Raw genomic sequence first — 72,089 nt, 5'->3', positions numbered from 1 at the left:
AACAGTGGCCACTCAAGAGGGAGTAAACTCAGAATTCATGGAATATTATAAACACCTTTATGAGGATAAGGGAGGGAGCGACAACGAGGAGATGATAGACACGCTGGAGGATATAGGCATGCCACAAATAAGCACGGAGGAGTGGGGAGACCTAGAGGCCCCAATCACATTAGAAGAGTTGGAAGCGGTGGTAGTGCAACTGCCCACCAGTAAGACCCCGGGGGCTGATGGACTCCCCAGTGAGTTTTATAAAATGTATATAAATTAGGTGCTCCTCCCACTGCTATCAATGTTAAACGAGGCATTCGAAATAGGGAGACTACCAGAATCCCTTAGAGAAGCAATTATCATCCCGCTCCCCAAACCCAATAAGCCTGGCGAGGATTGCGGATGCTACAGATCGCTATCGATGCTGAACCAAGACACCAAAATACTCACGGCTGTGCTGGCGAACAGAATGAAACGGGTCATAAGCAAACTGATACACCCGGACCAGACCGGATATGTCCCGCGCAGGAATATCTCAGAGAACCTTAAAAGACTACACCGAGTTATAGAGCACACAAAGGGAGATTCGAGCGAGATTGCAATTGTATCACTTGATGCCATAAAAGCCTTTGACTCAGTCAAATGGACTTGGCTAAGTGCAGCCTTGAATAGCTACGGGATAGGACCGGGGTACCGCAAATGGGTCATATTCTTGTATAGTGCGCCGCTAGCCAGAGTCAAGACAGGAGCATTCATTTTGGAGAGATGGCAAATAATCAGGGGAACCAGACAGGGATGCCCATGGTCACCAATGCTATACATATTAGCACTTGAACCGCTAGCAATATACCTGAGACAGCAATATGAGAAACTAGGGATCAGCGTGAAAGGGGAACCGCATCTAATTTCGCTGTACGCAGATGATATGCTGCTATACTTAAGATACCCGGAGGAAAACCTCCAATATATACTAGAAGTGATGGAACGCTTTGCAGTGCTATCCAGCATTGCAGTGAACCCCAAACAATCATGTATATTCCCCTTGGGTAGGTATGTAGGAGTCCCCAGTGAACGACTGTCAGTCCTGCCAATACCATGGGAGACAGACTCGTTCAGATATCTCGGATAGACATTTATCACACGGTGGAGGCAGAGCATCAACACAATACGGAGAAGGCGGTGGTAAACATTAGCAATAGCATGAGGTTCTGGGCCAAGCTCCCCTTGGCAATGATGGGGACGGAGGCACTGTTGAAGATGGTGGTACTGCCGAGGCTATTACATTTCTTTGGGAACATACCATACCTGATACCAAAGAGGTTTTTTACTGAACTACAGAGTATATGCAGGGAATTCCTATGGTATGGAACTAGGAACAGAATTGCCCTTTGGAAGCTACAAAATACGTATGATAAAGGGGGCATTACGTTACCTAATTATGAGGTCTATTATCTGGCCAGCCAACTGCAATATGTAGCGAGGTGGCTATCAGAGGACCTGACCTCAGAATCAAGATTGCTGAGAAGAGAGAGCGCCCATTCTTCCTGAAGGAAATAATATGGCTCCCTAAACCACAATTGAAAGAGCGCTCAGAGATGATGATATTGGGATGGAAAATATGGCGGAAAGCTTGTCAGGTCATGAAGAACCCAACCCTGTGTTCCCCGCAGGAGCCGTTAGTGTCGCTGACGGGAGGAGATGGGCAATTAATCCAAATGATCCGAAAGTACTGGAAACCAGTGGAGATAACAACAATAGGAGACATATGGCAAGAAGGGGAAATAAAGGAATTTGGGACGCTGGTGGAGGAAACAGGGCTAAAGGCAGGACAATATATCACATATAACTGAATGACACGACGGATCAAAGAGACATGGTCTGAAATAAGACTTGAAGAGGAACCTGATATAGCCATTGAAACAATATATGACATAGCAGAAGGAGGGCATGACATTTCCAGATTATATGAGCTATTGATGTAAGTGTTGGAGAAGGAAGTGGTCCATTTAAGACACGATTGGGAAGAAGACGTAGGGGAACCCATGAGCGATGGGATGTGGGAACGAGCGCAGGGCTATCAAAAGAAAGTGTCCAGAAATGCAAGGGTACAGCAAATACAACTATATGTAACCCACAGGGCATATATGACGCCCCAGAGAATAGCCAAGTTTAAGAACACAGAACAACAAACATGCCCCAAATGTGGAGAGGAAAACGCTGGGATGACACATATGTTTTGGGCATGCCCAGAAATTGGGAAGTTCTGGTCAGAAATAGCACAACGGCTAGACGAGAAAGGCGTCAAATTAAATGTGGAATCAGTGTGGGCATGCGTGATAGGAGGGTTCCCAGGACCTCGCCAAATGAAGCACATAAGCAAATTGAAGGATTTGGCATACATACTTGCCAAGCGCAGAATAGCTATGGGATGGAAGGCATGTAACAGACCAAAGGTAGAAGTCTGGTGGGGAGAGCATCAGAAATTGACTGAAGTGGAAACAGCAGTGTGGCAGGAGGCAGGAGACAAAGGAGGGGAAGAAGAAGCAGAATCCCTGATGGCCTGGAAACGTCTGGTAGCCACCCTGCATGAGCACGCCCAGGATTGGTCTACAGACCAGGACTCGGCGGAAGATACCGGGGAAGAGAACCAAATTGAAAATTACAGAGGAGGACGGAACGGAGTAGGCTCAAGTTGGAGAGTGGGTAATGGGGTAGGCAGTAATCATGGATTGGCATAAGTAAAATGTTGAAATATTGTGACATGTACTGCAAGTTTTGTTTGCATGTTAGTTGTGGAAATTAATACAAATATTTTTTTTTTAAACAATGAAACCTGGAAAAGTGTTCACAACTCTTGATTTATCATCAGCGTACCATCAGATTGTATTGGAAGAAGGATCAAGACATCTCACTTCCTTTGTGACACCACTGGGGCATTCAGGTTTAGACACATGTCGTTCAGGTTGGTATACGCAACTGCTGTTTTTCAAAGGCTGATGCAACAGTTATATGGAGGTTTAGACAGCGTGCACTATTTCCATGATGACATACTAATTGCAGCAATTGCTACTTATCATATATGTTGTAATATACGTCCCAATGCAATATCTGTAACAACAGTATGATATCTTGTAGTATTCATAATGTGTTAACAATCGCTTTCATGCCTGTACCATGTAACTAAGTTATTGCAAGTAACAGCGCCTCAATGCCCCTGGGCTTCTTGCGCGCTATATAAATATAAATAAATAAATAAATGTCCGTAGAAGAACATGATGAAAAACTGTTAGGTGTCTTGCAAGCAATTTGTAAAAGGGGATTCACCTAAAAGCTTGAAAAGTGTGAAATCAAGGTGATTGAAGTAACGTATCCGGGCCATGTTATCACTCAGAGCGGGATCAAACCGAAAGCAGAGCTAGTAGAGACGATATCTAAAGTGTCTCCACCTGCGAATAAAGAACAATTGCGCTCATTTTTAGGAATGGTGAAATATTACTCGCAGTTTGTTCCAAATTTTGCGGGTAAAACAGGAAATCTGAGAGCATTAATGAAGAAACAGTTGCCATTCCTATGGAGAGAACAGTACCAAATGGAATTTACAGAAATCAAGGAGGGAGTGATGGAAGCACCCTCTCTCAAAAAATGTTCTGCCACCCAGTCAGTATTCTCACTGTGGATGCAAGCAACATGGGTTTAGGATGTATACTCAAACAGGCTCAAGATGGGAATGAGTGACCATCGCATTTGCATCCCGGGTATTCAACAAGGCATAGTGCAATTATTTTATGATTGAGAGAGAAGTGTTAGGTATATTGGGCACTTCGACACTTCAATACTCTGATCTGGGGCTTACTGATAACAATCAAGACTTACCACAAGCCTCTTGTTCATATCATTTGTTCTTCCAAATCACTTTCAACTTCACCATGGACTAACAGATAGTTAGTAGAAATAATGCAGTACTACTGAGGCACCTGGAGCAGAATGAAGGGCGCAGCGGAAGTGGATTGATTGAGATGGAATATGTGACTAAAGGAGTAGGGGGTAAAAAGGAAACCGCTCCTCGCAGCAGAAAAAAAACTGGTGAACGCTGGGGTGTGGCAGAATATATGAGAAGGCCTTTTGGTAAGTCCAGACAGAGTGTGAAAGGGCAGTTGGACTGGGTTGTGTGATATTCTTGAGAATTGGTCAACATAAGGACAAAGGACTGAGATTTCTGTAGGTGATCTGACCACAGTGGGTATAAGGAAGTCACCCTCACACATTCTTAAAAATTTCAAGAAACAGACCCAAAAAATCCAGGGAAGGGGCCCCTACTCCTAAAGGGGCAAATAAGCAACAAGATGGGTCATTGTCAAAGCTCTGGAGGAAGGAGGGAGAGGCAGAAGAAAAATCCCTCAGGCACAAGATATCTCAAGAGGGTCACCAATATGGTCAACAGGTCAAGGGATAACTAAAGAAGTGTTCCAGCAATGTTTTAAAGCTTTTAGTGATCAGATGACAGAGACCTTACAATTGCAGCTGAGTATGATTAGAGCAGAGTTGGCTCAATACTTACAGGAGGTACAAAGAGATATCGCTGCAGTGGGGGTGCGACTTGATACTACCGAAAACATCATTCAGGAGCTGGCAGATGATACACACAAAATAGATGCTTTAACAGACCACCTTGCAACGTCCACACAAAACTTAGAGAACCAGATGGAAGACCTTGAAAATCATTCAAGGAGAATCAACATTAGGGTTAAAAGACTCTCAGAGGGAGTAGAGCATCGAGATTTGAAAGATACGATGCAAAGAATTTTTGCAGACTGACTGGAACTGGAGAGGAAGTACCCCTGACCACATTCATTGTGTGGGTCCTAGAAGAGTAGTACCCGGTGCCAGACCATGGAATGTAGTACCCACATTCCAGCGATACAAAAAAAAGGAGGAGATTTTACAAGCGGAAAGAAAGGCAAGTCCCATCAACATGAATGGGGTTGAAATACAGTTATATCAGGATTTAGCAGAGTCGACTTTGGTGAAGTAGAGATTGATGAAGCCAGTGGTTAAAGCTTTGACGCAGGCTCAAATATGCTAAATGGGAATGTCCATTTGGATTATTGTTTTCCTGGGAGGGACGTCAACATTGCATCACCTCTTGTGAAGAAGGATTTAGGATTATGAAAACTGAGGAAGATTGGGGTGAACAACAGGATAAAAGGCTGTCAAGAGAGACAACAAAGACTAAACAATGGGAATGGAGGAAAGTAAGCAAGGTACCATTAAAGAAGAAGGTTCCATCTGGACTGGGTAAATAATGGTCAGCACAACCCTTTTGGGAGGATGCATAGTTACAAAATACTTGGGGCATTGAGGGGAGGGGGCATATTGTAGAGTGTTTGGGGGAAAAGGAAAATACTTACCCGGGGGGTAGAATGGAGGAGCGGTGGTGCCATGGTAGGTGTGAGGTGATCCCGGTAATTGGAATTCGAGAGGGTATGGGTCCTAGTAGACCTGCACATTTTGTCTCCGGGTGTGTAATGAGACTCAGCCTGCATGATTTGTTGCATGGGGGGAGAGAAGGGTTGAGTCCGACCAGAGCGTATTGGGGGTGGGGGAAGGGTTGGGATTTTGGGGTTAAAAGGGGGAGGTTGGTAGCCACTAAGGAAAGTATTAATGTGTCAAAAGGTTTATGGGGGATAACTGAAGCTTCCAACTACATTCACTAAATGTAAGGGACCTAAACTCCCCGATTAAGATATGCTAGGTAGAAAAATTCTTAGGGAGGGGAAAACCAGATATTGTGGCACTACAAGAGACCCATATATCCAAACAAGACAGTCATACAATGAGGATTAAGGGGTACCCCCATATACTACTGAAGAGGAAGTGCCAGGCATCATCCGCACTCCAGCCACCCCCTTCGTAGCACCAAGCACCTTCATGCCAAAATATGTGCTGTATGAAGAACAGATAAACTAGCAGAGAGCTGCAGTTGGGCTCTGCCCAGTGCCTATCAGAATAACAGCACCTATTGAAGTACTGACACATAAGCAAACCTGGACAGTAAGGTACCCACTGAGAAATCCATATCTACAGACAGGACAAAAGGACGGTTGTCAGAATAGAATACCTGAAAAAGCCAAGAAGATACTAAAAGTAGACTGGTGACGTCATGAGAGATCTGACGGACTCACATATTGAGTATATAATGACCTAAGAATGCTGATAAAGATACGAAATACCATGGACAAGTGACATCTTGAGCCTATGGTGAAACAGTTGATTTCAAGATGAAGAAACTTATGCCATATGCATGATGAAGACATTAAGCCAGTGTAAACGTGTACATACGCAAGAAACTGCAAGAGCAAAGAAAACATGAAGCTTGCTTATGCTTGGTAGTAAAACAGATTGCGGCAAGCGCCAACTATACGTATATATCTACCTCAAAAGCACTTTATAGATGAGTGAAAATCCACTACGCACATGAGCAGAATTGAATAGAGGTTACAAAAAGTCTCAAGAGGAGAGGGCCACAGCAAACAAATCAAGAATGAAAGACGGAGAGAAACCCACCTGAAGGTAACCATGCAAAGAAGCCAATGTCGTATCAGGCTGGAATAGGCTAGCAATGCCTACAATTAAAGAGAAAAAATAACAGAATCTAGCGGTTCAGCAAGGTCGAGATAAGCCGCAGATGGTAGAAGACTGGCAGAAGTAACTCAAATACATGAAAATGCATGAAGAAGAGGCAGTTTTCACAGTGTCCTAGTCACATGGCAAGGCAGGCAGAAAGGGATGAAACTTTCAATACCTACGCATGGAGCATTGCCGTACCCATACTCCTTAACTTTCTCAGACCAAGAAGCAGACTCAGGGCCAAACTACAAAGCAGTAATTGACACACGACCACCGAGGTGATGAATGGTTGTAACATAAATTGGAGGGAAGCTGGGGTGCAGACTTACTCCCTGCACCTGGCTAATTATTCTGCATGCTGCCAAGCGCAAGTGGAAAAGTATGCATGGGCGCTGTGCCAACCCAATCATAGTGGACCATGTAATCTAGGATTCTATAGAGAGTAGAGGCAATGGGACGTCATACTTTTAGTGACGTTTACAGTTTCCAGTTTGAAGGAAGGGCTTAGTTGCCACACCTGACATTAGTATCCAATCCCCTCTCCCCGTTACCATATACAGATATAGTACCTATGTTAAAGTTACCTTCCTATAACCAATCAAGTTGCATGTTAGGTTTTTAAGATTATACATCAATGATGATGAGTTTTTGGTAGAAATGTTGTGTTTTTTCTGAAATTAATTGGAGTTTAAGTGAGAAGGAAGATCGAGCGGTTGCTGATGTTCATTGAACTCCCCATTTTCTGTACTTGTCATTAAACGGACTCCCTTTGCCAAACTATTGAGTTGTCATTATTATTTGATGCAAGAGTACAAATCTGCATCCCCATCTATCTCGAAGGTGCTGCTGCTCATCTTAAAGCGCTGTTTGGAGACCCCCAGTCTTATGGGCCGGCTGGGGTCCATCCAGTTCACTACATTCTAACAACAAGGGGAAAACCGGAGGGGTCCTTATAGCATTCAAGGGACTATCGGGACTGCAAATAACTGCGATAGAAGTGGATAAGGATGGTAGATCTTTGTTCGCATTCAGACAGGGGGTTCGTGGTATATGATAGCCACTCTTTATGTGCTTAATGCGAGCCAAGATTTTTTTTTGCAGAAGGTGTTGAACAAACTTGAGAACTTCGCTTTGGGACAAATTATAATAACAGGTGATTTTAATGTGGCATGGAAGCCGTTGTTGGAAAGAAGCACAACAGAAAATGTCATTCACAGGGGCCCTCAAAAACAAGTCAAGCATGTATGACCCAGCTAGCAGTAGTTTCCTGGAAGGAAACACAAAAGAGAACTAGAGGTTATGCATTTTATTTGCTTGTTCATCAAACGTTCTCCCGGATCGATTATATATGGGCACCAGCTATGTTATTGGGGCAAGTAAGTAAAATGGACCTAGGGCCCATTAGTTTGTCCGATCATGCTCCCTTATTAATAGACATACAACAAGGGCAGTGTCGGCCAGGGATCTGGAATTGGAAATTCCCAAACCACTTATTAGCGGACCCGGTTATAAAAAGTGAGATATGGGGTAAAATTGGGGAGTTTTTTTAAACAAATAGGACCCCGGGAATGCAGGAACGAACTGTATGGGACGCTTTTAAAGTGACTATGCTGGGTGAGATAATTGCGAGAAAGGTTCTTCAAGTAAAGCAACTTACTGCAATACAAAGTCAGTTAGAATCACAATTGAAGGGGGTAGTGAGTAAAATGGAAACGGAGCAGGGAGTGACCTTGAGGAGAGACTATAGGTACATTAAGAGGTGACTATCGCTATTACAAACTAGGCAAGCATAGAAGTCCATACTATTTTTTTAAAAACAGTATTATATTAGGGCAAATAAAGCGGACCAAATGTTAGCGTGGCAAGTGAGGACAACGAAGGAAGCAAAGCCATCCTTTGCATTAAAATGGGACCGGGTACCTTTAGTTCAAAGTCGGAAGACATAGTGCAGGTATACACAGAGTATTACTCTGCATTATATACTACTGATTCTCCAGATGCAGAGGCACAGGTAGAATACCTGAAGCAGTGTCACTTGAATAATCCTGACCCTGGGGAAAGAGAGGGGTTGGAAGGCAATATCACTCGAGAGGAGGTACGTGCAGCAATAATATCACTATCTTTGAATAAGGCTCCAGGACCGGATTGTTTTCCAGCACTGTTTTACAAGACATATTTAGACATATTAATTCCGGTAATGTCCTCATTGTACAATTCTTTAATCACCTCAGAAGTATCACCCAGAATTTGGAAGGGGCCAAAGTAGTGCTATTCCCTAAGCCTAACAAAGATAGAACAGAAAGTGGGGTATGCCAACATATAGCTCTCATTAACTTAGATGCAAAAATACTTGCTAAAATTCTAGGAGTCAGGATGGAAAAACTTAAACCCAAACAAATCCACCCGGATCAATCAGGTTTTCGTAAAGGGAGGCAAACCTTTGATAATATAAGGAGGGTGAGTCACTTGATTGAGAAGAACAAATCAGGACTGGCCGCAGGGATAGTAACAATAGACACAGAAAAAGCATTTGACCGGGTAGAGTGGTCCTTTCTGTTCCGTACAATGGAAATGATGGGGTTTGGCCTGAGATTTTTGAGCATGATAAAGGCAAATTATCGGACACCGGTCCTGTGGCTGGCCATCAATGGTCATGTTTCGCAAGGGATTAGGGAATCTCGGGGTACAAAACAGGGATGTCCATTATCCCTGGTGTTATATGCTATACATCTGGAGCCGTTCTTAGCTAAGGTCCGGGAGAAGAAGAATGTCAGAGGCATTCAATTTGGAGGAGTAGAATATAAAGTGATGGCGTTTGCTGATGACTTGATTAGTTGGCTAATTCTCTCCCGAGGTTATAAACAGAACTGGAGAAATTTGGTGAAGTAGCAGGATTAAAGATTAATACTCATACATCAGAGATTCTACAACAGAGCTTGTTCTTACAAGGGGGTAATATTTCAATAGAGCGGTCCATAGATTTGGGTCAGTATTTGAGGACAGCGAAAGGGATAAAATACCTGGGAGTTAAGATATCCAACTGATTGGAATCATTGTATCAGGCTACTTATCCCCCATTGTTAGAATCGATTCAAAGTGGCTGGAAAAGTGTAATCCTCTGCTAATATCATGGATGGGTAGGATCAATGTTGTTAAAATGATAGTGCTCCCAAGGGTAATATATTATTTCCAAGCTCTGCCAACAGTGGTAGGATGCCAGGTATTTTTAAATGGAAAGGGAGAAAACCAAGAGTGGCTTGGAAGATGTTGATGGTGCCCATAATGTGTGGAGGGATGGGGTCCCAAATTTCAAAATGTACTATCACACGTCCCAGTTGTGGATAATACAGAAATGGTTTGGGGGGAATCAAGAGACAATATGGTTACAGATGAATACAATAGTTGGTAGGCCCCTAGAGGAAGTATTATGGTGTCAGATGGTCGATAGACCCGCTAACATGTATAGGAGTAAAGCCACGGCTTTGATTGGTGACGTATGGGATGGGGTGGTGCAATGGGTGGGTATAACTACATTTCCGTCCCCATTCATGCCCCCAGTTTGTACTAGGGACAGAGCAAAGAGCTTTTAGGCAATGGGAGGAGGCAGGTTGTCAGAAAATGGGAGATATGATCAAGCGTGAGGAGATTAAAACATTCCATCAGTGCAAACAAGTGTTTGATATATCCGAAAAGAAACAATTTAGATATTCCCAGCTGACACATTGGTTGCAGGCGCTAGGAAACAAATGGGTGGCAACAAGGGACCTTACCCCCATTTGAAAAGTATTAGATTACTAATTCAGGCGTTCGCCATATGGTCGGAACATTATATAAAAAGTTTATAGAATCCCCAACTCATGTGCATTGGGGGTATATGCATCAATGGGAAAAAGTCTTGAACACCCCAATGTTGGAGAAGCGATGGCAGAAGGTGTGGCAGGGGATTCCAAAACATATGAGATTGCTTCAGATCTGAGAAATGTGAATTAAGGTAATGGTGCAATGGCACCTAGCACACAAACAATACGAAGATTTTACCCCATTATGTCTGGAGAGTGTTGGCAGGGTTGCACTTTTGTTGGTACTTGTGGGCACATATGGTGGGATTGCCCTGGCGAAGATCTAGCATTATGTTTCTTTGGAGTGGGTAACTTATGTGGTACAAGGACACCAGCAAACATTTAAGGAGGACTGGGACTTGGTATTGAACTTCCTCCACAAAAACTACCGAGTCAATTGGTGTCCGCAAAGAATCTGTTTATTGGACTTGTTTGGATGAATGAACTAAGCGCATGGTGGAATGGTGATTGGTTGAAATTAAAAGATGTGCAGCTGTGCAGGATTCGGAGGCAGGGACCAGGGATGGGAGGGTTGGGGTGGCAAGGGGTTGTTTATGTTTTGAAAAGATAAATGCCTACAAAAACACATTTTAAAAACATGAAATAATGCAATACGATGTCAAAGTAGTCTACATTCCTGGTCATGAAAATGTTGTGGCAGACTGTCTGTCAAGATTTCCGTGTGATAATGCATGTAACGAAGAACAAGAGTAAGAGACGTTGAGAAATGTGTTATAGCAAAAATTCAGTCAGCTATTTCGAAAGACGAATGTAGGGATGCTGTGAAGAGGGATGAGAAGGTGGCATGGCTGAAACACATGATCCAAGAGGGATGGAAAGATGGGAAAACAAATTCCAAGGTTAGGCACAAGTGTCTGACGAGATAAGTGAAAGCTGTGGAGACCTACTCAGAGGAGAGTGCTTAATCCCTCCTGTGTGTCTTCGAGATGGACTTCTACAACTTGCTCATGAATGCCACTTAGGGAGAAATATCACTAAGCAATGCTTAAGAGAGAAATATTGATGGGCAAGTACGATGAAGGAAGCAAAAGATTTAGTGAGGTCATGTCAGGCTTGTGCCAACAGCGATAAATGTAGGAAACATACATACAGGAAACAAACAGCTCCACTTATGCCAATAAAGGTACCTGAGAATGTTTGGTGCAAACGTGGCTCATTTGTGACACTAGGGAACTATACAATATTCAACATAGGTCTTGTTGATTATACATTCATATGGGTGGAATGCGGAGTTGTGAAAGATGCCATAACGACTGGGAAAGTTATTCAATTCTTGAGGTAGGTATTCAATAGAGAGGGGGACCCAGAGGAAACCATGACAGACATTGAGGTACAATTTGTGTAAGAAGAGATGCAACTTTTTCTAAGAGAAAGGTGCATTGGTCACATACGGACTTCACTTTATCATCCCATGGAACATGGGCTTGTCGAACGAACGAATGAATGGTATAATTAAGAATAATATACAGCTGGCATTAGCAAATATTGCAGAGAAACGTTGAAAGAGATGTTCTATGCTTATAGAATGACCCCCCATTCTGTAACTGGTGTTGAACCATTTGTAATAAAGGGAGGAAGAGCGTTGTATAGGCTGAACCCATTTTGCGTCGAGAAGAATCATACAAAGAAAATAGACATGGGGGAAATTCTGAAGAGGGCCCAGGAAAGTCAACGCAAATACAAAGAAGATTATGATAAAACCAAAGCAACATATGAGCCATCATTCCAGAAAGGGGATTGGGTTAAAATCAGGAATCCCCAAAGAGTGTTAAAAGGTTTATCGAAATACCAGGAATGGCAACAATTAGAAGATGTTGGATGGAAAAGTGTTAGACTGAAGGATGGCATGATGTGGTCAACTGATGATGTAGTTCATGCTCCAAAGGATGCATCTGTTGCACAGACCCTGAATGACGTCACTACACCTGGCTCCGCTGAACATAATATTTTATCCAAAATCAGTTCAGGCAGCGGTTTTCCTGGCACATCAAACAGTGGTGCATCTTTATCCAGTAGATCAAGGAGGGTAATTCCCTGTCATAGAGAAGACTATACATAGTACTTAGTGTGCCTATGAACTAGTCACGTTTTCCACTGTAATTAATACAATGTTTTGTATGGTGTAGTAATTTCTGATTATTGTTTCCACTATTCTTTTCTTTCACCTTGTTTTATCCTCCTCCCTACCCCATAACTTTCCTGCATCCGCACTGTTTTTGTTTTCCTCCTTTTCTTAACTCCTCTTTCCATCACTATATGGAGGGGGAGATGGGTGTAGTAGACACTCTGGAACATAATGTCTGAGGAGTTCCAGGGAGGACGGTTTGGGGAAACCAAGGGAGAGGAAGGAGCCGTTGTCGCGCCTTTGCGACCCCTAATAAACCCACTTATCAATTTACCTTGTGTCCTCCTCATATGCCCATGACAGTTCTGCTTCTTTAAAATTCTCTATGCTTTTAAGTAATGAAAAAATATATTTTGCTCTTGTTCAAAATTGCTGCACTTGGTGGACAGACAACTGTTATGTGCAAGCAATGGGGTGGCCAAGAGGGTTGCATCCCTGGTCAAGTTTCTTCAAATGAAAGCTACCTTGTCCTGATAGAAAGAAAGTCTCCTGATCGGAAAGGAAATTGCAACTCCCATTGGGTTATAGAGAGGTGGTATTCCTTGGGATTTCCACATAATTTGTCTGGTAGAGGATTTCCAAGTACCCAGATATCTGTTGCAGCTGCACTTGTTAAAAGAGATGCAGTTTTTCAGAAAGTCTTTTTTCATTATGTTTTCCAGCTTGATGTCCTGTCTGTTCTCCATGTCTTCTCCAAATGTTTTCTAGTAGAGGTTGTGACTTTGCAATCTATTAGGAAATCAGGTCTGGCAAAGGTTCTAGAACACAAAGTAAATCTAATTCTTTATTCTAAAGTCTTTATTATGTAACCAGGTGAGCAATGAAGCTGTCTAGAATGATGAGAATGGCAGGAGAGTAGTGTGCCGACTCCCCAATCAAAAGGCAAGTAACATTTACAAAACTTTGATTCACTATTTTACAGAGTTTATATATTATGACATGGGAGAGGATCACAGACATATGTTAAATCTCTCTTGTGAAGTAATTGCTGACATGTGGGCAATTAGAGTTAGCAATCCCTATCGTGAGGTTCATTGCTGACATGTCGGCAATGAGAAGTGGTCCCCAGTATAGTATCCCACCTCTTCCCACCTCTTCTAATTCCGGAAATGCAGGTCCTGACAGCAGACTGAGGAAATCAATAGTGTGGGTCTATGATGGTGTATTACTGGTGGGGCAATGTAGAGCAGTCTTAATGGTGGCGGTGGCAAAGCACATTGTTGGATTTTCTTTGTAAAGAAGGAAGATAGTTATTCAAAGAAAGCAGTGCTGGGGAAAGCGGAGGCTGGCATAAAAGTAGTTGACGTGAGTTCAGAAAGGACCTTAAAGAGTTCATTGGATTATTTAGGGGCATTGCAGATACTGGAGGAGAACAAAATATTCATTGGCAGTCTGAATTTGATGATTGATTTCTCTCAAGTGGTTAAGGTAGGCTAGGCTAGATTTGCCGGGAGACTGTATGAATGGTGCCAAATACTTGCTACAGTTTACAGTGGCTGCTTTGATTGGAAAATCTAGGGGGTGAAACATTTACCTAGATGCTTTTTCTCTGGGTGCTCTTTTTTGAGTTGTCAATCAGATTAAAGACAGTAAAGCCTATGTTAAGTAGAAGGAATTCAGGGATGTGTCACAGTTACAGACATGAATGTTCTGTGGAGTTTAGAATGTAAGTATTTTCCTCCAAACTCTGGAAAATATAAATGATAAATAAGAGGAGAGAGGAGAGGTGCCTCAGGGAAGCAGATCAGGAAAGCCATGTAAAAGTGGTCTGACAAGGAAATCAGTGTAGCAGTAGAGCATTCAATGAGGTTATTATCAAGGGAGAGAGGAAGGTCGAGAGAATTCCCTTTAGAACTGGCAGGACAGAAGATGTGTTGTTTGAGGCCTAATTCTTGCATATTTTGGATGAGGATGTTAGCCACAGGAAGGGTGGAGTGGTTGGCCTAGGCTGCTGGTGATTTTTTTTAAAGGAGAGTATGACGAACCTGAGGATATCGTCCTTTCTTTCCTAGGGGTAGACCTTTCCCATGGGGCTAAAGCAGTGCATCCACAGTACAATACTCCCCCTGGGGGTGGTGCACTGAAGGAGGATCACATGAGGAGGGAATCACCCAATGGGATTGAGGATGACCATCACCAGAGAACGAGGTATCCACCTCCTCTATTATCTCCAGCCCCTCCTTCCCCCTTCTTGGATAGGGCGGATGTATTTAGTTGTCCAGTCATTCCATCTAATCTAGATGACAACACTGAAAACTCGACTAATACAAACTATCATGAATATAGCTCTGAAACTAACACTGTGATGAAGACGATGTCCGCGAGTACCAAGATCACTTGCAAGAAGCAGAACGAGCAGTCTAGTTTCCAAAGGCCATGGATTGGAAGCAGTACATCAGGCTGATGCAGGAACGGGAGTGGAGTTCAAGCTGAAGCTCGATCCGAACAGCAGGAGAGATGCGAGGAGGAGAGATCTGTCCCCCGAAGAGGAATAGCGGGAGCCATGCACAAAAGCAGCTGACGCGAGGCGCAGGACCCAGTGAAGCACAGAGGAGTCAGAGCACACCACTGGAGGAAAGCCTCAGTCTGCAGAGCCGTGGCAGTCCCTGCTGGATGCCCAAACGATGCCAGAACCTCCAGAAGGGATACAGCTGCCCGGGAACCAGCTGTGCCATCGAGAAGGAAGCAAACAGGTATGCAGGTTGCCTGGGAGCTGTAAGAGGTCCGGGGAAGCAACAAGGTGAGCTCAGGAAACAGAGAGTGAGGGTATGGGACTCTAAAGTGAAGGAGGTACAGTTGTATAATTGGCAAGAGAGTGAACCAGATACAACAGAATGGTGCGAGTCTGGGATCCACATCCAAAAGAGAGGGTATGGGACCCTAAAGTGAATGAGAGACAGTTGTATACTTCGCAGGAGAGTAAACCGAGCGGAATCAATGCAACATGCAAGTCTGGGATCTGCCCGCAAAAGAGAAGGTTTGGAACTCTAAAGTAAATGAGAGACAGTTTTATTACTTGCCAGGAGAGTGAACCAAGCAGGTACAACACAACAGTGCGAGTCTGAGACCTGCACCCATATGGGAAGCCAGAGTCTAAAGCAAAGGGGTTCTGGGACCCTATATGAAGAAAAGAGATAGACCAAGTTAGAATACTTTCTTGGCAGGAGAGTGAAACAAGCCAGATAAAGTATTTTGAGTCTGGGACCTGCCCCCACATTAGAGACTGAGAATAAGACGGTCAAGAACCCGGTCGCCAATGAAAGAAGTCCTACGCTTGTTAGTTGATTAAGCCAAACTGATAGGATATAAGAACTGTGAGGTTGAGAAACATTTCCTTGTGTGTTATCCAAGACCTTGGGATAAGAAGAAGTCTAGAGGAAAGGAGCAAAACCCTAACTTGAAAACCTTATGTTTTGGGAAATTATGTTTGCATCACTTTAATACTGGCGAAACTGGGAACTTTTCGTTTGATAGAAAACATGATAGGGACAGAATTTTTCTTAGTTTCGGACTACCTGACCATGTAACTAGTTTTCCTTTGAGGCAGGGAAACCCCTCTGAGGTCTAGGGATGGAGAGGCCCGTTTCCAACCTTTTCTTATTTAATAGAAGTCTTTATCCAAAATATGCCACCATTGTGTCTGAGCCTTACTTCTACGCCCTTACAAGGGGCTTAAATGTAAGGGTGTAGACAGATAAAGAAACCGCCCACGAAAAAGATCATGAACAGATACCGCAAGAAGAGCATTTTCAACGAGACCAAATTGAGACAGTGATGTGTACAGAGCACAAGACGTACACAAAGCAGGGGCAAATATCAGGCGAAAAACAAGGTGAAAACCAAATGGAGCAGAGTCGTCTGAAACACACAAAAGAAAAACGAGAATGGAACCGAAGAACGAGAACAGACGGTCGTCAACACCGAAAAAACAAAAATTACAACAAACCTGGGAAGATAGGACAAGAAGGACGCCAAGGAGAGAGAGACTAACTAGACGATAAAAAGAATCGGAAGAAGTCAGAGTGTTCAAACTGGAACAATCGTCGTGTAAAAGTGAGTACATCATTCTGAACAGGAAAACAGAGCTAAAAATACTGAATAAAATCAACTCACTAAAACACCTGAACACAGACAACTTCCTACTGATAGAACCATACCACCGTGACCAGAAAGCAAAAACATATTTCCATATTAAAAGCAAGGCTTTAAAGAGTTTGACACATGAACCTCAAAAAGAATTAAAAAAGATAGGCTTCACATTGACCGAAATCATGCAACAAGAAAAACAATTGAGTAGAAGGGGAAGAAATAAGGAGAACGAAGAGGGTATATTTCAACAGATGATAAACCCTCAATCTCTGGGAAAGCAGAAAAGACACGAAGGAAGATTGGAAAAGAAAGGGGGCAACTTCAGAAACAGGAACTACAGCAACCAAGGAGGCAGACGGGAGCTAAGCGGTAAAAGAGAGCTCCACCCCGAGGGGCAAAGGCAGAAAGCATCGGCATGGAAAAATGAGAGACTCTATAACGACAGTCACGTTTCGGAAAGAAAGGAACAATATCAAAGACCAGCAAAAGAGGGCAGGAAAGAAAATAGAAGGCATGAAGAGACAAAAGAAAGAGGGGAGGACCTAAAGGGAAGACCTAAGAAAACGAAAAGGCCCGTGGAAATGGTTGAAAGCGGCACTAAACTCTAAATTGGATAAATAGCAACCACCAGGAGGTGAGTCGGGAAAACAACCTCCTCCAGTCGAACTTCGGCAAATGAAGATAAAGAACACCTTGACAATGGCCTCATGAAATACGAGAGGTCACCATCACCTAACGAACCCAGATAACCAAGATCTCGGGGCTTTTGATATACTCTGTCTCCAGGAAACATGGTTAATGGAGAAACCAGCACTGGACTGTTTCGAAATAGCATTCTCGGCGGCCACCAAAAGGAATCTTTGGCTGCCCGTCTGCAGGGCTACTTGTAGCAGTCAGAATGGGTTCAGGAATTGAAATTACCAAGATAATAGCAGAATCATATGGTATTCTGGCAGTTTTGACCACCTGGACAAAAGAACAAAAAGGAACCAGTCGCCTAGAAACAGAGAAGATAGCAATTGGGACAATATACTGGAACCCGCAGAGAATATCAAGCCCGGAGTTCTGCAAAAAAATAGAAGACATGCTGGATATTATCTCAGTGGAAGATCCACAAACACACATAATCATATGTGGAGATTTGAATGCCAATTGCAACCAAAATATGGAAAATAGTGAGAGGAGGAACGTGCAGATGCAAGCAGAAGAAAGAGGAGCCAGATGGAATGCCTTAATGAAATCAAGGAACCTACACAACGTCGCAACATCGAGAACATGGGGGGAGACGATACCAACCTGGGAGAGAGGGGAATCAAAAGCTACCCTGGACTATGTTTTCACGTCGGAAAGCATGCTACACTACATAGAAAACTATGCAGTAGTTAGAACCACAGAGAGTGGCCACAATTTGGTAACCATCGCATGGTCATCAACAAGCCCTCTCACCCAAACGTACCAACACTCGATAGAGGCGAACAGCCAGCTAACTCACCTGCGCCTAACAGCTTCAGACATTGCAAACATTATGGAGAAATATCAAAGAGAAGTCCTTACCACGGACCAGAAAACAGCACGACCAGACTATCTACCCTTCCTCTTGCAGCACAGACAGAAAGGGAAAGGGGGAAACCCCGCTAAAACGAACAACACACACGCATACGATAAAGAGCTAGTTGAAAGAAGAAGAGAATTAAGGAAAACAAAAAAACAAGCTATGAGGCTTAACACCACGACAGGGTGGAGAAACTTGCAACTGGCAACAAGGACATACAAAACCTGGATTACAGGACACCGTCACGTGCACTATCAAAAGGATGCAGAGGCGATGCTTAGGGCCCTAAGCTCCAAGAAATGTAGTGATTTTTGGACACTCATCAAAAAGCCCAATAAAGAAGCAGTCAACTGACTGACCAACGTGGTGAGTGAAGAAAAATGGGCCACTTTTTTTGAAGATTTATTCAAAGTTCCGTCATCATTTACAACGAGAATACAAAGAACGAAAGGTCCACGTTGGCTTGACGTGTCTGATAAACAAGAGATAAGTTCAGCAATAACAAGACTCAAGAAATCAAGGGCACCAGGCCCGGAACGGCATGATTAATATAGATATCAAACAAAATGCTGACACGTGGACAGATTTCATCAGTACGCTCTTTGAGCACTGCAGAGATGCACAAGCGATCCCGACATCATGGACAGAAGCAGTAATTGTACCGATTTTCAAACAAGGTGACAGAGAAGAACCGGGCAATTACCGCCCAATAGCACTCTTGGACATAATTGGGAAAATCTTCGCTACCATACTGTTAAGGCATTTTCAAACTTGGGCCAAGACATCACCGGCAAACGAGCCCTTTCAAATGGGTTTCCTCAAGAACGGAAGCACCATAGTAAACATTTTTATGCTGAACATTATAAAAGCAAAGGTAAAGCAAGGAGCGGCACCAGTACATATGGCTTTCATAGACCTGTCACAGGCATTCGACAGAGTGGACAGGGAAAGACTATGGAGCAAACTGGAAAGTTGGAAATGCCCAGGAGAGCTACTGGACCCAGTGAGGGCCCTTCACGAGAACACCAGAATAAGAGTTCGCCTCAACACCCAAGGTACGCTGACGCGTGAAATTACAGCCAACCGCGGAGTAAAGCAAGGCTGCCCATTAGCCCCGGCACTTTTTATCGCATACCTGGGTGACTTTAAAGAAACAGAACTCTCAGTAAGGTCCTTCCCGCCTAAACTAGGAAATACAACTATTTCACGGCTACTGTATGCAGACGACCTTATTCTACTGGACCAGACGGAGATAGGCTACAGCACCAATTAAACAACTTGGAGACATACATGGAACAAAACAACCTACAAATAAATAAGAAAAAAACAAAAATTCTGACATTAAGAAGGAGAGAAACAAAAAAAAACAGAAGTCACAAATGGTATCTGGATAAAGAAAAAATCGAGGTGGTTACTGCCTACAAGTACTTAGGAGTCCTGATAGATGCCTCAAACCAAGAGGACTCCACGCAAACAACTCTTTGGAAAAAAGCAAAAAACCTGGCAGCACAGATGAGAACCCTGGATAGAAAATACGGGAAATTTTCAATCACTCCGGTCATCCAATTCTACAAAGGGAAAGTAGTCCCGACCATCACCTATGGGATGGGTGCCATGTTGAATATACCGAACACCATATGGCGGAAATTGGAAGGGTACCTTTGGAAAACTCTGCTAGGTCTACCTAATTCAGTTTCAATGGACCTTATTAGACGAGAGTTAGGCCTGCTCTCTCTAGAACAATCAGTAACATTGAGTGCCATGCAAATCCTAAGAAATACTTTACTACCAGAGGCCCCACCAACATATAAGATTATCAGAACTGAAATATCAAGTCGTAAACTGACCGCCTTAAACAGCTGGATGGACAAGCTAAAAGAGAAACTGGAGGAGGTGGCATGTACAGAAGCAGACTTGCAAGCAAACCCAGAAAGAGTAAAAGACAAATTGAAGGCCCAAGACTGGATAAACACCTTGAAAAAATCACATGGAAATAAACTGGCAAAACATCTCCCACCGACCTTCAATAGCCTGAATAAACCGCTACCATACTTTACAAAGTTTCCGGACAAAAGAGTAAGAGCATTCTACATGAGAGCACGTTTAAATCTCCCGACACGAGAAATTCAGGCAATCCGGCTAAAAACTGCACCTAAAGATTGCAGACTATGTGGAGAAACCAACAAACCAGAAACAATAAGACATCTGTTAATGGAGTGCTTGGAGCTAAGAAAAATACGGACGGACTTCCTCAACAACCTGTGCACCAGCTGGGTAGGCGTACATGGAGAGGAACAAGCCACCTGGTGGAATAGACTAATGTCAGGTGAAAAGACTCCCTGGACCTTGGCCGCAGCAAAAATTCTGGAAGCAGCTTGTGGGGGGTTGTGGCTTGTGGGGGCGTGAGTGTAGCGGAGGCGTTCTTACCTCGTTTTACTAGAGGTGACTTCTTCTCCGGCAGATGCTTCGCATTACTTCTGAGGCATCTCGGCTCCAGCTCATCCGCACCCACGTCGACATCTCACACCCCCGTGGGTTCTGCTTCTGCCGTTGTGTTGTTACTTTTTTCTGGGTCCTCAGGCTCCTCTGGGTCCGTGCCACTGCCCCTCTGCACCAACTGCATGACTGCAGACTGCTTGACTCTGCTGACTCCGCTGATGCTCCGATGTCCGCTCCACGAACAGGATACAGTTTTTAAAGTTGGTCCGCCCACAGTAAAGGAAACAAAAGGCAGACTCCTGCAGACTGCTCGACTCTGCTGACTCCGCTGATGCTCCGCTGTCCGCTGCGCGGACAGGATACAGTTTTTAAAGTGGGTCGGCCCACAGTAAAGGAAACGAAATGCAGACTCCTGCAGACTGCTCGACTCTGCTGACTCCACTGATCAATTGGTTCAGTAGGGGGACATATGGAACACTCCAATTGATGTCAGGTTTTCGGGATCACACAGAAGCATTTTGAATTGCATGTTCATACTGCTGTATCCAAAGTACTGTCTCAACGATATATTCCAACATTGACATGTAAAACACATGTTCCTTCTTCCAGTGAACATCAATATATGTGAGTATTTCCCTTTAAAAAAAGCATTCCATTGCTCCCTATAAGGGCCCATTTTCATCCTGACTGTGCTCAATGTATGGCAATGTTGGCACTGTAAAATATGTGCATGCTTGGAATTCTTTTTCCCCTGCACTTATCAGACTTACCCTGTCTGCTGCCCTAAACCCAGCACTTACCAATTTCTGGCTGCACTACCACTGTTTGTTGCCTTTTATTATTTATTTATTTATTATTTATATGTGTTTCCTTTGCTCTGCACTTTCCACTTCTCCCCTCCTACCATGCACTTTCCCTTTCCCTCTCCCACGCACTTGCGCGTTCCTAATGCCACTGGGCCTAGTAAGATGGTTGTTTTGATCTCCCTTGTTTCCCTCCCTTGCCTTGTCGCACTCTGAAACACTTGTGTACGAGCGCAATACAAATAAAATATCCATATCAATCGATATCAACTGATCTCAATTGTGGCCTTTGCAATACATGATGAACTGTACATTAAGTTGCAGATAAAAAACATGATAAACTATACATTCCATAGCAGGAGAATAATTACTTTGGCAGAGGTGATTAGTACTGTAAATATATATTTAACTGTCACTGTGGGTAGGGTGGGGGGTACTTTGTATTCGAATATGTCAGTAAATTAGCAATTGCTTGTAAAAACGTGTTAGGCAGGGGCGTTGCTAGGGGGGGCTAAGGGGGCTATAGCCCCTGATCTTTTGGTTGTAGCCCCGGATAGAATCTCAGGAGCTACAACGAAAAGACTAGCTAGCCCCCAGTCCCAACAGTTCTGACATCAGCATAGCCCTGGGTCTTTTCCAGACCTAGCAACTCCCCTGTTGTTAGGTCATGTGAATTAGCCAGTTACTATGCTTCACTGTGCTTAAGCAGTCTGGTTGAGCTGAGCTTAGACTACCCTCAAACACCTGTTTGCACTTGTGGGCTCTGCGAATTGCACGATAAACTGGTCATTACATTGCAGACAAATATGATAAACTGTACATTACATTGCAGAGAAACAACTGCTTTGGCAGAGATGACTAGTACTGTAACAATATATTATGTGTTGGGTGGTGTATACTGCCGTTTTTCTTTTTTTTCCAACTTCTATTTATATATTTTTGTCCAAGCGTCCAATACATATGAATATCAATAACAATATACAAACTCCAAAGTCTTACAACATTGAAATGTACATTGTCCAATAACTTTGTTTGATACAATTTGTCCTTTTTGACTATGTCTATAAATGAGCGATTGCTGGCATGAGATCCGAATTAGGGAATGTATGTATGCTGTGATGAAGCAACCATCAGAACATATGAAACACAAGCACGGCGGAGTGTTTGCCGAGTGTTTGGCAGCAAAGAAGGAGAAGGCGAAGCTCTGTTGGAGTCTGTTCTTTGTTTCTACAACTGGAACCCTTAAGAACCACCCACAGACGCGGAGCGTAGCGGAGTGTTTGCCGAGTGTTTGGCAGCAAAGAAGGAGAAGGAGAAGCTCTGTTGGAGTCTGTTCTTTGTTTCTACAACTGGAACCCTTAAGAACCACCCACAGACGCGGAGCGTAGCGGAGTGTTTGCCGAGTGTTTAGCAGCAAAGAAGGAGAAGGAGAAGCTCTGTTGGAGTCTGTTCTTTGTTTCTACAACTGGAACCCTTAAGAACCACCCACAGACGCGGAGCGTAGCGGAGTGTTTGCCGAGTGTTCGCCGATGTGCGAGCAAATGGACCTTGAGACATCAGGAGACATGCACTCAAGAACACGGAGTAAGGTACGTGCATTAGATGTCTTGGCAGAAAAACAGTCTCTTAGCGCATCATTAGCCACTATTCTTATCCCATCTAGTACAAAGACTGGCATAAAAGGCATTGGGAAACAATGCAAAAAACTGCCATCTAATTCAAGCCTCAATAAAGTTTGCAATACCATCACAAATGGAAACACCTCCCCAATCCCGCTAAACAATTGCTCCCCACCTTCTCCGGATGCTTGTGCAGCGCCTGGAGGGTCGCCGGCATGTTTTGAAGAGGCGTGTGACTGTCTCTGCGATGAGGTGTTCGCCGAGGCTGTGGTCGGTGAGCGGCACGGCCAGCGAGAGAAGCGGGTCGGGGGGGTTGTAGTCAGGGGCGTAAAAGAGCCGCCTGCGATCGCCGAGTCAATGGCGAGCGTTGGCGCAGGCGTCGTCCATGTGGCTCCCCGCGGGAGAGAGGAGACGAGCTGTGAGCCGTGCACGGAGCCCTTGTGCTCTGCCGCGGCCTCCCGGCCAGCTAACGCAGATAGCCCTAAAGAGGCAAATGCTGAGCCCCGTAGTTGCGAGGGGCCGTGCGGCTCGTTACCAGGCGTGGGCGGAGTCATTCAGGAGCCCGAACTGGCTTCGTGTGCTGCGGACGCAGAGAGAGGAATTAACTCTCTCGTGTCCGGAGACGAGGAAAGCCAAAATGAAAGGCTCCCAGCTACAGAAAAGCACAGGCAAACAGGCCTAGCTGAAACAAATAACTTGACCTTTCAAATGCCTCCGGAGATAGCTCAAGCAGCCTCTCAACCCCCCCCTCCAACAAATGTCCTAAACGAAAATAAAGTGCCTGAATCTTCAAACGAAAACACACATCCTAAAGTTCCAAAAAAAAGTATCAGCATAAAAAAGTTGGTCACTGGTGCAGATGGTGGCAAAGATAAAGGACTGGAAGCTTACGGCATGCAAAACCTGAAGAAGCAGACAAAAAAAAGGTGCTATTATACATCAGAGATTGGCACTCTTAGATGGCACTTTAATGGAAAAATTGCACCCTTGGAAAAAAGCAAAATTGCAAATAGTGACAAAATCGAAATGACTAAAAAGAGCCACGAAGATGCCAGTGCAAGAACCGCGCCAAAAGAAAGCCATACACCTCTCATAGGAAACGTGACCACTGAAATAACAGACGATGACCTATTAAACAATATAGTAGAGATCATAGACACACAGACGATAAACCCAACCATAGAAAAATTGAATGCTATGAATACTAACGCACAGAAAAGTGCAGTGAAAATAAATCAGAAAGAATCTACTCCAAAACGAAGCACAGAGAATGAAGTAAATGATTCTTGGGCACCTAAGCGCCCTCGAATCTACTCAACAGAGAAAATCTCTCTGCACAATACACCGGAGGATCCTGCATATTCTGTTAATAAAGAACCTTCGACTAGTGACACTGCAACTAAAATAATGCTCGAACTAGAAAATCACAGACAAAGGACTTTTGAAGAGAGATAAACAAAAAACGTGATCTGGAAATAAAAGCATTACAAGATCAAATTAAAAACTTCTTACCACACACAAAAAAAGGCCCAATAGAAACCATGACATCAGAGGACAATTATTCATCCTCTTCAGAGTCCAGTCTAAATGAGAGCGATAGAAAGAAAAGAACAAATTTACAAAGACATACAAACAGTACTATCCATGGATCAACAAATGAAGTGAGGTGGTTAAAAGAGACACAGCAAGCAATCATAGCATCTGTATCAATAACATTGGCCCCTTTCCTAAAACTTTATGAAGCTTTAAATGAAAACCAACGAGACCAATCAACAATGATTGCTTTAATGAACAGCAAAATGATTTACGTGGAATCAGTCATGGAGCAAATTAAAGAAAAGCGAAGTCGAGAGAAAGAAATGGACGGAGTGGTCCTAAAAACCTTGATTGATTTACTAAAAGAAGCTAAAACCGACAACCATCATTTCTTAGAAGGAATTCGAGAAATTGTTACAACTTTAGCCCCTCAATCAAAAAAGACTGAACCAAGACTGAGCCCCATGCGGCCTCGCACATGCGAAGAACAGAGCGAGGCCCAATGTGCTCCAAACATGACGGGACTTGAATCAATACATCCAGGAGTCTCTGACATCGTGCCTCTGAATGCAAGAATAATCCTTACTCCAACACCAACTGAAAATGAAATTGGCCAAAATACCACATCTGAGACTGCTGAAAAATCGACTGAAAATGGAGAGAAAGCTTTCCCAATATTCGATCCAAATAAGAAGTCAGAAGTAGTAAACACAAATAACACACAAAAGAAAAGCCAAAAAAGTTTAAGTAAAACAAAAAACGTGACCAGCAAAGAAAAGAAGAAGCAATGTGGATCAAGGAGTTTTTTACGAAATGTAAAAGACATAGTGGAAAAAGAGCCGCTTAGCGCCGCCTCTTGCAGTAAACTCATAGAGTCACCTACCCAGCTGATCCCTGAAAAGATCCCAACAGTCTCTGTGTCATCAGAAGAAGATAGTTCACAAGACGGAAGTATACAAGAACTCCTAGACTGTTCGGTATACAATGATGAAAATGTCCAAACAGATGAAATACAGGAACGAGTGATCATAGATCTCAATGCATACGAAGCCAAAGAAGTAAGCATTGATCCCAAGGCACTTGATGAAGAAGATTTTCTAACCCTAAGCGATAAACTAAAAAAATGCACAGCTAAATACTTCGAATCAAAAGAACCGAAGGGATATTCTTCACAAAAAGAACTGCAATTCACCTTCCCGAAAAATGCACAACAAAATGATATAAGAAAGGAGCCATGGCCCCTGAATGGAAAACAAGGAAATTTCAGAAACACCGGCCTGAATTCCAAATGGATGAAGCAAAAACCAAAACCACCGAAAAACACAGTTGTAATAATTGAAAAAACGGTAAAAAATTCGGATGGACTGACATTAAACCGATCAGCAATTATGAGACTTCTTCAATACATCCCTCAATTAAAAACAATAAAATCAGAAGAACTATTGTCAGTAAGCTTTCCGGACGAAGCGCGTGTTGACTTGGTAGAAATTGTGACGAACTCAGCGATACTTGCTTCGATTATGCTAGAGGCCTACGAGAATTTCAGAGCACTGGGATTTACGATCTCTGAACTAACTGATGCTCAAACTACATATGAAGAGCCTGGAACCAGTGAAAAAAAAAAGAAAACCGTACACTTTGAGAGAACATTCTCTGGAGATGAAGGCTCGCACCTTATCAATTCGAGAATCGAAAATAGAAAGGCAAATCAAAGAGAGAATTATCAACATGACCAGAGTAACATGAGTGAAAATAAAAACAAATCAGGATTGACTATAGAATCACCATACAGTACAGTGATGGAAAATGGAAATAAAGAACAAATACAAATGCGCGAAAAAGAGCATTTAAATAAAATAAAAATAACAATAAGAGGAAATGGAAAAACAAGCGAACTAGTAAATATGCAACAAACGACAAAAGAAGATCCGAAATATTGGAATTGGTTAGCAGGCTCTCTCGTCACCAAACCAAAACTGTAGCCACTCAAACAAACTCACACTAACCAATGGAAAATAGGAAGCTGGAACACCAGAGGTTCCCGACATCTTTTTAATGATTTCAATCCTCTTCTAAACGAGCTAGATATTATATGCATACAGGAATCCTAGCTAAAAATAGCCCCTTTTAAGGAAGGATTCACTGTGTTATGCAATCCCGCTAAAGGAAGCTCGATTGGAAGACCATCTGCAGGTCTCTTAACCCTAATTAAAAATGGGTCAGGAATACAGGCGATTGAATCTTAAAATGTTAATTCGCATACACAAGCAACAGTCATACAATTTCAGCTAGAAGCTCCAAAAGCAAACCAAAAAATGTTAATACTAAATGTCTATTGGAACCCCTCAAAAAATGAAGATGAACACTTCATAGACCAAATAATGGAATACTTAGATGGAAAAATAGAAGCATACAAAGACCTAAATATTATCATCTGTGGCGATCTGAACGCGAATTGCTTCGAAGAAAACAAAGCTCCCCAAACTGACACAAACAAAAACGACTATAAACGTAAACGTGGGAAAATATGGAATGAAGAAATGGAAGCAAGAAGATTGCACAGACTTAATGGTAATATGAAGGGTGATATCCCACCTGCAAAGACTTGGTCAAATGGCAATGTGAGTAATATACTTGACTATATGTTTGTGTGCGAACGATTACTAGCAAAGGCACAAAGCTTTAGGATATCACCTTCGAACTACAGTGATCATGAACCAATCATTGCTGAATTTTTACACTGGGAAACTCGAACAAATCAAATATGGAATACGAAAATAGAGTTAGAACATGGCCTAAATTGCCTAAGGCTGAAAAAAAGCGATTTTGATGTTGTACTAAAGAACCTAGAAAAGTGGCAATCTAAAGAAAAAATGTCTGTAGAATATGAGACGTCATTAAAGATATTTAAACAAAGCCTTGGAAAAAATATAAAACCAAGAGTCAGAAAGTTACATGTATATGACCTAGAAGTAGTGATACAAAAGAAACTTCTAAGGAAAGACATATGTGCATTAAAAAATGAAAAGAACAAAGACCTGAAAGAACTGATCCAAAAAAGAAAACAAAAATACAAAAACTGGCAGAAAGCCCACAAATCACAACTGCTCCAACAAGATGCTGAAGCCATGCAGAAAGCAATATCTAATGCAAATAGTAGATCATTATGGGACCTGCTAAATGAGAAACAATCAATAGCAGCGCTCACGAATCCAATACCAGAAAATGTCTGGTCAGAACATTTCACAAAACTATTCAACGAGACAGAAACTCCGGATAAGGACAATATTAAAGAAGAACCACCATGCCCTTGGGAAATAGAATTCGATAAGGAAGAGATAAAGTCCTTGATTTTGAGAGCAAGCTCTTCAAGAGCCCCAGGTCCAGATGGCTTGTCAAATGCAGTGCTAAAAGAAGATCCAGAAAAATGGGCAACTTTCTGCGAAAGACTCTTTAAGAGAATTGTGAAGCAAGGCCAAATACCAAGATCGTGGAAGTTGGCTATCATCGTCCCTATTTTTAAAAAAGGTAATAAAATGGATCCTAAAAATTATCGACCAATCGCCCTGTTAGATTGTGTTGGGAACATTTTTGCCACTATTTTGCTAAAACAACTAAAGACCTGGATAAAGGCCTCGAATATCTATGACAAAAGACAATCAGGCTTTGTCGAAAATGTGGGGTGCAATTTAAATCTCCTGATCCTAAGTCTGATGAAAAGAAGGGCCTACACAAATAAACAAAAACTGTATATAGCCAGTATAGATCTTCGACAAGCCTTCGATAGTGTGAACAGAAGTCGGCTCTGGGAAAAACTGGCCTCTAAAGGGTGCCCCTCTGATCTCTTGAAAGCGATCAAAGAACTGTACGCCGAAACTTCAATAAGAATTAAATTAGATCAAGGTGGAAACTTATCTGAGGATATAAAAACAGCAAAAGGCCTTAAACAAGGATGCCCGCTAGCAGCCACTTTATTCTGCTTCTATATCGAAGATCTGCAACAATGCTTTGAAAACATCAGGACTTTTCCACCGAGATTAAACTGTAAACCAGTCAACCATCTGCTCTATGCTGACGACCTGATAATCTTAGACCATACACAAATTGGTCTGCAACGTGCATTAAATCAGGTTGAAAAATACATAGAAAATAATGACCTAGAAATAAATGCAGATAAAACCGAAATACTAAAAATCGGTGATAAAAGATGGAAAAAGACCAAAAATGAAGAATGGAAAGTGAACGAAATCTGGATAAAACCATGTGATGAAATGAGATACTTGGGTTTACAAATAAGCGGAATAAAAAATGAAGAACCCTGGAAAAAGAAGCTAAAGACAAAAATTAAACAGCTAACAGCCCAAGCAATCATCATCAACAAAAGATACGGAAAATTCTCCCTCTGTCCAGTGATAACATTCTATAAGCTCAAAGTAATTCCTACACTAATATATGGAGCAGAAACTGGTACAAATATCCCAGAGAAATTCTGGACCACTTTAGAAGGTCTTTTTTGGAAAACCGTCCTCCCGATACCAAAAGCGATCCCAATCTCGGTAATTCGCCATGAACTAGGCCTAACATCAATATACATACACATCCGGTACAATCAATTGATGCTGTATAGAAAAACAATGATTAATTTGACACCTCCCCAATTTGAAATACTGGGCAAATCCAACAACTATGAAGAAAAAGTAGTAGAAGATTGGAAATATGGAAACGAACAAACCCTGACAGAATTTGGCATTAAAACTCAAACACTAGCAGAGAAACCAACAGCTGTAAAAAGAGCGCTTTGGGCTGAGGACTGGTCGAATACTGAAATGAAACGAGCTTTGTCAAAAACACATACACTTCTGAAATCCAATTGTGGTGTGATGTCTATCTTACCAGACTATTTGAAAAAGTTCCCAAATTCGAAACAAAGGGATCTGTTATTACGTTTCAGACTGAATATTCTACAAAACAAGACAACAAAAGCAAGATATACGAAAGAGGAAATATGTACAAAATGCAGACTGTGCAAAAGAAGCGAAGAATCTCTAATTCATTTAGTGTTATTTTGCACAGAATTTAGAGACCTGCGAAACTTGTTTCTAGCAAGCAACATCTCTGACTTATGCGATCTAGATGCGGAGAAATGGTGGAGTCTAATCTACAGTTGCCAATCCCCAAAAATAAACTTTGTAACGTCAAATTCTTAGAAAATACTCTAAAAAGGCTAGACCACATTGATGAGGGAAACACATCGTAAACAATGAATTTGAACGACTGAAAGGATGTGTTGAGTTAATGTTAGATATTCACTTGTTACTCCAAATCACTGATCTAATAATTTTATCTTAATTAATATTGTTGCCAATCGAAATCTATTTTAAGTACTCCACTCGAATCCGAATGGGGGGTTTAAATTAATTCAGCTTCTCTGGTTTTTCTAGTTATTCTTGAGATAATTTTTAGTTATTTTTTTGCTACCTCTTACCTTTTACTTATTCCTTGGACCGTTGCTTTGTTGAGTTTGATATGATCTCATTACGACAGATCTCTTCATGAAACGCAATGTTTTACTGATGTGAAAGGTTTGAAATAAACCAAATACACTTAAAAAAAAAAAAAAAAGAAACACAAGTACAGTTCAACAACTCTATTACTAAATACAACAAGATGGGTTTGAAAAAAGCCTATAGGCTCTAGAGGTTTGTCTAAATTCAAAAGGGACAACTGTTCTAAATGTGTCAGGATGGATAGCTCACCGTGGTTTTAATCACGTATCAAATAGACAGGGACCTCTTCTCTGTGCTTCTATCTTCAGGACAGTTTGTCTAAGGAACACGCTTTTGCTAAAACATTTAGAATGAATGACAGAAGAAAAGAGTGTAATGATATCTTTACAGACCACTAGTTCTTTCAGGAATCCGTAGTCTGATTTCCAGTCTTCAGGGTCCGCACACTTCAAAACTCACAGACCCAGGGTCTAGCGCCCAGCTTGCTTCTTGTCTTCTCAGTCCCAGGGTTGTAATATAAATCTGGCTTTTTCTCCTTCTCTGTCCCAGAGCTTTAATGCCTAGCATGCTTCTTGATTTGTTCAACCAGCAAATATTTTCTCCCCACTTTGCCGTAGGGCATTACCTGTGGCATTCTCTTACTGGAAATTATGTCCTCCCTCGTTGACAAGGTTTTCCCATGACACACACCTACCAGCAAGTATTTCCTCCCCTCATGCTAAGGATATTATCGCTACCGCTCTCCTACCTGCAAATATTTCTTCGGGTCTCTGTAATTTCGTCGACACCCTTTTTTACAACGGGTGTTTTTCCGTGGAGTTTTTTGCCAAAAGATTTTTTTTATTTTTTGGGGGATTACTTTTGGGAGGCTTCCCCCAAACCCCTGTCATTTAACTATTTTCTTTTATTCCCGACCCCCCCAGCCCTTAATTTTCCCTTTAACAACCCCCAAAAGAATTCAAAACAGTTTTTTCAGGCAAAGATTCCAGTGAAAAACACCTGTTGTAAAAATGGGTGTCGATGAAAGGACGTTGTACCATTTCTTCTACCTTGCCTAAGGTCGTTGTCATGGTGCATTATTGTATCCTGCTAGCACAATGTCACCCTCCTGGGCCTAGGCTTTATCACTAAACCGCTTCTGTGCTCTCCTTCCTGGTCTCTGGTTCCTGCCAGGGTATGAGATACAGCCCTCAGTGGGCTTGTGTGGTCCTTTCAATCTCTCCTGGTCTGGCCAGTTCTAAAATATAGCCCTCAGTAGGCTTGCAGATTTCTTTCTCCCTCTTTATCTGATCTCTACCTGTGTGTGGGATAGAAGCCATCAGTAGGCCTACAGGTGAAGGTGCAGCAGAAGGCCCAGGGGCCTGGGAATCTAGCTCACTCCCTCTGTCTCCTTCCCAGGGCCCGGTTCTACCCCTGTGTCTATCTCTCTCCTATGGTCTGGCTCTTTACAATATTCTGGCTCCCTCGCCACAGGGGCTGGTCCTCCCTAGTTTTCTCACTCACCAAGAAGTTTTGTGACTTCTTACTGTATATATGGATTCTGATGCTTTGGTTTCGCCAGTCTCTTGAGGACTTGGCCCCTTTAAGCCTTCTTTGATTTCCTCACTTTATAATTGACTCTGGTTTCACAGATCTCCCGATCATGTATGCACCTCTGCTTTCCTTCTTCAGATTGAGGAAAAATCGCTTTTTTGTACTCCTTGGGCCAGATGCCACTACCTGATTAGCTGAGGGGTCAAGTGGTTCCCTGCAGTGATGTGGGGAGTGAGGCTTTGTAGTTCAGAACTCAAAGAGGAGGGCTTTAAAAAGGTTGGTGGCCATTTGTAATTGAATCCATGGGCTCTGGGAGTTTGTTAGGTGAGTAGCCTGATCCACTCTCTCCTTTGTTTACTGCCTTCATGGCAGGTAAAGGTGCTGTATGCTTCCCATTTCCTCAGGAATTTCGAGTTGGTGTTCCCAGTGTGATTGTAAGGCCATATGAGTATTTTGCACATGGAAGCCATGTGGCTAAACGGGGAGGATTTTCACTGAGCTGTTGTGGCTGAGTGACGGAGAGATACTGTTAATGCATGAGGAAAGTGTCCGAAGTATTCCTATCTGAGTGGTGTCTGACATACCTCACCTCTTTATTCCAGGGAGCCGAGGTGGGGTCCCATGTTATGCAACGATGTGGTTACCTACAGGTAAGACCTGCCACTTTAAGAACACACTTTTGTGCTGGTTGTAGGAAGGGGTACCTGAGACCCATTCTTAGTTGAATAAGTAACACTGCTTGTTATTTCTTAATTGTAGACGGGTGCCTTGTTAATATGGTGGTCACCACAAAAAAGTCAAGAAAAAAGAATGTATATATTCAAAATAAATCTACCAATCTTTCGTTTGTGTCGAGCCTTATTGCCTGCGAGGGGTCTGACTCTGTACACGGTTCACCACCACTTTTAGGATGATTAATTAATAATTTGTAGACGTCACGCGATCCTGCTGACAATCTGCAAGCACCTGTGGCATTTCCAATTCAGCCATGTACTGCGACTTGTGGGTTTATGAACCACTTATTTGTGACTTCTGATTTCATCAAGTGCATGTGTCATCACCATGTGCACGTAAAACATCACAACGTGAATATCTGGATGGCTGTGCTTCAACTGATGCTTCTTCCTTTTCTATTGTAGTTCAGTAAATGGATGACGCCTTAATATGGAAGCTTGCTGTCTGCTTCATCTGCCTAAATGTAACTTTTGTGTCGGTATCTCTTCCATGGGAATCCTTTTTATGTGACTGAGATGACCAACACGTTCTCATTACAATATATAATGCAAAGAGACCACTGTGTTAGGAACCCCTATGAGAATACTTGTTTAACAATTAGGTACCCTTATACAATAATTCTAACCAACAGCACCGATACTAGGAAAATATTTCTTCAGCATGGTACATATGTGGGGCATAAAAGGAACTTTCACTGTACTTATGTTAAACATTACATGAATAGAACATGTCCACTCAAAGGGCCTCATCACGAGTTGGGCCGTAGCCCTAAAATGCGGTGGTAAAGTTATTACCGCCGAATTTAAGGGCAGGCCCGATCACGTGTTGGGCGCTTAATGGGCTGTTTTACTTCCAGCTTTTTGCTGGAGCCTGGCTTTCCACGCAATTACTGCAGCTGTATTAACGTGCAGTATGTGCACAGAAAATGCCCCATTGGGTCCAACAGACCCAATGGGGAATGGGGATTTACCGTTAATGCCCAAACCGTGATCCGGCACTAATAACGCCACACCGGGTGGCGCTAACGCAATTACAGTTGGGCGGTATTACCGCCGGGATACGGCCCAACTTGTGATGAGGCCCGAAGTAGGAAGGTTTATCATCCAAACTTCTTGAGGTTTATCATCCAAACATCTTGATGTGTTGAGATCATATAACATACATACCCAAAACATACTTTTAGATCAATGTCTCAAACAATTACATCAGATAGAGACCGCACATGTATGGAAGTAGGAAGGGAAAATAGTTTAGATATGAGTCACTCTACTGAATCATTTAGTCCTGTCATATGGCTTTTTGTTACATATATCAGATTCTGTTCTCAGCTATGTTAGATTCTGCATGAAATAGCTTCTTAATGTCTGACCATTGGATGTCTTGCTCATTATGCCCTGTTTCCTAATAGTACTGTACTCAGTGAGACTGTCACCTTTTTTTATTGCAAATACAGCATGGTGGCTCACGTATTTGGGTCTTAGTTGTCATTTCAGGTTTTCCAATATACACTTTCTTCAACAGGCCTCAGATGTTATAGATCACCAGCCTGATATTACGGTTTGTAAAATCTTTTTGAGTACATACTCAATGTAGGGCTGTATGTAGCTCCACTGATCTTCGTGTTTCTGCAGGTGTAGTTCAAAGAGGTGATGCTCCATATGGCGAGAAGACACCAAGTCTGTGTGATTGTGTTGGTCAGAATCTTCCCGCCTGGCTTCTGTCTGATGTCACGTTTGATTATTTTGTCCCATCTTGTCTTTGCCAGGATGATGGTCAGACGTTTTCAGAATAGCACCCCCGTGATTATTTCCATCAAGGTTGTATGTTGATTCATCGAAGTGAATTACTTTGTGGTAATTCACTTTGATGCAATTACTTTGTGACTTTTTTTCATTTCTTTAATAATTGGGGGATTCCCTACCCACCTCCAACCCAACCACCTACCCTTCCCACCCCCATGTCTCTTAACCCCAAGTATACCTATATAACTCACTTTGAAAAAAAATAATTGCATCTAAATAAATTACCACAAAGTAATTCACTTTGATGAAGCAATGAAGCAATGAAGCAACGATATATGTTCCACCTCTATTTCTTAAAAAATCTAGTCATTTTCCTGGGATAGCCTCTTTCTTTCAATTCCCGTTCCAGATTGTCGGCCTAATTTTTGTAATACCTATAACTGGAACCATATCTATGCAGCCACAAACATTGTCTAAATGTGGGGGAGCAGAGCCAAGTGGCACATCTGATGGTCACTTTTTAAAACAGCTCAAGAGTGCCTGCTCGTAATTAAAGCTTTCAGACTCTCCCAAAGTGCAGATGAGATCCAGAAGGGACACCATCTGAGGTTGGACCATGATAACTGTGACAAGACATGTAAACTGGCCTTTTCAAATGGGGCTGGAACCATTTGGAACATGTGGTTGAAAGAGTAGAGAGGAATCTAGAGCCATCCCTAGTCCTGAGGGCTAGTTCAGCTAGGAGGGCCCCATGTCCCATCTCCACCATGCATGCCAGCGTGCTTGCTTTCACACCCTTATCTCGAGCCTTGCCTCACATATTAGGTATTCGCCAGTGCCTTCCTGTTCCTTTTAAACTGGTTGCATCCAAAGGCAAGACTGCAGCCAACACAGAAGAGAAAGAAGGCAGCACCATCACTGGGGCAAAGTTTGTCAAAGAATGAGAGAGAGCTGATGATGAGAACCGTAGTGCAGCCACAAAAGGACGCCGAAGAGTGAAGCTGCAGGTCTACATGGTAGCACCGATGTTCTCATGAAGCTACTTGAGGGAGCCACCGAGCCCGCACAGGTGCACACAAAAACCCTGGATCACCAGGGAACAAAAAGGGAGCAGAGCTCAGCCTCCTTGGATAGACATACTCATAGTGCCCTTAGAGCCGCCCTAAACTTCCCTAAAAATGCCCATATTTCAGACCTCAGGAGATCTACCAACTGGCTCTCCACTAAAGACAAAATCCTCCTTAAAACAGCATCCCTTACACACAAATGCCTTAACCAAGCAGCCCCACAATACCTTATAGACAGATTCACCAGACAAACAGCCTCTCGCCCCTTAAGGAAAGCCAACTCCAACCTTTTACTAGTACCCAGATTCAAACTCACTAAATCTGGTGGGAGCAGCTTCGCTGTTAAAGCAGCGCAATATTGGAACTCCCTTCCCCGTGCTCTAAGAGAAGATCTCCCCTACCGGCAATTCAGATCCAATCTGATTCAACGGCTAAAAGATCATGATGCCTAACTTCACCCCAATGTCATCTGGGATCTCATGTATATTTTGTATATTTGACCTGCTTTATTTATATGTTACACCTGTATTCTTGTAAACGCATTGTATATATTTCTGTGATTCCCTGACATCACATGTCTACAGCATTGTAACCGTAGCTGTACCAATATGTCCAATCTTCAACCTGTAACCTAAGCTGAACAACCGTCTAGCTGCCTTCGCGCCCGAATACCCCTGGTTTTGGTGCGCTATATAAATAATAAAACAAACAAACAAACATAGACCCCACCGAATGGGGACCTGAAACACCAACTGGGACACTGAACTGCCTACACCACCATCTTTGGTACGCGGTGAACCCACTTAGAGAAAGGGGGCCCTGTTTCCAAACGTTTCCATCGCAGATACTTGCTACGGGTGAGGAAGACAGAGCCTGATTGCCCAGGGAAAGGTGGCAATCCTTACAGAGGGAGGGTGATTTAAGCAAGCGGGAAGGAAACAGACATTGTACATTTTTTGGATGAGATCAGAGTTGGAACACGACCAAAAGACCAGCAGGAGGAAGGAGGGAGTGGCAGCTTGTGGAGGAGATTCGTGGAGCAGGTGAGGCATTGGCTTAAGAGTGGAAGTGGTTCTGCATTCTGAGTGTGCATGTTTCTGTGGCGAGTCAGTCAAGAGATTTGTGTAAGGAGTAAATGTGAATTGGCTGGTACAGGGTGAAAGGAGGGTGTTTGAGTAGTCGGTGGGATGAGAGTAGTAGTGGGAGGAGGAAAGTAATGGTGGGTGAACGAGAGAAGTAGTGGGAGGTAGAGAGTATTAGTGAGAGGAGGAGAGTGGTATTGTGGGAAAAATTAGTAGTAGTGTGGAAGAAGGAGTAGTAATGGAGAGGAGGAGTAGTGAATGGGCGTGGGAGGAGAAGTAACATCAAAGGCTGGAGGCGAGAACTAGGAGGAGTGAACCATCAGAGGGAAAGTAAACTGGCGAGAGGAATAAGAAGGGTTCTATGGTCATTCTTCACCAGGTTTTTTTACTGCACATTTTGCCGAATTTCTTTTATTTGTGCGGGGTCCCCCAATATTCCCTCCCCTATTTTATTTATCCCTATACACCACCCCGCCCTACCCCTTATATGCCCTCCCTCCCACTCACCATATTTTCCAATGTTTATTCAGCAAAAACTTTCAGCAAAAAGTGGCACGAAAACTAAACGGGGGATGAATGAACGTCGTAAAATAAGAAGAAGGGTGAGATCATAAGAGTAGGAGGAAAAGGCGAATGTGGCATGTTTGAAGCAGCCTGAATCCAACCACTTAAGTGCAAGGCACTAACTCAATTCCCAATAGAACACTAACCCTTCCATAGAGTAGGGACAATCAGGAAGTCTCTGAGGGAGCTTAAATAACCAGCATTCAGGGAACCGTCCATAGCATAAGACAGCATTTAAACAGTAGGGGTCCACATTGGGTAGCACTAACCAGAGGCTAAGGATGCCTGGGTTAGGGAAGAGGGACAAAACAAGACAAGAGAGAGAGGGGGACTGTCCTGGGCCTGCACCTTTGTTTGTGAGGCCTAGAAAGTCTAAGTTACCGCCACTGATCATTGTGATACGGACAGCCAATCACGAGCCTTGGCTATCAGGCTCTGAAAATGATGGGCTGTTAAAGCGCAACACATACAGTTGCATGCAGCAGCAGCCTGCTAAGCACTGTTTACTTGCATGCGGCAGCCAGGCCTGGCCTAGTCGATCCCCAGCTCCATGCTTCAGGGCAGGGGCAGGCCATCAGAGATCGGCACCGGGCCTGCTCTCTGTCTTCCCCCTTTCCGTCTGGCTCTAGAGCTGCCTTTGACGGCGTGCAATTAATTATCCAGCCTCTCGCTTCCGAGATGATGGCGGCTGCTTGAAGTGGAAAAGGCCTTGAAACTGGAGATTGTATACCCCCACGTGCCTCTTCACCAGGAGTTGCATCTAACGAGTAAGTAGCCATTACAGTGTACTTTAAATACACGATTGCCGTGTACTGGCCATAACTATTGAAGCTACCATCCTCTAAGGTCGGCAATTTAGCACTGTAACACTTTATTTACTTGAAACAATGTATTTGGTTTGGTCTGTTGTCCCAGGATTTTGAAGGGCAAAGTGGCATTAATGAGCGGCCCATCTCCAATCAGCATGCCATTTGAATTTTGTGAAATGCAAGCCACTGCTTTTCACATGTCCAACGGCAGCTGTTTATTGTAAGGAGATGTAGTGTCTTAAATGTACTGCTCACAGCACGTGAGAACTTATTGTGCTGCTGCAAGAGGGATTGTAACGAGCCTGAGGGGAGGAGATTCTGTTCTGGAATGGAGAGGGAGACGGTTGGAAGAAAGACGGAGAGGAAGACGCTCGATACTCATGTCCCCTTATATATATGCCATACTTATAAAGAAACAGTTAATATTAATGTTATATACCATACAATAAATATATATTATATTTCTCCCTTTAACTGTCACGGCTACTTCAGGAGAAGGCGGACCTGTGTGCACACGCAACAGAAACCTGTAACACACGAGTACGCATCTTATATATGGAGCTGGTGTAGAGAGAGTAGATCCGTGGCACAGCAGGTTTATGTACAGTAAGGATGGGACATATACGTGCAGCGCAGCCTGCTTTTGAATGAGGAATGGTAACTGCTGCCATGATATAATTGCCTGAAAGATGTTAATTACATATTTGAAGGTATGCATGGAGAAGACATTACGGGCAATCTCTCAGACTGCTACTCTTAAGTTCGAGCAAGAAGGTTATCAATAGGGTCTTAGTGGAGTGCAAGGCGTTTAGTAACGTGGGTCGTTTAGTCATGTTCTAGCTTTCTTCCCAGCGAGAACGATATTGCGGGAGAACCTCAAAACCTTCCTCTTTGCTTCTGCTTTCTCTCCTCCTCTCCCCCGCTGAACTCCTGACTGAAACTGCACTGGTCACCTGGCTACCCTCTAATCTTGGGCCCAGGTCCCCTCCCCGGCCAGTTGCACACCTGCACTGCCTCCCTGGCAACCTCCGCACTCGGGGACTGTTTTCTGTATCCCTACAGTCCCCTAACTGCACTTGACACCTGATATCTGATATCTGCCCTTACCCTTGCACTTGCCACCAGCTGGCCGCACCTTTTACTTATTGCTTTTATTTATTCTATTTATTTTTACTATCGATCCCATGTACTGCACTGCCCACTCCCCCCCCCCCATCTTTTCACCTTCCCCCTTATCCTGCACTTGCGCAATCTCAATGTAACCTGGCCTAATAAGATTGCTGTCTCCGCCTTCCACTTGTGTATAGGCGCGTTATAAATGGCATATCATATCATGTCATATCATATTGGGAAGGCAAATGATCTGTGGCTGATTTTCAGTTCTTTGACAGTCTGAGGTGTAGTTATTAATGTTGTTACAAGATCCACTCGTTTCTAAAAGCATGTACCCAGCCTGTGTTTCCTTGCAAATGAAAAAATAGAAAGTAATTCACTGTTACCTTATTCTGACCACAAGAAAGAAGATTACCTAACGAAGAATTGAAGTCAGCTCAGGGGCGATGAGCTCGCCTTGGAAGCAAGATGACGTGGAGCAACACAGGTTCGCACCCAGGGTCCGCGCTTCGAAAACCTCTTGGTATTAAGCGCGTTATAAATAACCTATCATATCATGTATCACAGAGGTCAGCCTGTGCCTAGTGAACACGGATGAACTATCCGAAGTTGGGGGGTTCACGGGTAACCGCCAGTCTGAGACTGGGGACAGAGAGTTCTGGAAGATAGGAGTAGAATTAGAATTCGTAAGCCGGGACCCAGTACCGGAAGAAACAGAGGACCCCACCGAGAAGTTAGAGGCAGACATCCAACCAGCCCTGATTCCCCCACCTGAGGAGAAGACCATCCTGTGGAGGCATTCAGAAAAAGTCTCTTGGAATAAATACGAGAGCCCAGGGAGAATACCAGCCAGTGAAGCAGAACCCAGGCTAGTAGAAGCGGGTTACCAAATCTTCACACAGATGGTACCTTCAGACAGTGGAGAGATCCCACTAGCTCAGGCGAGGAAGAAGAAATACGATTGGCCCCCCTACAGTGTTTGGGGTCAAACCAGTCGTTCCACAATTCACAAACTGTCAAAGGTGGAAGACCGTTTGCAGACCCTGTGTCGAAGGCCAGCTAAGCAACAGTTGACAACATCAAAAGATTTTAGCCAGCCTTACAGGGTGTGATTTCCGAGGGGCGAGATCAAGCTGCAGTAGCCGACTATCCAACAAAAGCTTGCCAATGGAGAAGATCCATCCGTTTTCTTTAACCAACTTCGCAAGTGTTGCCAAGTCTGCAAATTGGCGCCATGACCGTTGGACCGCTTATTGACCGGAGAAGCGCAACAAGCATTCCAAGCCCTAAACCCAGATGGGTTGATCCCGTATGAAATCTGTACAGTGGCATTTTGGAGCATCTAGGACAAGACCAATATCATTATCTGTTCAGTCTATGACACATTTGTAAAGAATGGAGGGGGGGGGGTTATCTGTATTTCTGCCCTCTATGTAGTTAGGGTAGAAACACAGAGCACCCCAGCCAGGGTTCTCAATTGGTAACATTGGACGAGCAGCCAGGCTGAGCATTGGATAATGGCATAGATATTACTATAGAAAGGCAGGTTAGATTAGGAACATTGGCAGAATGCTTTCTTTAAAATAGATAGACAATACTGTATGAGGAACCCCCCACCTGGGGAACCAGCAAGAGAAAAGTTAAGGTGTACTTTTCTTGTCTATAACAGCCCAGTCCAAATATGTTCAATAATGCTATGCTTATTTTTCCACAGAACTCACTACCCCAAAGTACCTGGGAAGCCACAGGAGAACAATCTCCACAACAAAGCTGGGACCCCTGGATGATTCCTGAGAATGAAAGATGCTCTTACTCGTCACAGTACGTTGGGGGCCTTGGCAGTCGATGTAGTGGAGTTTCTTGGCTTTACTCGACGAGACCCCTTAAAGATGTACCCCCTTTTGAAGAAGTCGATGTTGATGGCAAGAAGAAGAAAGCAACCAAACAGTGTCGGAAAGACTGCACTTTAGGTCTTCGCATTGGTGTCCGTTGGCGGGTCGTCACTCTGGCTGTGGATGTCCCTCGAAGGTGACCCCGGCAAGGCCTGGCTAAAGAAGATAAGACCATTGGTGGCCTTGGATGACTTTCGGTGGTGACGGGTGCAGTGGCTGAAGTTGGTGTCAGGGTTTGGGATTTTGCAGTGTACCGCCTTTCAGTTCTTTGGTGCTGCAGCCACAGCACAGACCTCAGGATGGCTTCTGGTAACCTGGACACAACCAGTGGTCTGTACTGCAGGACGTCATCTTCTGATTTTGGTGGTGGGAAACCAACCTTTCGGACACTCCACTGCAGGCAGTGACTCTGGACCTTCTCCAGCATGGACAGGTGTCATGGTAGGGATGCCCCTTGAAGGATTCTGCAGATATTTGGAACTTTCGCAGCTCTAGGTGTCAAGCAGCACTAGCCCAGGGTACCCACTCGTCCGGACGATACTCAGCAACCTGGCTTCTAATGGTCACAAACACTCCTCCGGACCCTGGGTGACACAGAAGAACTTCTTGGCTTCAAGAGGTTCAGGCACTCCTCTTCTGGACCGAAGAGGATCCCTTCTCTGGATGGCAGGCACCCACGACTGGCTTCCAGGACACCTCTGGCAAAGAGCAGCAGTTGCATGATGTTCCCTCGTAGCTCGGGAAGAGGTTGCCTATCCGAGTCCTGCCTGGTTCCGTCCTTGAGTCCGCACAGCACTTTTCAGATTCGATGAAGAGATGCAGTCACAGACTTCATCCTCCAACTGGACTCCAGGATGCAAGCTTAAGATGACTTCAGCTTCAGCTTTCTTGTTACAGCTTCAGACAAGGAGGTGAGTGTGAGGCCCCCTGTTATACTAAACACTCCCCATTCACTCAGGCTGAGCTAGGCTCAGCAGGCCAATCACACATAAGTGCATTAATGCAGGCAGCACCCATTCAGGCTCACAGGCATTAAGGCTATTCACCAGAAACCAAAGACCCACAACACAGAATGTGGATTGGGGGTTACTCCCCAGCCTTTCAGTGCACCATACTGCATTCATTCTAGTTTCAATCAGGACTGGCTCTGACAATGTGGCACGCAACCAAAACTAGACACCCACAACACAGAATGTATATTGACTACTCACTCTGGGTGTACCCACAACAGTCAGCCCCCGGGAAGACTCCAGCCAGTCTGGCAGGAGGCAGCCACAGAGCCATATATGGTCCTTCCACCCAGCAACCATTCAGGAGAAGGGAACTGAGCCAGGGCTTATTGTGACTTTGGGAAACAAGGGGCTAAGGCAAAGCAAACCAAGAGGCCCCCAGTGGCCATCTTGCCTTTTTGTAGGAATCCACTGATTACCATGGCAGGGCCTGGGTGACCCAAACATGGAGGGTACCTAGAGCCACTGTTCCATCAGCATGTAGCTGCCACCAGCCCATACCCTGCTCTGTGGGCAACACATATGTGCCCAAAAACATACACTAGGGGCACAGGGCCGTACCCCTACCCATGGGTGGGTGCCCTAAGGGTATCCCATGGGTATTGTTCACCAAAAACAAGAGCTGCATTGCCAAACTATGAAGAGGTAAAAGAGATACTGGTGTTGGGAAAAATCATAGACTCTCTTCCTCTGTATTTACAAAAAGTTATTTGGCAGCTACCCCAACAATCTCTAGAGGAGGCCATTCAGAAGGATAATGCTCACTGGCGAGCCATGAATGCCTCAGAAACCAGTGGGGGACCAAATAAACCAGGGCATTTAAGACAGGGACGCGAGGGGAGCATAACTATCAGATGACTTAGGCCCAGTACTCTGCCACCAGCAGAGGGTAGAATCAGAACACTCACCCCTATAGATGGATGAAAACTGCACCCCTCCCCACCCGAGCAGAGTACATACACTTCATTATGTTTGTGGGAAACCGGGACACCTAGCCAGATTCTGCTCAGGAAAACCAAAGGAGGAACTGATGGAGATACGTCTCCTCCAACCAAGAGTTCCCTTTGACCGAAAAGAAGAAGACTCGGCTCGATGGACCAAGGTAGAACTAGACCCAGACTCTCTAGTTGATCTGTTCCCAGAAGAAGAGAGGGAGTCAAACCCCAAAGCCTGGGCAGTGTGTACCATGGGGGAGACTGTCCAGAAATTCCACCTTCGTGTGTAAATAAAAGGTTCTCTAGCAACAGCCCTCCCAGTCTCCGGGAGAAAAAAAAGACGGCTATACAAGCTGACAAAATCACCCTAGAGAAGCTAAGCCCTGGGAACCCGGTACCAATCCTCTTTGTCCATGGAAATGTCGATCTCTGCCCCAAAGAGGAAGCTTTACTAGGCACTGACTTCCAATAATTTGATTGACGTCTCAATATGACTCATGGGATGAAGACATCCTGTCTTGAATGAATTGATCAGTCAATTAGTAACCATGGACATGGGAGAGGAGGAAAACTCAGGAGAAAGAGTGGAGGTGTGTGACAAGGTCTGTAACCTGGACTTGTCAAAGGGGGGGGGGGCATTTTTTACCAGGGGTTTGGAAGAGTAGTAAGGAATCCAGAGTCAGCCATAGCCCTGAGGGCTATTTTATCAATGAGGGCCCCAATTCCTATCTCCCCCTATGCCAGCATGCTTGTTTACAGACACTTATCTCCATCCTTGCCTCATATATTAGATACCAGCCTTTGCATAAATGTTACTTTTAGTCTGCCTGAATCCGAAGTCAAGAACGCCGCTCATCTCATACAAAAGGGAAGTCAGCAACATCACTGTGGCAAAGTTGGTCAAGGAACGAGAGGGATAGCCAACGCCATGAACCAAAGCACAGCACCCGAAGAGCGCAGAGACTTCAGCACTTTGTGACTGAAAGAAACAGAAGCTGCTCACCTATGTGGCAGCACAGAACTTCTCAAAGAGCTGTGGAACAGAGCTGGCGAGCCCTCACAAGTGCATGAAAGCAGCCTGGACTTCCAGGGAACAAAAACAAGCAAAACGGAGAGAGACTTACTGATAGACCTCACTGAAAAAGGACCCTGTCAATGAGCTGGAACACTGGACTGCCTACACTACCATGTTTGCAATGTGGCAAATGGGGCTTAGCCCCTTTTCAAGACTTTCCTTTGCGCATACATGCCCCAGGTTTGGAAGATAGGACCAAATTGGCTAGGGAAAGGTGGCCAATCCTCACTGGAGGAGTGGGATTTAAGCAGTCGATAGGAAACGGGCAGTGCAGATTTATTCGGGTGAGGTCAGAGGTGGAAGTGGGGAATGACCAAGAGACCAGCATGAGGAAGGAGGGAGTGGTGGCTTGTTGATTCACAGTAATGCCATACGTTAAGATTCATTCTAAACCTTCCAGCCATCACCTCTTTTGTTTTGTTGAAGTCACCCCGAGTGGGACGAGTATTCCCAGACGTGGGTCCTGTGCGTGCTGAGCTTAGAGACTCAAGCTACTCCTCACTGATGAGGCCCAACAAGGCCAAAATATGTTTGGGGATGCTTGTGGTCTTATGCAGAATGGATGTGACTTAGCAGTTCGGGCTGGACTTCCCCTTTGGGGGTGGGACTAAGCCTGATTTGCATATGGTCTTTCCCTTTCTGTAATGGCTTGGCAGGCAAAGAAAGATGATCTGGAGTGTTGCCCAGAGCAATGTCAGAGGTTAAGATTCATTCTAAACCTTGCAGCCATCACTTCTTTTGTTTTGCTGAAGTCACCCGGGGTGGGACTGGTATGCCCAGACGTGGGTCCTGTGCCTGCTGGGCCTAGAGACTCAAGGTATTCCTCACTGATTAGGCCAAACAAGGCCGGCTGGACTGCCCCTTTGGGGGTGGGACAATGCCTGATTTCCCTATGGTCTTTCCCCTTTCTGTAATGGCTTGGCAGGCGAAGAAAGATGGTCTGGAGGGTTGCCCCGAGCAATGCCACAGGTTAAGATTAATTTATTTTCAACCTACCAGCCATCACCTCTTTTGTTACCCCGAGTGAAACTGGTATTCCCAGACATGGGTCCTGTGCCTGCTGGGCCTACAGACTCAAGCTACTCCTCACTGATGAGGCCCAACAAGGCTGAAACATGTTTGGGGATGCTTGTGGTCTCATGCATAAGGGATGTGACTTAGCAGTTCGGGCTGGACTGCCCCTTTGGGGATGAGACCAAGCCTGATTTCCACATGGTCTTTCCCCTTTCTGTAATGGCTTGGCAGGCGAAGAAAGATGGTCTGGAGGGTTTCCAAGATCAATGCTAGAGGTTAAGATAAATTTATTTTAAACCTACCAGCCATCCAGAGGCGTCGCTAGGGGGGGTTAAGGGGGTTATAGCCCCGGATCTTTTGGTTGTAGCCCCGGATAGAATCTCAGGAGCTACAACCAAAAGGCTAGCTAGCCCCCAATCCCGACAGTTGCGACATCAGCTTAGCCCCAGGTCTTTTCCAGACCTAGCAACACCCCTGCAGCCATCACCTCTTTTGTTTTGTTGAAGTCACCCCGAGTGGGACGAGTATTCCCAGACGTGGGTCCTATGCCTGCTGGGCTTAGGGACTCAAGCTACTCCTCACTGATGAGGCCCAACAAGGCCAAAATATGTTTGGGGATGCCTGTGGTCTCGTGCAGAATGGATGTGACTTAGCAGTTCGGGCTGGACTGCCCCTTTGGGGGTGGGACCATGCCTGATTTCCCTATGGTCTTTCCCTATCTGTAATGGCTTGGCAGGCAAAGAAAGATGATCTGGAGTGTTGCCCAGAGCAATGCCAGAGGTTAAGATTCATTCTAAACCTTGCAGCCATCACTTCTTTTGTGTTGCTGAAGTCACCGCGAGTGGGACTGGTATGCCCAGACGTGGATCCTGTGCCTGCTGGCCCTAGAGACTCAAGGTACTCCTCACTGGTGAGGCCCAACAAAGCCGAAACATGTTTGGGGATGCTTGTGGACTCGTGCAGAAGGGATGTGACTTAGCAGTACAGGCTGGACTGCCCCTTTGGGGGTGGGACCAAGCCAATTTGCATATGGTCTTTCCCCTTTCTTTAATGGCTTGGCAGGCAAAGAAAGGTGGTCTGGAGGGTTGCCCCGAGCAATGCCAGAGGTTAAGATTAATTTTAAACCTTGCAGCCATCACTTCTTTTTTTTTGCTGAAGTCACCACGAGTGGGACTGGTATGCCCAGACGTGGGCCCTGTGCCTGCTGAGCCTAGAGACTCAAACTACTCCTCACTGATGAGGCCCAACAAGGGCGAAACATGTTTAGGGATGCTTGTGGTCTCGTGCAGAAGGGATGTGACTTAGCAGTTTGGGTTGGACTGCCCCTTTGGGGGTGGGACCGAGCTTGATTTGCATATGGTCTTTCCCCTTTCTGTAATGGCTTGGCAGGCAAAGAAAGATGGTTTGGAGGGTTACTCAGAGCAATGCCAGAGGTTAAGATTCATTCTAAACCTTCCAGCCATCACTTCTTTTATTTTGCTGAAGTCACACCGAGTGTGTGTGAGAACAAGGCCGAAACATGTTTGTTGATGCTTGTGGTCTCATGCAGAAGGGGTGTGATTTAGCAGTTCGGCCTGGACGGCCTCTTTGGGGGGGGTGGGACCAGGTCTGATTTGCATATGGTCTTTCCCCTTTCTGTAATGGATTGGCAGGCGAAAAAAGATGGTCTGGATGTTTGCCCAGAGCAATGCCAAAGGTTAAAATGTATTCTAAACCTTCCAGCCATCACCTCTTTTGTTTTGCTGAAGTCACTCTCAGTGGGGCGGGTATGCCCAGACGTGGGTCCCATGCCTGCAAGGCCTAAAGACTGAAGCTACTCCTCACTGATGAGGCCCAGAAAGTTTGTAACATGTTTGGGGATGCTTGTGGTCTTGTGCAGAAGAAGTGTGACTTAGCAGTCCGGGCTGGACTGCTCCTTTGGGGGTGGGACCAAGCCTGATTTGCATATGGACTACTGTGGAGAAGGGGAGTGGTAATGTGGGGGAGGGTAGTAGTAGTGTGGAGGAAGAAGTAGTAGTAAAGAGGAGGAGTAGTGAAGGGCAGCGTGAGGAGAACTAACATTAAAGGGTGGAGGCAATAACTAGGAGGAGTGAAAAAACAGAGGCATAATAGATTGGAGGGAGAGGTGTTAAGAGTAAGAGTGACCAGGTGAATGTGGATGTGTGTGAACCTCCCAGAATCCAGCAGCATATGTGCAAGGCACTGTCTCAATTCCAAATAGAAAACTAACCCTTGGATAGAGTAGGGACAGTTAGGAAGTCCCTGAGGCAGCTTAGATATCCAGGATTAAGGGACCATCCATAGCATAATACAGTCTTTAGTAGTAGGGGTCAACATTTGGAAGCAGAAACCGAGGGAGAAAGAGGGGGTGGCTCTAGGCCCGACAAAAAAAATTCAAACCCTTGAAACTGTCTCAACATCTCAGAGTGATTTGTGTCCTATCTGTGAGATAGAACTGATCAGATTGGCAGTCTGAGTGCTAACACTCTTTATGAGACCTGAGAAGGGTTAAGCGAATCAGAGAGAGCTGAGGTGTCTGTTACCACGATGCTGGTTGCGGGGCTCATAAGCTCAGCCTGTGAGCCGTGGGGAGAACAGTGAAAGAGCTCTACCCATTTAATCACATTGGGGTGAATGAAGACCTTGGCCATTTATTCTGGACCTACAGGCACCTGCATTTACATCAGAGGTGTTGGTGCAACCAGGGCCACTATTAACAAGCGAGTGGAGATCCCAGGTGAACCATTCATAGGAATTTGGACCGCAGCAACTTTATGGGACCGGTTACCTGGAGGATTAAAGAAGTAGAGCCCAGCAAATCCCTGGCAATATGGCAGATAAAAGACGCAAAAAGAATCAAAGAGATTTATTTAACCCCCAGCCCGAACAACTAGAAGTAACATGGACACTAATTAATCACCACCTTACAGAGACTGGCATAAATAAAGGATTTCAAGAGGTGATGCTAGCTATCTCTATGCTGCAACAGACTGCAGAGAAGGTAGTAAGATCTGTAGCTTCGATCAAGTCCTGTATGGAAACTACAGAAGGGTGAACATGGGGTGTGGAGCTAGAGCTAGACGCACAGGAAAAGAGATCCCAGTTCCAAACTCCTGAGGAAGAAATTGGGAAGACTTGGTTACTAGATACCCAGAGCCTAAAAGTTAGAATAGTTGAATTGATGTTGAGCTCCAAGAAGCAATAATAAGATGAGTTGAAATATTGGACGTACAGAGAATGTGCGGCGGTTGGGGGTCCTACCTTCAGCAACAACAGACCACTCCAGCCGCTTATTGATTCACTGGTGCAGAAGCAAATGTGCAGCAAGTATTTTAGTATCCACAAAGCCTTTTGCCTTCCTCCAGTGTGTGCATGTACCTCTCGTGTAAAGGAAGGTGGTATGGTGGTGTTAAGCTTCAATGATCCTGGTGTGCGTGAGGAACTGTTGGGGAACATATCTAAACTTACAAATGTGGAATTTGAAGGTCAGAGGATTCTTTTATTTCCAGAGATGAGGCGGATTATTAGGACCAACTGTGAGAGGCTTCTAGGAGTGAGGAAAGCACTGGCCACTCTTCAAGTAGTGTCAGTGGGTTGGTTCCCAGCAACATTTAACATTTACTACTCTGGAAAGTATTTTGATTGTATTGAACCAGAGGCAGCCAAGTTTCTTTTTACAGACAGTTCGTATGGACCAGGGGAGGGAGCATGAAGTCCCTCTTGATGCTTGCTCTTCTGCTGTAGAATTGGTTTGTTTTCCTTCCATGTTGCCACTGAAGCAATGATGAGTAGGGGAGGATGCTTTTTGAATAGAGGTTTAGATCGAGTTCATTGATGGGCATACATTTCTTTTGGTCTTCCAGATTCCTCTCCTATTGGTTCACCCCCACCACTTTTTTTTCTACGTCCTCTCTTTTATTCTTTTTTCATTTTTCCATACTTTGCGTGTACTTATTTTTCTTTCAGTCTTCTGTCTCTTCTCTCTCTTAAATATATTCTTTTTCTATGTATGGTTGCCCTATTTTCCCTGGAGTTTTAGTTGCCATTCATTGATGTTTCTTTTTTACGTTCTGTGGTGCTCTCTTAAGGGGGAGGGGACGATTAAAAAAGAAACAAATGTCTGCGTAGGTCTGGCAGTTTCCACTGCTGTGCTTGTTCATGTTATTATTCAGCAATTAATCAAAATATTTTTTTAAATGTCCAAAATTGTCTAATATAGGCCAGGATGCCACTTTAATTCGACACTTTCATGCTGGTTGTGTCCAGTATATTCCAGAATACCAATATGAAAAAAGCTTCCATGCTGACTGTTCTCAATACATGGCAGTCCCCGTAAGAGCACATATTAATTTTGGCTGTGCCCAATATATCTTTATGCTAACAGTGCACTCTTTAGTTCCCCTTGCTCAGGTATAGTCACAGAGAGGGGAGTTAATAAGAGTACCGGTAGACCTCACTGCCAAACACATATATACACTGCACTACACACACACACACACACAAACGCACTCTCTGTATCACATACAAGCAAACAGGCACACATGCACTCACTCATTCTTAAATGTGTGAGCACTCATTCCAAAAGACTCTCTCTTGCGCACACATGCATTCTCACAAATGTGCAATGAAAACACATTTTTGTACACATACCCATGGCAGGCCTTTTCATGGCATCATCATGGGCACAGCAGGAATATATGACAAGGGGCATGGTCAGGTTCCTTCCCCCACCTTGCCCTCCCCCTGCTTCTAAGTCAGTGTTCTGACTCGAACCACTCGCCGAGACAGCCAGAGAGAGGGCGGAGTGAAAAGACATCTTTTGTGTGCCAGGGGGCTGAAAAGTCCAGCGCACATGAATCATAATTAAAACATATTTTGTGGTTGTTAGTGTTCAGGTCTGCCTGATGCCTTGCACAGTACTGTGAATGTATCAGGCAGGGGTGTTTCTAGGTCTGGAAAAGATCCGGGGCTATGCTAATGTCGGGACTGTCGGGACTTGGGCTAGCTGGCCTTTTGGTTGTAGCCCCTGAGCTTCTATCCGGGGGCTACAACCAAAATATCCAGGGCTATAGCCCCACCAGATGCCCTAGCGACGCATCTATCAGGGCCAGATGGATGGTTACCAAAGGCCCACGCACAACACTGTGAAGGATGGGAGGGACACCTACCTTTGCATTGGTAAAAAATCCAAATAACCAAACACTCTCGCAAACTGCGCATTTGCATTATGGCGTAACTGAAATTCATTTAGTCCATAAAAAGAAAATGAGAAAGGGGTTTGTCGGACCTGGAGGGCTCGGAAAAGTTGCAGAGCCGTATGCAGCGATTCACAATTGACCAGTCATCACTGTCCAGATGTTGAAGTCCTAGAGGATCACCAAGGTTGAGATAGGAAACAAGAAATTGAGCAGTGATGCCTACAAATATCTAATTAAAATCAGAACAGGGGTGAGAGGGACAGTGTTTGATGCTGACATGTATATCAAAGGAATTGGATGGGCCGCAGTGGTTAGGCACATTGTCAGAGAGTGGAAAGGGGAAATCAATGATTTTGGAGGGGAGTGAGGATCTCGGGATGAAGGCATGGCCACTGTTCCACCTCTTGGTTGGTTCCTGCGGAGGATAGTAAAGGAGAGCGCAATCATCTCCATGACCAAAGGTCTGCTGATATCAGTGAGCGAGGTTTTTGTTAGACAGAGGAAATCTAGCCGTTTTCTGCTGTGAGTTGACTGGTTTAAAGCATGCTTAGAGGGTGAGTGGGCATTTAGCAGCCTGCCATTGTGCTGGTAGGTGGAGGGAGCATTCAGTGGGGGAGCATATGGGTCTGGAGAAATTTGATATCAGATTGGGTGAGTGGTGAATGATGAAGATTAGGTGAGTGGTGAATGATGAAAACCAGTCTGGTGAAGATTAGGAGAGTACTTTTGTTTTTCAGTTTAGTTTTAATAATGGGTAACGCGCCAGCAGCCTTTGGGCAAAAAAGGCGCATCACATAAACAAGGCAGCCCAAAAAAAAGGTACAAAATCATGAAACATGGTCAGTCCGATAAGCCAACTATAAAGGAAAGGTCTTACAAATATATTCAAATAATATGGTAGAAGTTAGGTAAAAAATAATGTCTTAAGAGCTTTCTTGAAGATTGGCAAGGAGCCTTTTTCTCTTAGGTTGGATGGAAGGCTGTTTCAGAGATAAGGTGCAGTGGAGTTAAAAGCCAAACATCCAGCTCTGGCAAGTTTAGCAAGGGTTTCAATACAACCTTATATTGGTTAGATCGCAAAATGCGGGGCTAAGCCTCAGAGCTAGTCTATTTTGTAAATGGACAGGAGCACTGCCATACAGGCGCTTACGGGTAATGATAACAACCCAGAAGGCAACACGCTCCCCAACAGGAACCCATTGAAGGGAAATGCGAGCTTCACTAACATGGTCCCTGGGCCTAAGTTGTCCAACAATTCGTACTGCGCTATTTTGCACTGTCTGTAATTTAGTCATATTGCCCTGTGATGGACCATACAAAAGACGGATCTATGTGATCATTGCGAAAATAAAATACCGGATGCAAAAATGGTGATTTTTAAAAATCTTTTTGGCCAATTTTATGTGAGAGGAGACCCCCGCAAACCCCCGTACTCCCCTTACGTAATTAATTACCCTAACACACCCCCACATATAATTGCGGTGAAATCTGAAAAAAAGGTTCAGCATTTTTGCATTCAGTATTTTTGAAGGCGCAGTAAATGTTAGATACCCAAAATACTATTACAGTAATCTTTTTTTTTTGCACTGATGATAGCGGGCAACAACTGAGTACAGTTCTCTTTTGATAAAAAAAGGACGAATGTAGCACAGGAGCTTAAGATCGCAGGATGTTGTTGACACAATATAATTCGTTGGAGCTTTCATACTCAGTGAAGCATTTAGATCTGATCTGATAGGTTATTTATAACGCGCTTAAAGGCATGGTCTAGTAAAAATGTGTATTGTCCCTACGGGTCGGCCATGTTTCTTTAAGCCTAAGTGGCTCGATTTTAGAAAACTTTCCTATGGACCTTACCCGAGTTTTCGTCCATTAAACACACGCGAAAACAAGCACCAGGGAGCCGCCATTTTCTGATAATCCTATCTTTTCCCCGATCGCCCTGGCTGACCTGCTTTTGCGGCACTAAATCAATTCCCCTGCCCCTGAGCCTGTCATCAGCAGACTCGTACCGCCCATTTCCCAACGCCAAAGCACGTCTCGTGTCAACATTCGCTGCGCTTCAGCTAATGACGTGTCGCCATGGAAATGGCAGGACGCCTCTTTCCTCAATAAGTACAAACAGACCGTTTCACAACACACAGCAGCAGATTTTCGATTCCATTCCTCTCTCTGTGTTACTTTGAGTATTCTGTGACTCGTTTCAGTGCTCTGGTCAGCTACCTTCGCCGCTTGTAGCCCGTGTGAACAAATACCAGTACCACCGCTATAAATTATTTTAGTTTGTTTAACACACAATGGCTACAATAATGCCCTACATGTACGAGCCCGAGTATACAGAGGAGGAACTACTGGAAAGGGAAGCACGCAAAAACGATGGGGATTCGGACGGCAGTTGGCAGGACGAATCAACAGATGAAGAGCCTGGGCCTAGTCGATTGGACGGCGTCTCCACCTGGTGCACATGCAATCGGTGCGAGCTAATGCCAACTGAGGACGAGAACTGCTGCTGCCGAGAAAACTCGGGATGCCTGGCCTACATTTCGGAAGGCGAGCCACGACCGCAATGCATCACCGAGCTGCCAGACCTCAGGGCAGCCTGCCTCACACGGGCCGTGTTGAGAATAATGATGGTGCTTATGCACGAACTTCGAGCAATTGTTCGTCCTCGTAATCCGAGTAACGAGTAAGTATACTCTGCTTGTCATGCCACTCCTATTTCATGTTCTTCTACTATATCCAAAATTACATCTACATATCATTGTAACGCATGTAAGTCGTTCAATAGTGTGCATTGTCTAGATAGCATTTGTCCGTGTAAAATGCCATTAGTTACAAGAATTGTCATTGACAACAAATGTTTATTAAACTTATCTTGGTCATTTAAAAACAGTTTGTTTCATTCCTTTTCACACGTGGTACAGGCTGATGGCCTATCGTTCCTTTACATGGTGGCTTCACGGGAGGCTTGGACACCGCGTTCGAAGAGTGATACCCGCCTGTGCCGTTCGTGCCATCAGAGAAACGTTCCCGAGTGACAGTGGTCAGTACAGGGGATTTTCTCTCGCTGTGCTGCAACCTGACCTGTATAATCTTTAAAGTCTTGTATTTTTGTGTCATGAAAATAAAACACCACATATATTTTAACAACGGTTGTCTCGATTTTTTAAATGAATCAAGTGTGTCTCCATTCAAGGATGGACGTCAGACATCTGTGCTCCGAATGAGTGAAGGTCTGGTCGCTGTGAAGCAGGGTGGTCACTATCTATCTAAGCTAACATAACATATTCTCGATAATGCATGCACTAAATAACACTTGTTCAAAGTCTTTCAGTAGGTTATGTCTCTATAAAAGTCACACATATATCTATACAAACAATTACCATTGGATTATACAGGCCTTAGGGTCTTGACCACTATAATACACCGGTTGAAGTGTGGGTCTGTGCTCACAAGAATCTACGGTATGTGGCATTTGTTATTGATAAGCAACGATATACTATCATTGATATAAAGGCGATATACTGTATATTGATATAAAGGCGGTTCGCGCCGGTGGATGCGCGCTGGCATGGGGGGCTGTCAGGGGCGCGAAAGGCCAAGGTGCCAAACTACATGTACACTTCAAAAGGTGTCCCACACCAAGGGGCCATTGTTCACATGGTCTCCTCAGACCCCGTGTCTCCAGGCAGGCCTACCTTGAGGCAGGCCGCCCCCCTGCAATCCACATAAGTGTGTCTCCATTTAGCAGTCTTCCTGTGCCTTATCTGCACGCCCCAGGCCCATCCATCCCACCCCCCTGTATCAAAGGCGGTTCGCGCCGGTGGATGCGCGCTGGCATGGGGGGCTGTCAGGGGCGCGAAAGGCCAAGGTGCCAAACTACATGTACACTTCAAAAGGTGTCCCACGCCCAGGGGCCATTGTTCACATGATCTCCTCAGACCCCGTGTCTCCAGGCAGGCCTCCCCTGAGGCAGGCCGCCCCCCTGCAATCCACATAAGTGTGTCTCCATTCAGCAGTCTTCCTGTGCCTTATCTGCACGCCCCAGGCCCATCCATCCCACCCCCCTGTATCAAAGGCGGTTCGCGCCGGTGGATGCGCGCTGGCATGGGGGGCTGTCAGGGGCGCGAAAGGCCAAGGTGCCAAACTACATGTACACTTCAAAAGGTGTCCCACGCCAAGGGGCCATTGTTCACATGGTCTCCTCAGACCCCATGTCTCCAGGCAGGCCTCCCCTGAGGCAGGCCGCCCCCCTGCAATCCACATAAGTGTGTCTCCATTCAGCAGTCTTCCTGTGCCTTATCTGCACGCCCCAGGCCCATCCATCCCACCCCCCTGTATCAAAGGCGGTTTGCGCCGGTGGATGCGCGCTGGAATGGGGGGCTGTGACGGGCGCAAACAGCCAAGGTGCCAAACTACATGTACACTTCAAAAGCTGTCCCACGCCCAGGGGCCATCGGTCACATGGCCTCCTCAGACCCCGTGTCTCCAGCCAGGCCTCCACTTGAAGCAGGCAGCCCCCCTAAGACCACGACATACATACGTCATTCATTCACAAACACACCCCTGTTTCTAATACTTTATAAACCACTTGATATGTCTCATGAGAACATCTTTGTGCTTTGCAAGTCAACTCCTGAATGTGTTACCTGGCAACCACTGAGATCTACGCTAATCTGCTCGTCGTCGTGCTATCTGTGAACTTCTGTGACCGCTTAGAGCAAACCCATCAGTGTGCTTCCCGTGGCCACCCACCTATTCTCCTGCAACATACTGCTCTGCTTGCTGAATCCAACTGTTTGTGGTCAAGGTAAGGCCATGTATCCTAGTCATATTTTGCAGATTTTTAAATTTCTATCTATTTACGAGTTGAGTACACAATAGTGCTAGGTTCATTGGTCTCATTGCTATTGACTTGAGTTTCCATTGCTATGCTATCAATAGATCTATTTATTTTCATCTGTGTCTATTGTCATCGAATTGCACCCTTCAGGGTTCCAGTCTATAATGTAAGCATGTTTCCTTCTCGTGCAATACAGAACATCCAAGGGATGAGTCACATGTTCAGTTTTTAGTCACATCATTTATACATTTCTGCAACTTATGCAAATACTAAGCCGCACATAATGAACTGGTATAGTTCCTGCGACCAAAACAAACCTTGCATTGATCATTGTATGAATTATTTACTTTTGTATCAAATCTTTATTCTTGAAGATTGTATAATAATGTCGATATTTACTTTTCAGATTTATCAACAATGCCTGCCTGTTCGATTAGCGGTTGCCCTTCGAAGACCCATGCGAAATCTGAAGGCACTACAATGCATGTATTCCCGAAAACTGTTGATCGAATAAGAGAATGGGTCAGACATTGCAGATATCCACTGGATGAGCTGGAAAGTAGAGTCCAACAAGTCTTACAGGACAAGAGGGGTGATCGATACCGCATCTGCAGCCGGCACTTTTCCTTGGACATGTACACAACTTCTTGGGTAACAAAGAAGAATAAACGGCGAACGACACGGAAATTACGCGAAAACGCTATTCCCACTCTATTCGTCCACATTCCGCCACCGGTGAGTCAAGTGTCCGGATTTAGCTTTAGGCCTTGCGGTAGTGTGTAGGTAGCCGAATTGATTAATTGATATGAAGAGGGAAAATCGAGATCAAACCCATGCCCCCTCACCCCAGGCGCATATACAGAAGAACAGCAGGAAGAACAAGGAGCGCACTTATCATTTGAACCAGGCCCCAGCGCACCCATGGGTGACAAATATGCTGAAACACACCCACTTCACCAACAGTGCAACTTCCATGCTACATTAGAATCAATGCTGCAATATCAGAATCTACAAACACAAAAATCCCTGTTTAAAGGCTTGCAAATGCCTATATGAATTAACATGGTCTAATTGCACAGTGTAAAGCCATGTTTCAGTAAAATTACAGCCAAGTTCATTTCTCTCACTGAACACTGGCTGCAGAAGCCTTCAGCAATGCTCCTCGCAAAACCCACGAGCAGCCAAGTTCGCGCATTCAAGATAAGATTGCTTTCTGCAGACAAACATTTTTGATTCTCCACAAATGCGAGTAAGCCACGGCAACCCAGTGTGTTTTTTTCTTTTCTTTCTGGGAAAGAAAGACATTTTCGCAAAGACTCGCACAACATTTGAAACATAATTGTAACAAGAATGGCTCAGCCCAGCCAATGAGCGCTCAGAGCTCAGGTGCGAAATGCTTGCTTCAGCTAAAAAGTTATGGGAACAAAGTCATAATGCAACAAGTTAGAATTAGGTAATGGGGGCTGGCACAGCTAAACCAACCCACTGATGCAAAAGGCTAACATCCAATTGTCAGGCTCTCTATGAGTGCTACATAGGTAACCTATCACTTAGCAGCCAATAGCAGGAGGAGATAGGTTTCTGGGAGCTGATCCAATTCTGTGAGGTCAGCCTGCAGTGTGATTACAAAGCTGGCTTGCAAGCCAGCCCCGGGGGAGACGGCGCCAGAACTCTCGATGTGCACGATGCTCTTCGTGTTTTTTTTTTCTTTTTTGCTGCCCAGGAATAAACGCAGTTTGGAACATGTGGATTCCTGCTGGGGTCTCTGTTGCATTTCTGGGGGCCATATGGGAGGTGTTGGGGTCTCCCATAGATGGTGAGGGTATGGCTGCTGGCACCCCACTGCCCTGGTGGGGGTCCAGCTTCTCCCCAACAGATATTGTAGGTGTTCTATCCCTTGTAATAATTTTGATATTGATGAGTGTATAGTTTTTTGAATAATTACATGTATCAATATATTCTTTTTCGATTTCATAACCCACAAACGCAATGTATATATATATGGGGACAGGGAACTGTGCTGTATTGAGCATTTTTCAAGTATTCTGTCGGCTTACATGGCTATTTTTAATATTGGCATTTCATTATCAATCATTAATTGACCTTTACAACTTCTTGACTATCCCTTCAATCTGAAGCAAGAACATTTTACATCCTTGACGTGGTCGCAGTTATCAACCACTTCTAGCGCGTATCAGGTAATCTTACTAGGCTAATCCGCTACATACTTGTTTTATGCATGTCAAGTAATAGTTTTATTCTATCGTGTAATTACTTTACCGAATGTTTGGTTACTGCTTTCCAATTGATATACACCTTAGTTATCGTCCACTGGTGTTTGTTTTCAGTTCTAATTAGTTGTATCCATACTAATGCAAGTACTTGCTTTCAGGGAGATCCTGAAGCGTCCGCGACATCTACAACATTTCTAGATGTTCTTCAACACCAGGAGGTATGGATACTGACAGCTCCATCGAGCGTCATCATCAGAGCTGGAATTCTTGTTGTTTGATTGTTCTACACAATGTTTCATTCGTGGTTAGCCGTTGATATGTACCTGTGCTGTCGACCCCAGGTGTGTGTTATGTTTTCACAATTGTAAACCTCACTAATGCTAGTACTATGTTTCAGGCAGTTGATGGAGCGTCAACCCCTGCACTTGATGCAGAGCCTGACATTCAAGTATACGAATCGGCGCAACAGCTTTCGGAAGTGCGCACTACATTTGCAACATCCATAGATATTCTTCAGCAGCACGAGGTATGGATAATGACAGCTCCATCATGCGTGATCATATAACGTGATTCCATTTGCTATACTTTCTTCCCTATTAACGCAAGTGCTGTGTTTCAGGGAGACGACGAAGCTTCCACCACAATCACAACATCTCATTTAGATGATGCAGATGTAAAGGAATCGTTGGAAAAAGTCGATGAAATGTGATCATATTTAGATTTTCCTTGATTCTTTTGGACAATGCATCATTTGCGGTTATCTCTTTATATGTACCTGTGCGTTCGACCCCAAGTGTGTGTTATGTTTCCAATATTGAAAACCATACTAATCCAAGTACTGTGTTTCAGGGAGACGACAGAGCTTCCACCACAATCACAACATCTCATTTAGATGATGCAGATGTAAAGGAATCGTTGAAATAAGTCGATGAAATGTGATCATATTTGGATTTTCCTTGATTCTCTTGGACAATGCATCATTTGTGGTTATCTCTTTATATGTACCTGTGCCATCGACCCCAAGTGTGTGTTGTGTTTCCAATATTGAAAAGCATACTAATGCAGGTACTGTGTTTCAGGGAGATGCGGATGCCTCCTCTCCAATACAACCATTCATGGCAGTCCATGCAGAGCCAGAGGTATCACTGGTCGAATATTGTCGTTTGATTGTTGCACACAATGTTTACATCGTGTTTGGCTATTGAGATGTACCTGTGTGTTCGTCCTCACGTGTGTTTTATGCTAACAATATTTTGATACATAGTAATGAAAGTACTATGTTTCAGGGAGACGATGGAGCCTCATTCCGTGCTGTCTATGCGGATACAGAAAAAATAGTCGTTGCAGCGCAAGAGGAAGGGAGGACATGCGGAAACGAATCTGAGCTACAGCGTGCAGATGTTGAAGGTCGAGTCAAAAAAGTTGCAAAGAAAAAAAACCAAAAAAAGGTTAGTTACAAACAGTTCATAACTTTAAAAAAATGTTTGTGCTGGGGACTATTTTATGTTTTCTTCCAGTCAATTCTACTACACTCCATCTTGTGTTTAAAGTGAACATCCCTTTTCCAATCTCTCCTCCAGTTACCCGTGGGTGTCAGAACTATACACACACAGACAGTGAAGTGAATGAGAGATGTGGCTTGCCAGACCGTGTACACTATGGAGGAACTATTAATTGAGGCGAGGCGTGTTCAGGCTTGAGATGCTCATGTCCAATGGCCAGAACATGAATTAACTGTGTTTGGAGACTACAGCAAAGTTGCATTGGACCATAGCTACAGTGCGACCGCACCACCACAAGAAGATGTTATTGAATGTATTGAAGATAGCTCTGAAGTAGTTGCAGATCAATTCACACAATCTACACCCGCCAAAAATTTGCCACCCAAAAACCTGTCGACATTGTTGTGTTCTCCCATCAATGTTGAAGTAATAGATGTCGAAATGACAGAGAATGAACCAGCCGCAGCATCCATAGACGCATCAGAACTTGATATCAGCGATATTACTTTCCAATGTGTTGAAATCTCCACAACGTCACAGGCCGAAACTGTAACGCTCACCTGATTCCCACGGAGGCGCAGGTCTGGCTTCGAGTGCTGATGCTTCTTCAAAGGTGAAACGCAGGACTCTGTAGATGGACAGGAAAGGCCCCTCTACTCTGGCTTCTATGGCTCGCAGGAATATTCCCCTGTGCGTGAAAAGGGAGTATTACCTACTGACTGAGTTATGCTCAAGCCTCCTACTCTCTTCCAACCCTCCACGATACCCTTCCACGATTCCCCGTGAAGTCTCACCTTAGGGTCAGGAAGGATGAGCTCTCCATCCTGCTTCTGATGCAGGGGCGCGTTGAACCCAGTTACTTCACTGGATTGAGGATTGATGGGAGTTCAGGTAAGCTTGACTATTCAGGTAAGGCTCTGTAAAAGTTCTGTTGCAAGTTCAAAAGTCCAAGCTTAATAATAATGTTCATTGTCTTTTTCCCCTTAGGGGCCGGGGGTTCAGAATGCCGGAGATATGGCGCCGACCAGAAGTGAAACGTGCAGTTCCAGTAAATGACAGGTAAGTTCTGGATGAGCGCTCGGGTAATGTCTTTGCATTCGCTCATTCAATGTCTTTGTCTTTTTTCCCCATAGGGGCCGGGGTCCGAAAAATGCCTGGAAGCATCAAGACCCGAAATGAAATGGGAATGACCCAACAGGTAAGTCTTAGAAGGAAACTGAGCTTTTCCTATTCCCTTCCTTCCCTCACCTTGTTCTTGTCTTTTTCTCTCTAGGCTCTGGGAAGTGGCCGTGGATCCGGATGATCGCTGCTGAAGATGGTGGCGTCCAGGATAAGTGAGTGAAATGCAGCGCTGCAGCGATCGTAGCGAAATGCTTTTAAAAATGATGTCTTCCTTTTCAGGATCGTCGGTGTGATGTCTCCGTGGTGCTGATTTAGCAGGTAAGGTCTTTTGTCTCCCTTTGCAGGTGACCCAGGATACTGACAGGCGTGGCTGAGGTCCAGATGCAGGAGCCGACACGGTGAGCGTCCAGCTGCGAGGAGCAGAACAACGCAAAGCGTGAGTTGCTGATCGGGTGTGGTTTAAATAGCTTTGGAAGAAGTTCCAAGTGTGTATCCTTCCACCGATCAGGTATGTATCCTTCCCCGACCACACCCGGGTGGAAAGTAGTCCCACAGGTAAAGTAGTTCCATTCAGGCCTCAAGAGGGCCTGGATGTGGCAGCATGGTCTGCATCAGGTAAGTGCACATTAAAACACTTGAACACATGTCTAGCTTTATGAGCCTGGCGCCTAAGGCGCCAGGACAGAGGTCCAACATGAGCCTGGCGCCTAAGGCGCCAGGACTGCGTCCAAAGGGCCCCAGCTTGGGCCCGCTGGCACTCCCCTGGGGGAAATGATGCCTGCCTCTGGGGTTGCTGGGTCGGACCTGGCTCCTTGGAGGTAGGCATCATGACAGTACCCCCCTCAAGGCCCCTCCCAAGGTTCTTTCCTCCGGGGGTTTTGGCTTGTTCGGAAATCTCCGGTGAAACCTTTGTACTAATCGAGGTGCGTGGACATGGTTACTAGGCTCCCACGATCTCTCCTGAGGTCCATATCCCTTCCAGTCAACAAGATACAAGAGTTTCGACTTTACCACCTTGGAGTCTAAAATGTCTTTAACTTCGAATTCTAATTCCCCTTCAATTTGAACTGGATCTGGAGGCTTGGACAATCGGGTTCCTGGTTGTACTGGCTTCAAAAGTGATGCATGAAAAACTGGATGAATACGCATGTTGGACGGTAGATCCAGTTTAAAGGCCACTGGGATTCAATCTGGGATTGAAGGTTTGCGGGCCCTTGAGGGGTAAATGTTTAGTTGCTAGCCATACCTGGTCTCCTACTTGGTAAGGAGGAGTTTTACTTTGGTGCAAATCAGCGTTTTCTTTATACTTTTTCTTGGCTTGCTGTAAATGAGTTGCAGCTTCTTTGAAGGCTCGGGTTATTGTGGAATGCAGATGATTTACTGCAGGCATTTCCAGGGTCAGAGGTGGATCTAGGTCAGAGGTCCGAGGATGGTGACCATACAAAGTATAAAAAAGGGTTTGTCCGGTTCCAGAATGCACTGAATTGTTGTATGCATATTCTGCAATCCAAAGGATGTCTTTCCAATTTAACTCGGATTGGTCTAACATGCACCGAAGATATTGCTCGAGAGTCTGATTGGTTCTCTCGGTTTGTCCGTCGGTCTGGGGGTGGTGGCTGGTGGATAACCGCACATCTATCTGTGCTAGTTGGCAACACTTCTTCCAAAAATGGGAGATAAATTGACTTCCACGATCCGAGACTAACATGGAAGGGAAACCATGTATGCAAACTATATTCTCCAAGAATTCCTTGGCCAAGGTGGAAGCTGAAGGCAAACCCTTTAAAGGGAGGGATAAAGTGGGCCATTTTGGAGAATAGGTCCACAATTACAAGGATTGTGTTGTAACCAGCACAAGGAGGCAGGTCGGTTATAAAGTCCATTGACAGGGTGTGCCCTGGTGCAGGTGGAATATCCAAGGGTTGAAGTAGGCCGGCTGGCCTTTTCTTTTGAGCCTTGTTTTGGGCGCAAATTCCGCAAGACAGAACAAAAGACTTTATGTCTTTTCTCCAAGAAGGCCACCAGAAGTGGTGTTTGATTTTTTCCTCCGTTTTAGCGATATCAGGGTGTCCTTCCATTAAAGATTCATGATGATGGGCAATAACAAGTTCTTGCAATTCTTTACTTGGCAGAAACAACCGCTCCTGGAAGTAGGGTAAGTCATCCTTAACGGTGTAATGAGGACCCTTTTGACTCCATTCCAGTAAGGTTGAAGAGTCTAGAAGTTGTTTTACTTGCGTTTGGATGTCCTCAATAATTTGCAACTAAGTTAAGCCTAAGATTCTTTGCTCAGGTATGATGGGCACAGGTTCTAAGCTTGAATTAGGTTCTTCCATGCCAATCCGGGATAAGGCGTCCGCTTTTCCATTCTTGCAGCCAGGGCGATAGGTAATTACAAAATCAAATTCCGCAAAGAATAGAGCCCATCGGAGTTGTCGTGAAGATTGAGCTTTGGCCGTCTTTAAATACTGTAAGTTTCTGTGGTCCGTAATTACGGTGATGGTGTGTCTTGCCCCGAGAAGGTAGTGACGCCAAGCCTTGAAAGCAGATTTAATAGCCAGTAACTCTTTGTCGGTAATTGCGTAGTTGATTTCAGGAGGAGAAAATTTCCTGGACCAAAAGGCCACAGGGTGTAGTTGGTTAGTTTCTGGGTCTCTTTGCGACAGGACAGCTCCCATGGCCGAACTGGATGCGTCGGTTTCCACAATGTAAGGGAGGTCTGGGTGTGGGTGCTTCAAAACAGGTGCAGTGGTGAATTTGGTTTTCAGGTCCTGAAAGGCTTGTTCGGCCTCAAGAGTCCATTCAAAGCGTTTGTTTTTCTTTAGGAGAGCTGTGATGGGTTGGACTGTTCGGGAAAATTCCGGGATGAATCTTCAATAGAAATTGGCAAAGCCGAGCATGCTCTGAACTCCCTTCACCGAGCTAGAAGATGGCCATTTGAGGATGGCGTCCACCTTTCGCGAGTCCATTCGGACTCCTTGAGGTGTTAGGATGAATCCGAGAAACTCAAATTCTGTGGTATGAAAAACGCATTTTTCGAGCTTTGCAAATAGTCTGTGCTGGTGCAATTTCTCAAGAACTGCCCTAACATGTTTTCTGTGATCGGATTCTGAAGAAGAGTACACCAGGATGTCATCAATATAAACAATGACACAGACATCGATAAGTTCCCGAAGAACATCATTCATAAAGTACTGAAAGGCGGCAGGTGCATTGCACAACCCGAAGGGCATCACCTGATATTCGAAAAGCCCAAATTTGGTGCGGAATGCAGTCTTCCATTCGTCGCCTTCTTTTATACGCACCAGGTGATAAGCTCCTCTGAGATCTAACTTGGTGTACACACAAGCGTCTTTTACCTGGTCGATAAGCTCAGGGATCAGGGGCAGAGGATAACGATTCTTAATCGTTATTTGATTTAGGGCGCGATAGTCTATACATGTTCTAAGGTCGCCCTCTTTTTTCGGCACGAAGAACAGAGCTGAGGAGACAGGAGACTTGGACGGGCGGATAAAACCATTGGCTAGGTACTGATCTAAATACTGACGCAAATGCAGGTTCTCAGGTTCCGTAAGATCATAAATCCTACTACAAGGTAGTTGAGCATTGGGTACCAGATCGATTTGGCAATCATAAGACCGATGGGGAGGTAACGTGTTAGCCTGTTCTTTCTGAAAAACGTCTTGGAATTCTTGGTATTCTGGCGGTAGCTGTACAGGGGTGGAAGTTGCTGAGGCTAGACCCATAGCTGGATTTCTTGGATAACAAGTTGGTTCACAATCAGGAAAACTTATCTTCTTTGCTCGCCAGTCAATTCTGGGATTATGTGTTTCTAACCAAGGAATTCCAAGAATTACTTGAAATTGTGGGGCCTTGATCACATCAAACACGATTGCTTCCCGATGTCCATCCTGACCCACCAGTGTCACTTCAACCGTGGAATGCGTTACAGGCCCTGAGGCTATTTCGGTTCCATCTACTGTAGTAATGACATCTTGGGTTACTTTCGGGCGGAGAGGAAGCTTAATCCTGGAAGCCAATTCACGGTCTATGTAATTTCCAATAGCTCCACTGTCGATGTATGCTTTTATAGCATGCAACTGCTGAGGCTGTTTTGGGTCCACGAGCACCATTGGCATGACAAAATGCGAGGTCAAAGAGTTAGTTTTCAAGCTCGGCAAGCGGACCCCTACGCTTGTCGGGCTAGGTCGTTTCCCGAATCAGGTGTCAATAATTCGTTATCAGTAGCTCCAACCACCTTCTTAGGTGGTTTAACTGGACAATTTCGAAGAAAGTGACCGGAAGTTCCGCAATACAGACAAAGTTGCATTTGCCGCCTTCTCTCTCGTTCTTTCTGCGTTAATGGTCCTTTAACACCACCGATTTGCATAGGTTCGGATACGTCGGTACTCTTGGAGTTAGCGTGGGTTTTGATCGGTACTCGGGTTTCATACTTGAACCCATCTGCTTTTCTATTTTGAAGTCTGTGATCAAGTTGAACCACCAAATCTATGTAGTCTGCGCAGACCTGGGGTGGGTTTACTATCTGAGCTAGAACATCCTTAAGCTCTCCGCGCAGGCCTCGATGAAACAATGTGATCCTTTTGTTTTCTGGCCATCTAGTTTCCACAACCAGACTGTTAAAGGTGGCAATGTAGGGCAGAAGATCCTGATTACCTTGTCGTAAGGATAGCAGTTCGTTATCAAGGGCCTGTCCTTGAGAGTGTCGAGCGAACAATCTTTCCATGCTGGCCTGGAAGTCCTGAAAATTCTGGAGAATGGGATCATCCTGATTTACCAATGGAATAGACCAATCGGCAGCACTGCCACTGAGGTAAGAAAGTATACAGGCTACCTTGGTCTGGTCGTTAGGGAAGGCTCCGGGTCTGCATAGAAAGTGTAAACGACATTGATTCATAAAGACGGCATATTTCTTGGGATCCCCCGCAAAACGTTCAGGCGGGGCCAAAGGCATGTGTCCAGGTAGATTAATTTGTACCGGGTTATTCAAACCCATTGATGTGGAAATGTCTCTGGAATTAGGTAAAGGAGTGTGCCCTGCCTGGGCCTGTAATAACCTTTTGGCTAGGTCATCTGTTCTTTCCTTGGATAGGATCAGTTCTCTTTTGAGAGCGTTATTCTCCTGGCAGGCTGAGTGCACCTCTGCCCGTAATTCCCGCAAAAGCTGGGCCAGCTGGTCAGTCTCAGAAGTCTCCATAGCGCCCGGGTGGGAAATAGTGGGTAGGCTTCGCGTTCTGTAACGCTCACCTGATTCCCACGGAGGCGCAGGTCTGGCTTTGAGTGCTGATGCTTCTTCAAAGGTGAAGCGCAGGACTCTGTAGATGGACAGGAAGGGCCCCTCTACTCTGGCTTCTCTGGCTCGCAGGAATATTCCCCTGTGTGTGAAAAGGGAGTATTACCTACTGACTGAGTTATGCTCAAGCCTCCCACTCTCTTCCAACCCTCCACGATACCCTTCCACGATTCCCCGTGAAGTCTCACCTTAGGGTCAGGAAGGATGAGCTCTCCATCCTGCTTATGATGCAGGGGCGCGTTGAAACCCAGTTACTTCACTGGATTGAGGATTGATGGGAGTTCAGGTAAGCTTGATTATTCAGGTAAGGCTCTGTAAAAGTTCTGTTGCAAGTTCAAAAGTCCAAGCTTAATAATAATGTTCATTGTCTTTTTCCCCTTAGGGGCCGGGGTTCGGAATGCCGAAGATATGGCGCCGACCCGAAGTGAAACGTGCAGTTCCAGTAAATGACAGGTAAGTTCTGGATGAGCGCTCGGGTAATGTCTTTGCATTCGCTCATTCAATGTCTTTGTCTTTTTTCCCCATAGGGGCCGGGGTCCGAAAAATGCCTGGAAGCGGCAAGACCCGAAATGAAATGGGAATGACCCAACAGGTAAGTCTTAGAAGGAAACTGAGCTTTTCCTATTCCCTTCCTTCCCTCACCTTGTTCTTGTCTTTTTCTCTCTAGGCTCTGGGAAGTGGCCGTGGATCCGGATGATCGCTGCTGAAGATGGTGGCGTCCAGGATAGGTGAGTGAAATGCAGCGCTGCAGCGATCGTAGCGAAATGCTTTTAAAAATGATGTCTTCCTTTTCAGGATCGTCGGTGTGATGTCTCCGTGGTGCTGATTTAGCAGGTAAGGTCTTTTGTCTCCCTTTGCAGGTGACCCAGGATACTGACAGGCGTGGCTGAGGTCCAGATGCAGGAGCCGACACGGTGAGCGTCCAGCTGCGAGGAGCAGAACAACGCGAAGCGTGAGTTGCTGATCGGGTGTGGTTTAAATAGCTTTGGAAGAAGTTCCAAGTGTGTATCCTTCCACCGATCAGGTATGTATCCTTCCCCGACCACACCCGGGTGGAAAGTAGTCCCACAGGTAAAGTAGTTCCATTCAGGCCTCAAGAGGGCCTGGATGTGGCAGCATGGTCTGCATCAGGTAAGTGCACATTAAAACACTTGAACACATGTCTAGCTTTATGAGCCTGGCGCCTAAGACGCCAGGACAGAGGTCCAACATGAGCCTGGCGCCTAAGGCGCCAGGACTGCGTCCAAAGGGCCCCAGCTTGGGCCCGCTGGCACTCCCCTGGGGGAAATGATGCCTGCCTCTGGGGTTGCTGGGTCGGACCTGGCTCCTTGGAGGTAGGCATCATGACAGAAACAACATTGACGCAGGATGACAGTCTAATGAAAGAAAGCAAATACATTGTATTCGACAGTTGTTTGATGGAAATTATAAGTATGCTGAAATGTGTGCATTCCATTAGAGGGAAAGTATGTGGGAAGCCATTGATTAATGTGACTCGTCAAATAAAAGGCAGTAACGTCAAAATAAATGCCGCCTGTAGATTAAATCATAGGTTCTCATGGTCTGCACAACCGATGCTGGGGAAACTGCGAGCAGGCAATCTACTGTGTGCAGCTGCATCACTTTTTAGTGGCTCCAGTTTTAGAAAGTTAGAGGCTTTCTTTCAGTTTGTGGGACTCCATTTCATTTCTAAAGCGCTGTACTACATATACCAACGTGATTATCTGTTTCCAGCCATTAGTGATGCTTGGAAAATTGAACAATATTCTCTAGCAAGTACATTCGAAGGCAAACGATTCAGGCTAGCCGGCGATGGACAGTGCGACAGCCCTGGATTTTCTGCCAAGTACTGCACCTACCACTTTCAGGACATGGATAGTAAAACAATTGTGAGTTCGGTGGTCGTGCAGGTAACACAATGTACATCGTCAGTGGCCATGGAGAAACTAGGTTTTATAAAATCAGTGGAATATCTACAATCGAGGGGAATGCACATCGACCTCATAGCCACGGATAGACACGTTTCAATTGCCAAGACAATGAGAGAGCAGTTCCCACATATTAAACATCAATTTGACGTATGGCATCTTGCTAAATCAATCAATAAGAAAATCTCAGCTGCAGGGAAAAAAAAAGGTTTTGAAAGTATTTTGCAGTGGTCACATTCTATCACCAACCATCTTTGGTGGAGCTCAAAAACTTGTGAGGGGTCAGTGGAAATACCACTTGAATAATGGCGGTCACTGATGCACCACTGTACCAACGTTCAACGCTGGACAGCAAATGAACATTTCCACCAATGTGAACATGGCCCTTTGTCCCCAGAGGAGGCACGGAAGAAGAAGTGGTTGATTCCATCTTCACCGACACACAAAGCCATTGAGAAGATTGTTTTCGACAAAACTCTATCAAGAGATTTGAGAGGACTGACAGAATTCTGTCACACAGGAGATTTGGAGGTGTTCCACAATATGTGCCTAAAGTACAGGCCAAAGCGCTTGCATTTTAGCTTTCGGGGCATGAAACATCGCACTCTACTAGCGGTCTTGGCCCATAACAGAAATGTCGGACGTGAACAATCTAGGACTAGGGGTAAAGTAAGGATGCCTCGCTACACTAAGGTGTTTTCAAAACGAAGTAAGCAATGGGTGATCAAACCAGTCTATGATGAAATGCAGTTTGACTTTGTGAAAGGCCTTATTGTTGCTGTGTTAGAGAAGCACAGATATGGAATTTTGGACGTTTCTGTTCAGAGCAGTGATCCATTGCCACCGAACATTGCGACTGTGCCATGCCCACCCGAAGCACAGCTGATTGTGAAGTACAAATCCTGGTTTAAATAATTGCAATACGATTGTCTTTTTGTAAATAAATGTTACTGTACACTGTACCTGTAAACCTAACCCCTACCTTCACCATCATGGGTGGCGAACAAGCTGGGTGTCATCTTTGAATTCTCTCTATTCACCTCACATATGTGCATGTATATATTTTTCTCATGTCTCATCTCATGTAAATGTAAATGCTGCGCACTGTTACCGGAGGGGAGGCTTGCGTATTGCAAATGATAAAACAAACAAACAAACAATAAACCTCACTTTTAACTCAACTCCTGTGGTACTTTATACTTTCCCTGACCTTCCGCCAAACATGTAATGTCTCAATTTGGGCTGCAAAGCTCGCAGACAACGGGGACAAAATTGGGGCACTTAGAACGCGCCAGCCAAGCGGGCCGTGGCATTTGGGAGAGAAGCCAGTTCGCATTTGCACATTGATGCGCACTACATAGACGGATTCTAAACTTCAAGTTCTCACAGATGCCTATACTACGTGATGTTGCAAATAAAGAATGCGAAGGACAGCGCCCAGATGAGGCCCACAAGTCGCACTGGAAGTATAAGGGTCTATTGTTTTTTGACCTTGAGACAGGGACCATGCCGAAAGAACTACATTTGAAGGGAGTGCGCAATAACGTAAGAGACGATAAGGCAGAAAATTCAGAAACTAGACCGAGTTTCATTTTAGGTCAGTATACGAAAAATCGTTGTCAAGAGCACGGTCCGTTTTACAGACTGCATTACGAAGAGACACAATGGAAATTTCAAATATAATGTAAGTAAATCTTTACACGCTTTTATACTGGAATGAAGATTTAATGAATGGATGCATGAATAAATGAATGAATGAAGAGCTAGGAAAAGCAAGTAAAACTGTTCGTAGTGGGCACATGGGCATGCAGGTCCACTGGTCTCACCGATCTCGGTCCTTGTCCCAGCCACTTTTCCCTGCAGTGCCTACCTGCACTACGGGACTGTCTCTGTATCCTTCAGCCCCTTCTCCCGGCATTTACCTTGCACTTGCCACCAGCTGGCCCTATTATTTAATTTGTATTCAACTAACCATGTACAGCCCTTCCCCATGCGCAATCAGAAAGACACCTGGCCTAGTAGGATCGTTGTCTGTCTGCCCTTGTTCCCCACCTGCCTCGTCACGCCTAGAAACACTTGAGTATAGGCGCGTTACAAATGCCATATCATATATCATATCATTCCTCACGCATGTAGACTAACTGTCGTTTATCATTGTGTGTTGGACTCGATTTATCTCGTTACTTTTCGCATTGATTTTAGAGACGAACATACTCCATTGAACTATCCTTGCAAGCAAATAGTTTCTGATCGGCCGTAATAAATAAAATGAGTAATATTAATGAAGTTCGGCTAGCGAGACTAATTATAATTTTTTTGTTTTCATAACAGGTATTTGATCCCATTCTGCCACTGCCATCTGTTTGAGACACCAGCGGATGGATTCTTCAGCAGACAACTGCAGCTTCGTGTCAACAACTGGAGCATGATCACCATATTATGGGACGATCGCCAAGGGCCCACATGCCCTTACGCTGTACTAGTGGCTAGAAGCAACATAACAACCTTTAGGCTGGACTAGTGCCTAGTTGATGGAACAGCCTTGCGGTTCACTGTGCTTCCAAAGTGATTCTTTTTACGAAAATGAACACCCTGTGTACCATAAAGGAACAGCGAGTGACTCAAGATGAAACGGAACACTTATTGCGGATACAGATAAAAGAAAATAAATGGCTTCCGGAGTTCATATGGCAATTGCTGAATATTCTCTAAACATTTAATGTCAAATAAATGTACTTTACCAAATGTACTGTGTTGCTGTTTCATTTTAAAGTACAGTTTCATATTCCGAATTGTGGCGCGCTGTGTTGTGAGTTGATCTGTGTTGGTTTCCGGGTTCTGTGTGGAGTCGCGCAGAAGACGACTGGGCGCGTTTGCCTACGCAGCACAGTAACGTCACGGGGAGAGGCAGGGAATATGAATGTTTTGATAATGTCAGGCTCAGGGGCGGGGGAATTGATTTAGTGCCGCAAAAGCAGGTCAGCCAGGGCGATCGGGGAAAAGATAGGATTATCAGAAAATTGCGGCTCCCTGGTGCTTGTTTTCGCGTGTGTTTAATGGACGAAAACTCGGGTAAGGTCCATAGGAAAGTTTTCTAAAATCGAGCCACTTAGGCTTAAAAAAACATGGCCGACCCGTAGGGACAATAACATTTTTTACTAGACCATGCCTTTAATAACCAGAGCTTTCTAAGCACGGACCCAGGGATCGAACCTGTGTTGCTCTGTGTCGTCTTGCTTCCAAGTCGAGCACGTTGCCCCTGAGCTATCCTCCCGAGATAAATCTCAAGTCTTGTTCTGTTGTAAAAGGGGTGGCATGGTGGCAGTAGACAGTGCTTAAGAGAGGGCCAAGCAATTTGAATACAAATGTGGAAGGCCAGCATGGGCTGGAAGGAGGAATCATGATGATGGATTCGATTGGCAGGGATCATGCGTGCGTAAGAATCTGGCCTTGTTGTCAACGGTATGCGATGCAGTCTTTTATCGAATATGTTTTAAAGAATTTACTTTTATTGAATTTATTTAACTATTTGTATTATAGGGAATTAGTTTGGGGTGGGGTAAAGGGTTAAATATTTTTGGGAAAGGGTTGGGGTGGGTTTTTAGGGGTGGGAAACAGAGGTTTGGGGGACAGTAAAAATATGTGTTTTTTTAAAGTGCATTCGCTATAAACAATGTTGTTATAAAATATTCGATATATGTTTATTCTTTATAAATTACTTCTGTATAAAGACATGTAACTGGTGTCAATACCTTCTTTCATTGCTTTAATGGATAGAATAGAGATAGAGAGGTGTGCAGTCATAATGTCGACATCAATAATGTCGACAGTCAAAATGTCGACAAATTAATGTCGAAAATCAATAATGTCGACATACAAAAATGTCGACATTTTACATTAATGTCGACATTTTTTCGAAATGTTGTATAAATAAATAAATATATATTTATTGTTGTGTTGTATGTGTTGAGTATGAGGGGTGGGGGGTGGCAGGGGGTATTGGGTGAGAGGGGTTGGGGGGGACATCCCCATAGTAAATGATATTCTTTTTATTTATTTGTTTATTTATTTATTGAATAATAAATAAATAAATAAATATATAATTACTATGTGTTGGGAATGAGGGTGAGAGGGTGGTTGGGGGGGGTGTGGGGGGGTGTCAGGGGGGTGTTGGGTGAGGGGGGGTTGGGGGGGGACCCCCCCCCATAGTAAATTAGACTCTTTTTGGTTATTTATTTATTGAAAAAATAAATAAATAAATAAATAAATAATTAGATTCTGTTGAGTATGAGGGGTGAGAGGGTGGTTAGGGGGTGTGGTGGGGTGGCAGGGGGGTGTTGGGTGAGGGGGGGTTGGGGGGGGGACCCCCCCATAGTAAATGATACTTTTTGTTGGTTATTTATTTATTGAAAAAATAAATAAATAAATATATAAATAATTAGAATGTGTTGCATATGAGGGGTGGGAGGGTGGTGGTGTGGGGTGTGGGGGGGTTGCAGGAGGGTGTTGGGTGAGGTGTTGATAGTGTTAAGGGTTTATAGTCATATTGTCGAAAAAAAAAGTCGACATTTTTTTTTCGACATTATGACTTTTTACATTAAAAGTATAGAATGTCGACATTATTATTTTCGACATTATTTTTTCGACATTTTTGTCTGTCGACATTTTTTTGTCGACATTATGACTATAAACCAGATAGAGACTGGGCAGATGAGGCTGGCAGGGTTACAATAACTGGTAGACACCTCTGCATGGTGTAGGGTTACTCATCACAGCAGCACAAAGGACAGAACACATAAGAACGATAATAGAGCCAAAATAGTGCTGTGTGTGTGTGTGTGCGCGTGAGTGCATGCGGATGAATGGAATGGGATGCAGGGGCAGCAGATTCTCAGAAACAATACACAGTGGTAAGAATACGCTAGCTTGAGTGAAAAGTGCAGACACAAAAGCAGATGAAGTGACTCCTGATGAACATATTTGATAGTTGTGACGAAGCGATCAACAAAATGCACAGGAGTCATGAGTACGGTTGAACACTTGTTATTGTGTATACCAGGATGGGTAATGGAAGGTCTATTAACCATTAACTGACCACCACACTTTTTGAAAAGTTGGGATAAAATAAGACCACATGTTGCTCAGTGCAGTCATTGAGCCAGCAGTGAGGTGCTGAGGGAGTAAATCTTACTATTCCTTTAAGTTTTAATAAGTTCAACAACAATGCATACA

This window comes from Ambystoma mexicanum, chromosome 10 (genome assembly GCF_040938575.1).
Source record: "Ambystoma mexicanum isolate Mex_15411 chromosome 10, UKY_AmexF1_1, whole genome shotgun sequence".
NCBI classification, from domain to species: Eukaryota; Metazoa; Chordata; class Amphibia; order Caudata; family Ambystomatidae; genus Ambystoma; species Ambystoma mexicanum.
This window is presented reverse-complemented; position numbering follows the sequence as displayed.